The sequence below is a fragment of the Setaria viridis genome, chromosome 5 (assembly GCF_005286985.2).
Source record: "Setaria viridis chromosome 5, Setaria_viridis_v4.0, whole genome shotgun sequence".
NCBI classification, from domain to species: Eukaryota; Viridiplantae; Streptophyta; class Magnoliopsida; order Poales; family Poaceae; genus Setaria; species Setaria viridis.
The window spans coordinates 10191260-10263348 of NC_048267.2; the positions used below are offsets into that span (position 1 = coordinate 10191260).

The window sequence follows — 72089 nt, forward strand, 5'->3', positions numbered from 1 at the left end:
GTGTATAGGTCCACCTTGCAAGGTTATAAATCGAATCGATTCGCCGCCACTCTCGGTTAGAGAACCTTGATCACTACATCACATCGTAGTAAGAAGTGGAATGAAAGGAAATATGAAATGATGTTGATGTTGTTGTCTAGTCAATTGTTTTTTTTTCCACACTAAAAAGTTTTGAAAATGCTGCTCACTTAGAATGGTTAGCTCAAATTTAATTTGGATGTTAAAATTTGAAAGTACGGATCCACTCTTAGTCGCTTTTTGGCAAAACAAATCCCTCAGCCAAAAGTCTTTCATACTAGGAGTCGGCTAAGTATATACCATAGTTGGGTAAGTCTTGCTGAGTATTAGTATACTCAGCATTGCTTTGTTGTTTACTTTCAATTCTTAGTGAAGAAATGATAGAGTTGGTTGCCGATCAACCTTGGGATGGCCGTCCTTTACCTGAAGGGTGGTCAGTTGAGTGGTCTCTGCCCTCGCCTTGAGGTGGTCTCGTGTTGGATGACATGTTGGTGGGATGATCATGTCGTCTTGTATCTTGATTCATGCTTTATCGTTTAGACTTCTGCTGTATTTTATTTAAGAACTCTGGCTTGTAATCTTTTATGAATTCGAACTCAGTTTGTAAATTAATTATGAACTCTATGTTTGTAACCTGAAATACCATGTTGTACCATCTGCGCTCACCTTCGTGTGGGATTTATTGCATGTTGTTTCAATCGAGATATTTAGTGATTGAATCGGGCTTGACCCGATGGACTGTCGTATTACACCATTTTAAGTGTGTGTGACCGAATTAACCACTGAGATGATGGTTAGCACACTCAAGCCGGTTTAATTTGGGTGGTTCTGCCACACGAGCTCGAATTGTTTTTCTTTGGAGCGAGAACTACTCGCCATCGTTGCTGCTCAAGATGATGATCGCGAAGAACCACCAGATTAGAATCCACATCGCGAACGTCACCCAAATGATGTCTCACAGGATGAGCTCAACGCGAATGTAGAAGCAGAAGAAACAGAAGCTCAGAGAACTAGACGGCGAGCAAGAAATGCTACAAGGGTAGAGTATCACCGCTGCCTTGCATCTGACCTACCCATTATGAATTTAGATGACGCGTTTGAAGCAGTTCAATCGCGTCAACACCGTACCCCTCTCGCCACCATCGCATCCATTGACCTAATTACTCGGGTAATGCCACACACCAAGTACACCAGGCAACTGGCTCTATTGGCAGAGCATGCGTACAAACAACTCGATCGATAGAGCCTGATCAGCTCAGTTTGACGCACTTCTTCCCATCACAACAGTAGTGCTAGACCAAGCCGCAATGAGGGTGCCAGACCAAGTCAAAATGAAGTTCCTAGAATCGAGAACCCCAGACCAAGTCAGCACAGGGCAGAAGGTAGTCGAACAGGACCCTCGGGAGGTCGTGGCCACCATGGGCCCAATCCAGAGCCTAGGCAACCTCGTGACCTCCGTCAGAAGATCAAAAAAAAATCGTGACACTCATGATATCATCGAAGGGCATCGCCGTGAACATGAGCAGGAAGTTACTACTCGGGAGAGGATTCTGACGGGTTTCCCACCTTCTCAAAATGAGTACGCAAGATGGTTCTACCTGACAAATTCAAACCTTCGGGTATTACCAAGTACGATGGCAAGCAAGACCCAGTCCAATGGTTGAGGTGCTACTCGTTGTCAGTTTAAGCAGCGGGAGGAAATGATGACAACAAAGTCATCTACTTCCCCATTTGCATGGAGGCAGGGCCACTCACGTGGCTCAAATCTCTAGAAGGGAACTCCATTGATACGTGGAGTCAACTAAAGGTGGTGTTCACAAACAACTTCGCAGGGGCAATGCAACGTCCTGGCAACAATATCAACTTGTCGCAAATCAAATAGCAACAAGGCGAGATCCTACATAGTTATCTACACCGTTTCTTCAACAAGAATGCCACTATCGTGGACATCACGGAGTGGGACGCCATAGAGTGCATCCAAAACAATCTTTATGACCGACGGATGTTCCAAGACTTTGGCAGAAGACGCCCGGAGGATATCAAGTCTCTCAAGACCAAGATACAAGCCTAGGCAGATGAAGAAGACAAGGAGATCGAGCGGTTTGAATCTAGTCGTAATAGAAGCCAGAACAACAACAACCATAGAACCGGCCAAAGTAACGGCAAGAATCGCAACGATCGCTCCAACGACAATCGAGGCAACTACTCGGGTGGTCAAAACTGCAAGGGGAAGCTAAACAATACGGTTGCGGCGATGTCCTAGTCCTCAAAGGAAAGTGGTGGAAATCAAGAAAGGACTCTGTTCAAGGAACTCCTCAAAAAGCAGTACCCATGGCACCCACATTCCAAACACTCTGTGAGGGATTGTTATAGCCTTCACAGAGTCATGAAAGATCTGCCGGAACCTTCTGGAGCAAAGGATAAGGGCAAGGCCAAAGAAGATGAAGATGAGGACGGCAATGGGAATTCCAGAACCCGTCCAACACTGTCAACATCATATTCGGTGGCACACCGGGTACTGCTACGAAGCGGTCTTAGAAACTAGCTCTCCGGGAGATAATGTCCATTGAACCAGCAACGCCTACGTTCCTCAAATGGTCCGAGGTGCCAATAACCTTCTCAAGGAAGGATCAGTGGACTAGCTTCTCAGAGCCGGGGTGCTACCCTCTCATCCTAGATCTAATAGTCACAGGCTTTTGGCTCACCAAGGTCCTCATCGATGGCGGCAGTGACCTCAACGTGCTCTTCGCCAAAACCTTGAGGAAGATGAGCCTCGACATAATAGATATGCTCACCCCAACGAACTCCCCATTCTATGAAATTGTCCCGGGTAACGCGGCCGTACCCCTTGGTCAGGTGGTCTTGCCAGTTACCTTCGGGACAAAGGATCACTACCGGACCGAGTACATCCGGTTCGAGGTGGCTGACTTCAAAACATCGTATCATGCCATCCTCGGAAGACCAACACTGGCCAAGTTCATGGCCATCCCGCATTACGTGTACCTAGTACTCACGATGCCAGGACCCAAGGGAGTACTCTCCCTGCGCGGAGACTTGAAGAGATCATTCGACTGTGACACAGAAGCTGTGGAATTGGTAGCGACTACTCAGGTGCCAAATTCGATGATGCAAGTCTTCACTGCCTCCAAGAAATTATCCCCAACAAAACTCGAGATCCCAGAGAAGAAGTTGGGGGCAACCAAGGTCAAGCCGATAGGTGAAGTTGACATCAAAGCCATTGACCTTGAGACAGGCGATAGCTCCAAGACAGCCCTGATTGGCGTAGGGCTGGATCCCAAATAGGAAGACATGTTCGTTAGCTCCCTCCGGGCCAACTGAGACATCTCCGCATGGAAGCCATTTGATATGCTGGGGGTGCCTAGGGAGTTGATCGAGCACTCACTAAATGTGGATCTCAAAGCTACGCCCAAGCGACAACAACTATGCCAATTCGTCCAAGATAGAAGAGAAGCCATCAAAAAAGAGTTGGCCAAACTACTCACGGCTGGCTTCATAAAGGAAGTCTATAATTCAGAGTGGCTAGCCAACCCCGTCTTATTGCAAAAAAAGAACAACAACGAGTGAAGGATGTGTGTTGACTACATGGACCTCAACAAGCATTGTCCAAAGGATCCCTTTGGGCTCCCTAGGGTTGATCAAGTCATCAACTCAACGTCTGGATGTGCTCTACTCTGCTTCCATGATTGCTACTCGGGGTATCAGTAGATAGCTCTCAAGGAAGAAGACCAGAGCAAGATTGCGTTCATCACCCCGTTCGGAGCTTTCTGTTACACCACAATATCCTTTGGGTTGAAGAACGCATGTGCCACATACCAACGAGCTAGCTAGGAGTTCTTCAAGAACCAACTACACTGCCACGTAGAGGCGTACGTGGATGACGTGTTCATAACAACCAAAAATCCCGATGACCTAATTGCGGATCTGGAAGAAACATTCGCAAGCTTGCGAGCATACCGGTGGAAACTGAACCCAACAAAATGTGTGTTCGGTGTTGTAACACCCAATGTTAATAGCAGCTTAAGAAGGGTATTAAGATGCTAATGGTGAAATTTGGATTAAAAGGAGATTTTATGGGCTAAAGTCAAATTTGAGTTAAATTTGACCAAAAATTCAAATTTGGAAAAATTTGATGAAAATATGGAATCAAGCCTGGAAGATATTTAGAAGTCAAAGGAATCAAGTTTGAGGTCAAATTCAATTCATAAATACCTCCAAAGCATAGTCCAAGATGAAAGGAATTGAGTTACTATTCATCATCCGAAAACATACAAGTCTGGAAATGAAAACAAGTAGCCAACTTTGAACTTAAATTCTGAAGAATTTCTATTTGAAGTTGGGAGATGTTTTGGAACACAAGTGGCTTAGATCTATGGAGAATATTTTGAACGTGTTGTTGTCCAGAGAAGACAAAGGATTCATACTTTAAATGAAATCCAAAGTTTGGAAGTAAAGCAGTCTTCAACCTGACGGCTGAATTAGCCTAAGTCTGTAACCAGTGTTAAATAAGCAAGTTTGAAATTCATTTTTGGAAAATTTTCCATATAGATCTTGAAAAGTTTCTGAGCTCAAATGGACTATGATGTTCAAAGAATCCTTGGAGCATGTTGTTGGACAAGGACAAGTTGGAATTCAAATTTTTCTGAAGGCCCAAAGTTGGAACTATATGCTGTTGACGAAATTTTGTTTAAGTCCTAAGGAGCAGTGCTGCTTAGCAGTCTTTGGAGCATATTTTTAGTGTGTAAGGGGTAGATGATCATGTGAAAAATGGAATCTCTATTCCCTGCTAGACAAAGACAAGCGAAAGTTGAACCCAATGAAATGAGTTTGAGTATTTAAAATTGAGCCCAAAGAGGGGTAAATTTCTCTATTGGGATGATTGACGAAACTGAATCGAACGATTCAGTAAACAGCTCGATTCTGCCCGAACTTTGGAGCTCAAATTTCAGGGTCTTATTGCGTTCTTTTTGACATGGAGTAAAACTATCACATGGAGTATTTGAGATCCTCTACATGTTTGCTTAAAGGAGGTTTGAAAGTTTGTATCGAGTTTTTGACGAATTTTGGAGCTGAAATCGCTTGTTTGAAAGGAAGAAGGAAGGGGGGGAACAGAGCAGGGTGCCACTGGTGTGGTACAGTTGTGCTCCAGCTCGCCGGCCAGTGCAGTGCCGCTGTGCCACGCGCAAGCCGGAGCGAGCTCCTGAGCAAGCAGGCAAGCAGGTAGGAGGTGGCAAGCATGAAGGCGATAAAATTTTGTTTAAGTACCACTCCCGCCTTCATCCTCAACCTTTTACCGACACCACCAGTTTTCACCACGCCTTGGCCGCCGGCGCTTTCCACCATCGTCCGCCCACAACCAGCTGTTTTCCTCCGCCCAAACCTCCGCCTGAAACCCTGCACCCGTGCTGCAAGTCATTGTCGAGCTTGCTCACCACCGCGCCACTCCACCATCGTCTCCTTCGCGTCCAGCTGCTCCTCTATTTTGGTAAGGACCCTCCGCCGTGGAGCACCGTGTTGCCGGGGCTGTGGTTGCTGTCTGAGGTTAGGGGTGAGTTGCGCGTGAGCCGTAGTTGGTGGTAAGATCGCTTGTTGGCCTGGAGCGTGGCTGGGTTGGCCGGAACACCGCCGCCACCGTGTGCTCGCCGCCACCATGGCCACCGTAGGCGAGCCCTTAGCTCCGGCCATGGGGAGCCTTGTTTTAGGTGCGCGCTGGGCATCTTAGCGGGGCGAAGCTGCTGAGCGAGCTTGTTGCCGTCGAGTCGTAACCTTAGGGAGCCTTGTTGCCATGGGGAGCCTTGTTTTAATTCACTGGAAATTGTAGAATTGTCAGAAATTAGTGAAACCAATTTTATTAGGTTTGTTTTATTTTTCTTTATGCATTAAAATTCTTAAACCCTAGGAAAGGATAATAAAAATTAGGTATTTATTTAGTAACTGTATCTAAGGTATTTAAGTGAATACTTAACCTTTATTAAATGCATAAAATTTTGAATAATACTTTCTTATTCACAAATTATTATTAATCCATAGGAATTAAGTTTTAAGATTAGAAAATACTTATAATGCTTTTCTAAAATAAAAGAAAAGGCTTAAGTTAGGTTAGTAAAGAAAACTAAAATTGTGGGTTAATCTTTATGGGTAGTTTAGTGTTGGCTTGCAACTTTGTCATGAAGACAGGTTGTATAGTCACTTGTTGGCTTGCAACTTTATCATGAAGGAAAGTTGTATAGTCATGTGTTCAAAAGTTTGCATCTCTAACTCCTGCATGTACTAAATCGTAGACACTAAAGCTCCAGCAGTGGAACTCTTGGAATTATCTAAAGAACCTTCGAAGTTTGAGAAGGTTGTCGAGTTGATCCCTTGCGGGGCAGGTTCATCTGAAGACACTAACCATTTTGTGGATCAAGGCAAGCCTCGATGCATCTAAACCCATCTACTTTCGGAAATTACTTCATGAGTCCAATTATTGGTTATTTCCTTATGTGCACATTAAGTCTAGGAGTTGATTGCAACCCACTTTTGTTCATAATCATACCTTGTCTTTCAAGATGTCTTTGCCACTTGTTCAACTAATTAGTAACTATCCTATCCTTAGCAATGCTTAGATACCTTCAAGTAACTTGGTTACTCAACTCTAAGGTTAAATTGGTCATGCAAGTTAATCAAGGAAAATAGCCTGGAATTTGGAAATATGGACAGAAGCTAGAGATGGTAGTTCTATCTACTAAAGTTAATTTTGTTAAGGCTCGATCGTTGTCTTAACCTTTGATCAAGCGAGTTTACCTAGTTGCTTACTGGGTATGGGACCAGTAAAGCCCGGTAGGTAAGTTGGCTCTCTAATCGGGAATATTTTGTACCTGTGCTTGATGTGCTGGAGAATGGCAGGGGTGTAGCCTAAAACTGACATGGAGATCAGGCCAAATGTGGGGTCCCATGTGGGGGTGCATCCCTAGGTTCGGATAGTCATATTCCCAATCTTTGGGTACGGCTAATCGAAAGGTCGTTATGTGCAACTCGGATAGTTGTACATAGCTGGTGGTCAGGTATCTCCTGCAGGATGTAAATCGGTCCGGATCGCCACAATTCTCAGCTATGAATGCACTTGATCATCGCTTAAGCATCATAGTTTAATCAAGTTGAATATAATGTTTTTCCTGATTTAATATTGTTCTATAATGTTTAGTTTTACTTGATTGACAAAAAGATTTTATTCACCTAGTCTGGTTAGGTAAGAACTATGTATGTTTAAAATCATAAAATTAAGGTTTCACAAGTAGTAAGCTTTTTTGCAAAATGTCGAGTCAGCCAGTACACTAAAAAGCTTCATACTCCTTGGACTTTTATTTTAGTTATTTATATTGGTTAGTCGGGTCAGTCTTGCTGAGTACCCTCGTACTCACGGGATCCTTGTTGCTATTTCAGAAACTCAGCAGGAGACCACTAAGGGAGAAGTCCCGAAGAACTAGAGTATCGTATGAGTCTCATGATACTCTAGAGTAAAACTTAGTTGTTTAATTATTTGCCTCAGAATGGTCTTGTGTTTTAAAACTCTTAGTACTGGTCTACCATGCACTGTTAAGTTTATTTCAATCTACGGTTTGTAATAATCCGTATCTCCGATATGTATGTAAAAATGTAATATTTGTTGATGCTTTCCCATTGTGGAAGTGATCTTGATGTATGGCTATGACACACGTCGTGGATGATTCGAGGAGTCCTAGGGACACTCAACAGACTATCGGACTTACACTGTTTTAAGTGCGTTTTGGATAATTACTGTTCTAACAGTGATTAGGTGCACTTAAGCTAGCTTAAGTTGGGCGGTTCCGCCATAGGTGTACCCTCCAGAAAACTACTCGGGTTCATTATCAGTCATCGAGGAATCGGGGCCAACCCTGAAAAGATTGCTGCCATCCCCAACTTGCACGCTCCATCACCCATCAAGGACGTCTAGAAGCTAACGGGATGCATGGTGGCCCTCAATTGATTCATCTCAAGACTTGGAGAACAAGGATTACCTTTATTAAAACTACTCAAGCGGCAAGATAAATTCTAGTGGACCGAGGAGGTAGACCAAGACCTTCAAAACTTGAAGGATTTCTTATCAAAGTCACCGGTCATCATAGAACCTACTCACAATGAAGACTTACTTCTCTACATCAGTGCGGCTACTAATGTCGTCAGCACGGCGATTGTGGTTGAAAGGCCAGAACCAGGCCATGTATACAAAGTACAGAGGCCCGTCTATTTCATCAACGAGGTGTTATCAAACTGCAAAACCAGGTACCCGCTAGTACAGAAGTTGCTAGACGCAATACTACTCACCTCACAGAAGCTACAACACTACTTACAGGAACACAACATCTTCGTCATCACAGACTTCCCCTTGGGAGACATCCTGCACAATAGAGATGCAACAGAAAGAATCTCCAAGTGGGTAGTAAAACTTGGAGCCTTGTCCCTAGAATTCAAGCCAAGGACCGCCATCAAGTCACAAGCACTACTCAATTTTATGGCAGAGTGGTGGGAAAACCAAGTACCCACATCGGCAGAATGCCCAAAGCATTGGGTCATGTACTTCGATGGATCACTCAAGCTCGAGGGCACCGTGCAGGAGTACTCTTTATCTCTCATAAAGGCGAGCAACTCAAATATGGGTTGCAAATCTTCTGGGAGGTATCCAACAATGAAGTTGAATAAGAAGCGCTTCCGCACGGGCTATGCCTGGCAGTTTCACTAGGAATCAAGCGATTGTTGGTATACGACGACGACATGGATGCCTACTGCCTTGAAGTATGTAAGCTAGAGAACAAGTTCTCTGGTCTGGAGTTCCATACGTGAACGTAGCCGCAGACGTCTTGTCCAAGCTTAGATGTACTCGTGCCCAAGTCCCAGTTGGGTTTTCGTCCATGAACTACACAAGCCATCCATAGTGGAGCCGGCACCATCAAAAACCACCGATCGAGGTAACGATGCGCCAGACCAAGAGGTTATGATGATCGATATAGATTGGAGAAGCCCCTTTATCGACTACATCAAGGAGCACAAGTTGCCTTCCGACAAGACAGAAGCTGAGAAAGTCTCATGACGTGGCAAGAACTACATTCTAGATGGGGACAAGCTCTATAGACGAGGCGCATCATCAGGAGTACTCATGAAGTGCGTCTCACAGCAAGATGGCAAGGACATACTGGAGAAGATCTACAAAGGCATCTGCGGCAACCATGCATCATCAAGAATGACCGTGGGCAAAGCTTTTAGAGTAGGATTCTATTGGCCTACAACTCTCAAAGACATCGAAGAACTAGTCCGTCGGTGCCAAGGTTATCAATTGTTCACCAAGCAGCAACACGTCCCTGCCTACAAGCTGATCACCATACCACCCTCCTGACCCTTTGCATGCTGGGGGCTAGACATGATTGGCCCTCTTCCTACGGCACCGGGGGGCTTCAACCGAGTACTTGTGGCAATTGACAAGTTCACTAAGTGGATCGAGGTGAAGCCAACAACCTACCCGAAGGCAGACAGAGTACTTGACTTCCTTGATGAGATCATCTATTGCTACAGCTTCCCCAATCGCATTACCACTGACCTGGGCTCGAATTTCAACAATCACGAGTTTTGGGAGTACTGCGAGAATAGCAGGATCGACATCCGGTACGTCTTTGTCGCTCATCCGCGGGCCAACGCCAGGTTGAGCGCGCCAACGGGATGATACTGGAAACTCTCAAGAAGAGACTATACGACATTGGCAACACCAAAGGTGGCAAGTGGCTCAAAGAGCTACCCAATGTCATCTGGGGGCTTTGCACACAGCCATGCAAGCCTACAAGGTATTCACCACGGTCTACATATCAGAAGCTGTCCTCCCTGCCGACATTATATGGAAATCTCCAGTAGTCGAGCAATACGAGGAATGCGCGGCTGAAGAAATAAGGCTTCTAGACTTAGACAGCCTCAAAGAAACTCACTGTGCAGCACTTGTCCAGTCAACAAGGTACCTTGAAGGAATCCGCCGCTATCATGACCACAATGTCAAAGAACGTTCGGTCAGCATAGGCGATATGGTCCTCAGGCGTATCCAAGACACCAAAGGTCTGCACAAGCTAAATTCGCTATGGGAGGGGCCCTTCATCGTCTCCAAGGTCGCTGGACCTAGTTCGTATAGGCTCCAAACTCTCACTAGCGAAGAAGTTGACAACTCGTAGAACATCGAGCAACTTTGTTGATTCTACCCTTAGTTTACATATTCATGTAAATTGGCCATCGACCTTAGTTGTATAATTATAATCTAATAAAGCAGATTTATTTTTTGTCATAAAATGACTACCTATTTCTACCTGATTGCAACTTGCAAAAGCAAGTTCGTAGAGCTATTCATCTCCCCGGGTACTATCATCCAACTCGCAGCTTGTAATCACAAGTCTGTACAAGGCTATTCAGCCTCTGGGACAAAATTGCCCACATACGGCTTGTAAAAGCAAGTTGGCAAAAGTATTTTATGAGTTATTCAGCTCATTGGACAAGTCTGTCCTCTCGACGTCTTTCAAAAAAGAAGCTGTCAGCAAGTTCGGAGTTATTTAGATTACCCGAACTTTCCTTATCTAGACAAGTCTTTCTAGTCGCAGCTTATAATAACAAGTCTGTAGTTTCAGGCTTTCGAAAGCACAGCATCTGAACAACTCAGAGAGGTTGCAAAGGTAGGCTCCAATCAAAGAAATCCTGAAAAGTCTACTTGTCTAAGAAATATGACTACTCAGATGGCTTGAGTACTCGCACCCCGCAGAAAGGAGTCGCATGCTAAAAGTACCCTACACCGTGTATCTAAGGAGGTTCATAAGAGTATCCTTGTGCGCAGACACTCACGACTACCATACGAGCAGTTATCAGGGTAGTTTGTGATATGCGCTAAAAAAAATAAGTCAACATCAATAAAAATTGCAACAAGATCTCAAATAATTTACATTTCATTCATATCATGTTTATATTACAATGAACTGATGTTCACTTTTTACATAAGACTACTCAAGGTCTAACTAACTAGTTACTTCCTTCGCAATAGGAGCCACCTCCTTGCAGACACCTCCTTGAGAACCTCCGATAGAGAGCAGGGCTTCACGCCTTTGGCTGGCAGCTCCACCATGTCTCCAATGGGCTGAACCGCTTCAGTCGGCTCCTTTAGAGCAAGCTTTGTGGCCTCCATCTTAGCCTCATGCTCCTGGGGGGTCTTCATGGCGTTCACCAAGTCGACTTCTCCGTCTACACACATCTACCTCTCCTTCTCCAGGTGATGCTCCAAGTTCTTGTATAGTGCAGACAATTTGTCGTGCTGGTCCGACACCCTATAGTAGGAGTTCTACCAATCAGTGGCTCAGCCTTGGAGATCTCCCTTTGTCTTCTCGAGTGCTACAAGAACAACACAAAGGGAATTCAGCATTACCAAGCAAAATCAGTACTGGAAGACTAATGAGGGAAAGCAAATTACCTTTCAGTTGATGCTTCAAAGATTTATTGCGCTTCCGGAGGCGGTATTTCTCCTCCTCAAACTGTTGTACAGTGTTCTGGTACTCAGCGGCTTGACCGTACACTTCATCAGCAGTCGGGACGAGTAGTCCTACTCCTTGGCAAGTTCTTGCTCGAGTGCCTGAGCTCACATTATTGTGTCTCCATAGCCCTAGAGCATCTTAGACTTCCGGTGGGAGCGCTGTCAAACAGGAGGAAACAGAGCAAGTACTCATGTCAAGGTTCGAGTACTAATCTCAAGTCATGGATGAAGCAGGAGGAAACTTACCACTGCATATTGGCCTTCGCGCCGGTACATCTCCATCATCGTGACCTCCATATCCTTGGTGAGCAGCGGGTCGGAGATCAGTTGAATGTCCTCAAGGTTCACTCCTTCAGCGATCCATGGTTCCTCGTGCTCTTCGGCGTTCATTGCACCAAGCAGAACCAGGGCACGACTCCTTCACGGACCCGGCTTGGATGGCGGGATGGAGGCCAACACTTCCAGCACCCCGGCAGCTTTAGCCTCCACTTCTGGCTCGGGGGCTACAAGGGTAGCCACGATGCCAAAGGTAGTGGCAACCACGACTTTTGTCCCTACCTCAAGAGTAGCCATGACACCAGAGTTAGTCATCGCTATGGCCTCGGCTACTGGTAGCTCGGGGGCTGGCACTAAAGCATCACTTAGTGAAGAAATTACCTCTTGCATTAATGCAGCAACAAGGGATACAACACCTAGGTTCATTGCCGGAGGTGGTTGATCTTCCAGCGGCAGATTTGTGGGTGTTGGGACAAGGTCTTGGGCCGAGTGGCTACTGCCATCGGTCGTAGGCTTCAGGCTTGGGCCTCCAATCTGCATGCTAGATGATTTCCTACAAAAACAAGTTGTCAAAAGACATACTACAAGTCAAATATCTAGCTAAAATTGGTACTCAAACAGGGTACCAGTACTTACTTTGAGAACCTCTTCACTATCAAAGAGGTCTCCCCCGACAGGCGCATAGGCTTAATGATTGGTGACGGTTTCTTCAGCGCGGCTTGTTGGATTGCAGTGCAATCCTCGCCAGTCTTCGTTGCCATCTCCACCTCTCAGGTAGTTTGTGCATTGATGGGGTTGTCCCTAGCAATGAGGGGTTTGTCGTCGTCTTCAATTTCGATGACCTCCTCAATTGCTGGTAGCTGCTGTTGCACGGCTTCGGTAGTCATCCTCTCCGCCTCAGTCACCTCCCCGACTACCTGCAACCCACCAATGCCGTATTGAGTAGACATGGTGGTAAGGAATTCACTTACTAGCACTTGATCCTCAGGATCTTGTCCTTCGAAGGTGATTACCGGTGGAGGCACATCCTCGGTGGTGAGAGGCTTCTTCACCGCACGCTTAACAGCAACGGTGCGTTTCTTCTTTGGCAGCGACGTCAGTCCAGCCTCAAGATCATCCTCCGCCACACGGTTGGAAGACCCAAAGGAAGACCCAGCCTTGTAAGATGGTTAGGCCTTGAGCACAAACTCCTCATCAGCTTCAGAGTCGGAGCTGCTGAAGGACTCGATTTCGTCCAACTCCTCCTCCTCCTCCTCCTCGACTTCGCTTTGTACGCTCGTAGCCATATGTACACGCAGCACAGCTTCAGAATCATCTAATCTGGGAGAAGGAGGGACGGAGCAGTACACATGTACATCTTCCTCTATTGGCAGACAAGTTAGTACATCAAAAATTACCAAAATCGGTACTCAAGGGCTACGGCCACGAGAACATACACTTGTTGGCGAGTTGGCGGCGCAGAACTCCCGCACAATTGTTGGGATCTTCCTTGCATTCTTGAAAAGGTGCCGCAACCACGCCATGACTTCATCAAGACTGAGCTCCTTTGGTGACATCCTAGATGGATCATTGGGGCCCGAGTAGTCGTAGCCCCATGTGCACCAGAGCTGCAGGGGTTGAATCCGCCTCTTCATGAAACTGAAGGTCACCCCAACTCCTGTTAGCCCTTGTTGTTTGAGCCTGGAGATTCTATCCAAGAGCTCGCATAGCTGCAAGCAGTCCTCATGTGAAGGCTTATCCAGCCACTTGTTATGCCAAGTCGGGCGGTGGCCTATCAGCTTTGGGAGCTTGGGCTCGTGGTTGCCGATGTAGCACCCCCTTTCTTTACAACCAGAGTGCGAGTCAATTAACTCGTAGTCCAAATATAGGCCCTTGACCTTCTCCCTCATCTGGATCCTAATCCCTCCAACTACTTTAGTATGCTCTCGCTTAGGCGGGGGCTTGACTCAGAAAAATTTGAGGAACAACTAGAAATGTGGCTGGATCCCCAGGAAGGCTTCGCACAGATGAACAAGAATGGATGCATGCAAGATGCTATTGGGGTTGAGGTGCACCAACTCTATTTTGTAGTAGTCGAGGAGGTCACAAAAGAAATCGGAGGCTAGCAAAGCTAATCCTCGCTCAATGAAGTGGGAGAAGATTACCATCTCATCGACGTACGTCTCCAGTAGCCAAGGGTTGCCAAATGCACACCTCCAGTTGATGACATCCTTATCCTAAAGAAGGTGTGCTGTTACCAGTGCGTTGATGTCCTCTTCCTTCAGTACGAATTTCTTCCAAGCATACGTGGGCAATGGCGGGGCCATCTGGTCAGTCTTGCCATATTTGGGAGCCGGCAGTTGGATATCTTTCTTCTTCTCTGCCTTCTTTTTCCCGCCTTTCGCCTCCTTGCTTGAAGTCACCTTCTTCCCCATCCTTGTTGCCACAAGGGTCTTCTTTCGCATGCACTCGGGGGCTAAGTGGTGGGGGACGATGGCGCGGATCGGGCAGCGGCAGCGCTAGGGCTACAGTGCAGAAGTTGAAAGAGCAGATGGCACATGTGAAACGGAGGGGATGTTTTCCTCCGTTATTTATAACCGCAGTGCAGTAAACAACAGCAAGATTAATGGGAATATTCTGTTTTTAAAGGCCCAAAGAATTTGCACCTGGTTGACAGTTTTCATTATTTTCGGAAGAGTAAGGTTATTGTTGGTGAACGGTCACGTTGACTAGTGGTTGACACTTATACCCAAACTAGTCGTGTTGCGGCTCGGGGGCTGTATGCCACATGCCCATTAGCTAAAAAGTTTTTCTTTGGGTTTAAGGAAAGAAGAGATGCAAAATTACAGATTGACCCTTCGTCTGATTCTTCGATTCAGCCTAAGGCTCAGGGGCTACTCCATATGGAGTGAACCTTTCATCGTACTTCCATATAAAATTCAAGATTGAAGATTTAAGACCAAGTTAAATGAGGTCTGAGCACATTCTAGCTGCATGGTAGTGCTCGAGTACATTTGAAGACTCAACCCGATGGAGTACTCGAAGAGCACCAAAACTAGTCGGAAAAGCCTACAAAAGTACTCGAAACTGCTGCATTTGACTAAAAAGTACTCGGGAGCTTATCGTACATACATCTATGGGCCCACCAAAAGGTTTGGGCTGTCCTAGATACAGGGCTGTACACCAAGATATGTCAGGCGTGGAGACTACGATGCAGAATGGCATGGTCTATGTGGCAAGATAAGAACTAGTCGAGGATTAGGAAACTACTCGTAGCAATTAGAGTATGACTCACTATTCGAATTCGACTAGTATTCTTATAAACAACCAACCTGTAACCCTGCCCCAGCAATATAAAGCGAGGTAAGGACCCCCTACAAAGCAATTCAATACAATCAACACACAGAATGTAGGGTATTACGCAATCTAGCGGCACGAACCTGTCAAAATTGTGTGTTCGAGTTCACCTTCGAGTTCCTGATCTCAGCGAGCCCCACACACTAAACACTACCTCAGGCAACCCCCTCGGTAGGTTACCATGTTTAAACACCGACAATACCCACTAAGCTGAGGACCTACACCTAGGACACCAAATCACTCTAGAGTCGGTCAACCATTTTAATTTCTAGTTACTTAGTGCGATGAGTCCTTTTGTCAGCAAGGCCGCCTTCTCACTTCTGGGTGGTAGAGCCTACTAGCAGATGAAGTTGACTTCCGGGTGGCAAAGCCAACCTACGATTAACTCCAGACCCTTGTGATCCCGGGTGACAGAGCCAACCTTGAATGGATCACAACTTATGCACTAAGCACTCAAAAACTATATGGCCCAACCGAGAGACTAACACTTACAAGAACAGAACTTTATTACAACACAACAATATTATACAAGAGTGTACAACATCCTCTATTTAGTGGCTAGCCTAGCACTCACCCTTTACTACTACCATGCTCCACTCATCTACGATGCCCATGGTTTTTAATGGCGTGGCAAGGGAGGGGGGTTCTATTTATAGGCCAAGGGGGATCACGAGGTTGAGACAAGTGCCCCCTTTCTAGAGACTTCCTAGATATTACAACATTTACTAATTTATTTTATTACCAAGTCTAGACTATTCCATGGTAAATATCTTCTTCTTGCATGATGAAGAACACTCAAGAAGGTTGCCTGGCTTTCTTCAACAGCACGCTAGCAATCCAAGACCCTGCATTTCATCAAACATCCAAAGGCAACACAAACGTAATTTTTTCAGCTAGCTATATTTGTTGGGAATACATATAGCCAAGAACAGATGAATTCATAATAAGGCCATGAGAAGGTGAAACAAATAAGGGAATCATTTTTATCTAACTACACTATTTTTTAGTGGCTGTAGCTAAGATCAAGAAATAAAATCCATAATGGCAGGCATCAAAGTGAACCTGTGAAACCTACCATTAGAAACAAAGGGCTAAGACTGTTGTCCCCATAGAAGTCAATAAAATTCGACGAATGGTGTGTTACAAAATTTTTTTTAATAAAATCAACAGTTCATACTGTGGCAGATCATGATAAATCATGCCTTAGATTATTAAAAATAATATGAGAGGTTCTCTTTGCAAAATTCTTATGTGTTACTCATTATTGCATAAAAGATACTATAGAAGCTTATGTTATTTCGGACAATGCATAAAAGATACTACAGAGGCCTCCATCATAAACATCACCGTGCATAAAACTGCAGCCTGCGAGCAGGTCATTTACTGATAGTGAAATGTTCTGCAAGAAAAAAGAAACAATAGCTCATTCAAGTGAGTAAAGGACCAAGAATGCCAGTTTAAAATAATGTGACAAATATCCATGTTGGTTACATTCGAGCACCATGTTTGTACGAATGCTAAAGCAATCCTTGAGGCACTCCACGGCAACAAATGCTCAACCGAAGCCACAATGGCCCTATCATCGTCCACCAAAGACAAAAATGATCTTGAACATTTTGTATCATTCCATAAAATTTTTCTACAGTTCATAGAGGCTTCAAGTTTGGGCACACATGTACCAAGTATTTATGAAAGAAAGAGGGATTCCAAGCTGTATTGGATCCTCTTGGGCCTGACAACAAATGCACAAAATAATTCTGTACTTTAATCCAGTCAGGGAATTTTTCATCTTACCCCAACAGAAATGGTGAGGCCTATTCAAGATAAAATTAGTTATGACAAATGTCTTAACTTTTCAAGAATAATGGAACTTTTTCTCAAAGTGGTGCGGAAATACAAATAACACTTACATCCTTATTGGCATGCTTATTAAAAGAGGATTGATTTATCAATATTCTTGCGCCAAAAGATGACAATATCTCCTTGTCAATTGAAAAGATCCTCATTTTTACAGTACATTTATTAACATTTGTTCAAGCTATGAAGCTCAGTCTCAAGCTTTTGGAGGATTTGATAGCTACTATACATTTGTTTGTTAAAGCTATGGAGCTCAGCTTCGAGCTTTTGGAAGATTTGATAGAAAAGAACAACTACTGCTATTTTGAATTGCAACATACATGAGCTTTTTTTTGAACAACTACATACGACACTAACTTTAGCAGGCAATAGTGGACTTTAATAGGCTATATTTTGATTCATTACTGTATTACCTACTCCAAAATAACAGAGAAAAAATTATTAAGCCATAGATTGAAACTTAAGATGAGAGACTAACTATTGCTAATAGATCAAAGAAAGATTTGCCACCCAGAATGATTTGATAGGAATCAGATAATGATAGAAGAAAAAGGGAAGTCAATAGTTTTTCTTACTTGGAGCTCAAATAGCCAGAGCTAGGACTGATTCTGAAGGAGCAGATCTGCGCTAGAAGGCAACCAGAAGGGAGGTGGTTGCAGTTCTGTGCAGGATAGCTGGAGGAGGTGGCCAAGAGCCTAAGCTAGAGTCGTCCGCCCGCAGATCCACGCGACCACAGGAAAGGCGCCTTAGCCATGCGCGGCACCACGGCTCCACCACAACGAGATCCACAGGGCATGCGTTAGCATTGGGGATTCACCACCCCAACGAGCGGATCGTGTCAGGTATAGATCCCCAGTACCCGCAAAGAAGGAAGAAGACGGACTCCTACTAGGAATCCTCTATAATCCTACTAGGACTCATACCATGTAATTCTATTAGGACTCCTACCTTATAACCAACTACTAATCCCACCCCCTGGAGTATGTAAAGGAGGGTTGGGGTCCCTAAATCGGTAGGCCAAGACCTCATAGAACCACAACAGAGGACCAAATCCTCAACACCAAACAACACCCAGCTCAAACCTGTATAAATCTGTGTCTTGTGTCCTCGCTTTTATCTTCGAGTTCCACATCCGACGATCCCCCACCAACCAATCTACTACCTCGGGATACTCCTCGGTAGGTTGCCGGGTATAAAATACCGACATATGGCGTGCCAGGTAGGGGTGATTGTCGAGATCATCGGGCAAGCTTGAAGGACCTCATCTTCAAAATCAATCTACTTGACGAGAAGTAACTTACCGAGTTCCAATTCGAAGTGGACACGAGAAGCTTGTGGGAGATCAATCGGTTGTCAGCTTGTCTGCATGCAAAAAGTTGCAGCACTGGTCGCACTGCTATAGCTGAACATCCTCCGTGGCTCCGTGTGTCGCTCAAGGTTGATTACCCACTACTGCTCCACACCCGTGAGAAGGAAAAATACCAATGAAATTATTTTTCCATCTCCGAGTCGAAGTCACCGACGATGCACCTTAAGCTAATTGCCTCCAATTGCCAAATCCTATACTGAAGCAATAAAAGGCCAATCAATATTCCATCTACAGCTCGTGCGTGGATCGAGGAAACTATCAGCTCGAGTACTCTCCGTGCAAGGCTACTTTTTGGAGTTTCAGTACACGTACCAGGAAAGCCACCAGGAGATCCGTTCCACTTTGCTACACGTACTCAAGAAATGCACGTGGGACTTCAATATGCATGACAGTGCTGGCTTCACCAGAACGCTCGGCAACACAATAGCGACTACCTAAAACTTCTTGTCTCGACTACAAACTAGTCGAGGGTGGGTTCCACATGATCAACAAATAGTCGAAATCGACTCTGACTAGTCGGCTTCATCAACAACCGTCGCAGCTGCACGACGACCGCCACAACTTCGTCAATAATCGTCCATGAATCAAGATAAGTCACTTTTTTACCTATTTTATATAATTTTTTCGGCTTGTTATCTACATGCAGATCAACACGCTGAGTACTTTTTTGTGTACACCTCTCGACGACAATTACCCTACAAAGCTATACTTTGCCAATTATTCCTGGGGCATGTTAACCGACATCCATGGGATTGGCACACCAAATTACGGAGGCTATAGCCACGGGTTTTGTGCACTGAGTTCCAAAAGCTCCGCCAACACGCTTGGTACATCAAATGTTGGAGGCTACGGCCACAGGTTTGGTGCACGAGTGCTGGAGGCTCGCAGCGGCAACAACCTAAGGAGGCACAAATCCTATGTGCGGCAACACGCGCTCTCCTCACTAAAAAGGCAGAAAAGTCTCGATGACTACTTTGCGTGCAATCGTGTAGTCTTTTTATCTCAATGCCAACTAGTTATTTTAAATATTTTCTCTTAGCGGTCACTAATCTCCTCGAGCAGAACATGCCATAATTCGTGAAAGCCTTGGATTTCTGTCATGCCTGACAAAGATCTCCGTAGGAGCATTGCCAATACGCGTACATGAGACAAAGATCTCACACGCAATGGCAACGGCTAAACAGGGGTAGAGAGCCTAAATGTAACAGTCTAACTACTCGGGAGAAATATAGCTGAAATAAGAGCATGACACACAACATTTACATCCATCACTGAAGAAATGTCAGTAGTATCTTCAAAATTCTATAAATATGCTACATAATGTATGCATCTTTTTATGCAGGTCAAGCTTTAGCGACGACTTTCCAGGACACTCAGCGTACCTCCAGTGGCTCCGCTAGCTCCCAGGCTCGGGGGTTAAGCACCAATTACTACTTAGAATATTTCCAATGGCTAAGCTAGCTTCCAAGCTCGGGGGCTAAGCGCCAAATAATTACTCGACGTGGCTCCTACGGCTCACCTAGCTTAAAAGCTCGGGGGCTGGATGCTAAAAAACTACTCAGATGATGACTTGCGTGAAGACTAAAGACCCTCGGATTAATTATTTAATAATTCCAAGGCTCAGGGGCTGATAACCTACACCCAACAGTTGATTTTTTCAAGACAAAAGAAGAAAATTCAAGATTTTATTGATCCTCAGCCTGATTCTTCGATTCAACCTAAGGCTCGGGGCTACTCCATATGGAGTGCAACTTTCGCCGCCCTCCATATCACATTCCAAAGAAGAAGATTACAAAATCAAGACGATTAAGGGCTTGAGCACATCGTACCCTCGTGACATCATTGAAGCACTTTGAAGATTCAGCCAGACAAAGTACTTGACGAGCACCAGAACTACTCGGTGAGGATCTGAAAAGTACTCGAGGATTGCTGCACTCGACTACGAAGCGCTCGGGGGCTTGTCGTGGATAGATCCCCAGTACCCGCAAGGAAGGAAGAAGACGTACTCCAACTAGGATTCCTCTGTAATCCTACTAGGAGTCATACCATGTAATCCTATTAGGACTCCTACCTTGTAACCGACTAGTAATCCCACCTCCTGGAGTATATAAAGGAGAGCAGGGGTCCCTAGATCGGTAGGCCAAGACCTCATAGAACCACAACAGAGGATCAAATCCTCAACACCTAACAACACCCAAGCGCAGGGCGCAATATACAAGACCCCAAATAGGACGTTGGGTATTATGCTACTCTGGCAGCCCGAACCTGTATAAATCTGTGTGTGTCATTAGTTTTACCTTCGAGTTCCACGTCTGATGATCCCCCACCAAATAATATACTACCTCGGGATACCCCTCAGTGGTTGCCGGGTATAAAACACCGACAGATCGGGCAGCAACAGCGAAGACAACTTACTCACAAGATGAACACAACGTCGCAAGGATCCCGGCCTGTCGGGGATAGATCCCCAGTACCGCAAGGAAGGAAGAAGACGGACTCCTACTAGGATTCCTCTATAATCCTACTAGGACTCATACCCTGTAATCCTACTAGGACTCCTACCTTGTAACCGACTAGTAATCCTGGCCTTTGGAGTATATAAAGGAGGGCAAGGGTCCGTAGATCGGTAGACGAAGACATCATAGAAACACAACAGAGGACCAAATCCTCAATACCAAATAACACCCAAGCACAGGGCGCAATATACAACACCTCAAATAGGACGTAGGGTATTACGCTACTCTAGCAGCCCGAACCTTTATAAATATGTGTCTTGTATCCTGGCTTTTACCATCAAGTTCCAGGTCCGACGATCCTCCACCGACCAATCTACTACCTTGGGATACCCCTCGGTAGGTTACCGGGTATAAAGCACTGACATCTGGCGCCAGGTAGGGGTGATCGTAGAATCATCGGGCGAGCTTGAAGGACCTCATCAAGATCAATCTATCTACAAGACAAGAATGTTGTTCTCCCATCCAATCGACAACTCGGTGTGCAATTGCATTGGAGTCCGAGGCAAAGTCATCGAACTGGCTAATTCCGAGCTAGCATATGTTCTCGCCGAATTGGAATTTGAAATGGAGTGTAGAGTGGAGCAATTCACCTGCCGCTGATCGTCTTCAAGCATCAAGATCGAGATGGAATAGAATTGGATGGCGTCAAGATGGAATCCTACAGGGAATCAATTTCCTTAGTCGAGTCTGAAGCGGAGACCAGCTTTGTTAATTGGAGATGGGAAAGCACGCCAAGCATCAAAATAAAGAAACAGCTACAGCTGTTCCCTGTGGCGATGGAAATCAATGGTGTATTCAGCTATGCGCATACAAAAAAGCTACCAGAAGGACTACAGTTTCTGTGGCAACACCAACAAATCTCCGATGATGTGATCGACTACTTCTGCTAGAGCAAGACGTCTACGCCAGCTCACTAATGACTACTTCCACTACTCGTCTCGACTAGAAAACTAATTGTGGGCGGGCCTCATGCCGTCGACAACTAGTTGAAACTAACATTGACTAGTTGACTTCATCAACAACGGTTGCGGCTTCATCGACAATCGTCCATGAATCAAGCTAAGTCACTTTTTTAATAATTATTTTTCTCTGCTTATTTTCAGCATAGTTGGTGAATGTGCTGACTACTTATTTGTGTACGCCTCTCGACGGGAATTACCCTTCAGAGCTACACTTCACCGACTACTCTTGGGGCATGTTGACCGATAGCAATGGGCTTGGTACACCAAAGTACGGATGCTATCGCCACGTGTTTGGTGCATTGAGTTCTGGAAGCTCTGCCATATGCTTGGTATACTAAATTAGGAAGCTCTGCCACAAAATTTGGTGCACTGAGTGCTGGAGGCTCCCAGCGGCTACACCCTACTGAGGCACAAATCCTATACGTGGCAAACACGTGCTCTCCTCACCAAAAGGCACGAAAGTCTCAAAGACTACTTTACGCGCAATCGCGCAGGTTTTGTTCGCAATGTCGACTACTTCTTTTCACTGTCTTCTCTTAGTGGTCACTAATCTATTCAAGTAGAACACACCTTAATTCTTGAAAGCCTTGGATCTTCTGTCATGCCTAAATGCTAGGACGTGAGACAAAAATCTCCGTAGCAGCAGTGCCAGTATGCGTACACGAGACAAAGATCACACACTCAGTGGCAATGGCTAAACAGGGACTGAGAGTCTAAACGTAACAGGCTAACTACTCAGGAAAAATATGATCGAAACAAGAGCATGACACACAATATTTACATTATATTCATCACTTAATAAATTTCAGTAGTTTCAAATTGTACAAATATGCTACATAATCTATGCATCTCTTTTTGCAGGTCAAGCTTTAACGACGACTTATCAGGACGCTTAGCGTACCTCCAATGGCTCCGCTAGCTCCCAGGCTCGGGGGCTAAGTGTCAAATAACTACTCGACGTGGTTGCTACGGCTCACCTGACACATAAGCTCAGAGGCTGGACGTCGCAAAACTACTTAGATGATGACTGGCATGAAGACTAAAGCTTGCTAGACCCTTGAATTGATTATTTAATCCTTCCAAGGCTCAAGGACTGATTAGCTACACCCAACACTTGATTTGTTTGAAGACAGAGAAAGAAAATTCAAGATTTTAATGACCCTCAGCCTGATTCTTCAATTCAACCTAAGGCTTGGGGGCTACTCCACATGGAGTGCGACTTCTGCCGCCCTCCAAATCACATTCCAAAGATGAAGATTACAAAATCAAGACGAACAAGGGCTTGAGCACACCATAGCCTCATGGCAGCTTTGAAGAACTTTAAAGATTCAGCTAGACAAAGTACTTGAGAGCACCAAAACTACTCGACGAGGATCTGAAAAGTACTCGAAGACTGCTGCATTCGACTATGAAGCGCTCGGAGGCTTGTCGGGGATAGATCCCCAGTACCTGCAAGGAAAGAAGAAGACGGACTCTGAAGCGTCCCCACATAAGTAGAGACTAAATGTCATATAAATATCAGTCCCAGGAGGCTGATAACACATTTATTCAACAGATGGTTCATAAACCGTACAACTCCCAAAGCAGCAGGCGGGCAAGCCACACCCAAAGGAGAAACAAACCAACAGTGATACAGATCCAAGTTGTAGTCCAGTCGGACCTTGGGCTGCAATCGAAACTAAACGACAGTTGAAGCATTCTGCAAAGGCCAACACCACAGGCAGCGTTGGGTGCGGAAGCGACCTCCTACTCGAAATCCTCGGCGACGAAGTCTCGGTCTTCCTCTGAAAAAACAAAACAAGGGTGAGTACAAAAGTACTCAACAAGTCCAACCCCATCCACGGAGGGGGGATACAATCAAGAGTATGCACAGGATATATCAAGGATAAGGCTAAGGTTTATTTGCAATAAAGCTGGATGTTCAACACATGCAAGGGTTCATTTGTGAAAAGGTTTTCACAAAGCATTTGTTTAGTAACCGAAACATTAAGTGGGGTTGATCCTACACAAAGGATCCAAGTTTTAATACTAATGGACTCCCCGTTCACAATAGCTCACGGCACAACTGCTAGACACTTCCAAAATCCAACACACGCCAAGAAAACCATCCATCTCAAAGCACTAGTTATGTGACCAAGCCGTAACTTGTCCAATACTGTGGACACAGCTACCCGGATAGGTTTTAACTCTGCAGAGGTTGTACACTTTTCCTACAAGTAGAGTATCGCAGCATGATCACCTTAGTGTCGATGCAGATCCTATCAAAGCCATTACCTATCTTAGCTAAGCCTGACTAGCCAACACGGAAGCGACCAAGGGGTTAATGACCTACCAACGATGTCTTAACCGGGACCTAAGTTCACACAGTTCTTATTCCTTCTCCATGGTCTCCCATTGCTCACCAGCTCTCCTGATGACTAACAGACTAGCTAGTGGAATTTATGCTAAGCCATTGCCGCATACAACGGTCGAGTGGTTGCATGATGGTTGGGTTAGGCAAGATGACACATCAACATGGTCCTTAATTTGCGACAAGATGGATATCTCCCAACCTTACTCAACCACAAAGGTACGAGCCCAACTTATTGGCATTTCACACAAGAAACACCCATCCATCTCATCTAAGCGTTTCTTTCCTTTATTTCCGAAAACCCATTTTCCCTTTCAAAAACACTCACACATTTATTCTTTAACAAAACACATTGTAGTCATGATTGAATTGAGTAACTAGGTCCTAAGCATTCTAGTAATAATTATCATCCAAAAAGAGCAAATCATATTTAGAGATAATTATAGGACAATCAAGGAATAATCATAACAATCAAGGCGTGGCTATCCAACCATATTTCAGCGGTAAAATAATATGCAATTTATAAAACAGGCCAATAGGTTGTGTTTGAAAAACTGGGATCAATATCCATCAAAGGGTGAGATTGGACTTGCCATCCTCAAAACCTTTCGGGAGTTCTTGCTCGCGGTGATGGTCTTCGGGCTCGGGCTCATGGTCAAACTCCTCCTCGAGCTCCTCCTTGGGTACTCCGCAATATACGGCACACACAATCGGGTACACAATAAATAAAAGAAAATTAAAGCTTTACCTGTTGAGCTTGAACAGAGAACGCGAACGGAAAATAGGAAGAATGAGTATTTTCATGAAATTTGGAGATGACTCTGCGAAAGTATATTGGAGGATGTCGTGGTCGAATTTAGGATTTATTGGAGGAAGTTTGGCGCATGAAATTACGAGTTAACCATGTATTAGGGGCTTAAAACAAGGTTTAGGACTAAACTGCGAGAACTAGGGCCCTATTCGTGAATATTTCTGGAAGGTGGAAGGACATATTCGTGAGATAACTTTGAGAGAGGTGGGAGGGCTGGTTTGTGAATATGGAAAAGGTGGGGGTTAGATCAAAATTGGGGGGTTTCTTCTTCCTCTATACCATGCGTTACAGGGAGCTGGGGAGGGGCGCCCGGCGAGGGGTGGCCGGCCTAGGCTCGCCGGCAGCAAGGGTTGGCGACGGGAGAAGATAGAGGAGGCCGTGGGCACTCCGTTTGTGCACTCACCTCCTCGAATTGGTGACGGGAAGCGAGGAGGCCGACGGTGGACAGGGAGCGGGCGGAGCTCCGGCAAAGGCGGCACGTTGGGCGCGAGGGGCGGCGCTTGGGCGTAGGTGGGGAGATGTGCAGGGAGGAAGCAAGGGAGGGTAGCGAGCTCGTGGTGGAGAGGGACGGCCAGGCTTGGCCCTTCTATAGCCGGCAGCCGGGGAAGACGACGACGACGTACAGGCGAGCTGCATTAATGGCGGCCGGGATTCTTGGCCACCACAGGGCGGTGGCATGGCGAGATGGAGCTCCGCGTGATGGCGTGGTGGGGTCGGGCTCGCGCGGCGAGGCGAACAGGGATGCGGTGGTGTGCTCGAGCGGCGATGCGCGTGGACGGCATGGTCGGGTGTTGTCGACGAGCTGTTGGCGCGGCACGGTGGCGAGCTGGGAGGCGAGGGCGCGGCCAGGTGTGGCGTCGCATGGGTGTGCCTGGTGTGCGCTAGCGGTAGTGTGCTGGTGCTGCGCGGCCGAGCAGAAGGTGAGCGCGCTGGGGGCGAGCGCGGGCCGCGTGCGGTGGGCGCGTGTGCGAGGGAGCAGCAGGGGCCAGCGCAGGGTGCAGTGCAGCAACTGTGCGGGGTACTTTGCAGGTGGGGCTGGGTGTAGGAGTGGGGTTCAGGCGGTGGAGTGCAGCAGCTATGCGAATCAGGGAGCGCACGCGCAGGAGGCCAGGAAAGGCCAGGCACTGGGGCATGCGGCAGGAAAAAGAAAGAAAGAAAAGAATTAGGTTGCATGCTAGGAGCTAGAAGCGGTGCATGCAGGGCCAGCACCAGGGGCTAGGGGAAAAGGAAATAAAAAAAAGAAGCAAGGTGCGGCTAGTGTGAGGAAAAGGAAGAAAAGAAAGAGAAGGGAAAAGAAGAAAAAGGAAGGAAAAGAAAAGTGAAGGAAAAAGAAATAGATGGCGGCGATTGTGGAAATGGTCGCGGGCACGCGCGGCGATCTTTCGTCCGGCACGCGGCGTGATTCGCGGAGAGGAAAAAGGGGAACACGGATGGACGGCGGTCGGCTTCGGTGCCGGAACGGCGAATTCGCCAGGAAGGGAAACTTGGGAGCTCAAGCGGTAAAAAGATTTTGAAAACAAATTTTAGCAAATGATTTGAGTCAATGATTTTCACGGATGTTACAGACTCCTACTAGCATTCCTCTTTAATCCTACTAAGACTCATACTCTGTAATCCTACTAGGACTCCTACCTTGTAACCGACTAGTAATCTCGCCCCTTAGAGTATATAAAGGAGGGCAGGGGTCTCTAGATCGGTAGGCGAAGATCTCATATAACCACAACAGAGGACCAAATCCTCAATACCAAACAACACCCAAGCGTAGGGCACAATATACAACACCCCAAACAGGACGTAGTGTATTACGCTACTCTAGCGGCCCGAACCTGCATAAATCTGTGTCTTGTATCCTCGCTTTTACCATCAAATTCCAGGTCCGACGATCCTCCACCAACCAATCTACTACCTCAGGATACCCCTCGGTAGGTTGTTGGGTATAAAATACCAACACGGTCGTTGATGGTGAGGACGGTGCTAGTAGCGTAGGCATCTGGCCATGGGCAGTGGCAGTGTCCTCGTAGGCGTCGATGAAGAGGGAGATGATGACTCGAGGAGTTGGGGGAGAGGAGGGTGAGCACGAGGAGTGAAGCGGGGAGCTCAGCCCTCCTCTTCCACGATGGCGACGTCGCCTGCACGTCGGCGGCAGTGGTGATTGAAGAGGAGATGAGCAGTCTGATGAGGAAGCTGACGGGTTGGGTTGCGTGGAGGAAGGTACGAGTCAGTCGAGGGCCTGAGGAGCCGAAAGGTTGGCGCGGGGGCAGGTTGTGCGCGCGGGGAAGGCGGCGGGACAGGCGAAGGGGTATGCGGGATGATCCAAATAATGTGAGCTATTGGATTTGAGTGAGTAAGGAGAGAGAAGATACGAAAGACGATCTAGACCGAGTTGATGTTGTGGGTGGATAGATTGGTGTGGATGAAGTAAAATATATTTCAGTGGGGACATTTCATGGGTGGATATAGGAAAAAAAAAAGTTTGGTGGATTTATAGGTGTAGAGATAGGAGCAGTAATAGTGGCAGCCATGGAACTACCAGCTCCCGTGTCGCGCTGCGCAGTGCATTAAGCAACACTGCAAAAGATGCATCAGAGTCTTCGTTTCACACACCATTTAGGGGGTGTTTGGATCTTTAGTCCAAACTAAAATTCATGTCACATCGAATATTCGGAGGCTAATTAGAAGAACTAAACATGAGCTAATTATAAAACTAATTACACAGGTGGAGGCTAATTTCTGAGATGAATCTATTAAGCCTAATTAATCCATCATTAGCACATGTTTATTGTAGCACCACATTGTCAAATCATGGACTAATTAAGCTTAATAAATTCGTCTCGCAAATTAGCCTACATTTATGCAATTGGTTTTGTAATTAGTCTATGTTTAATACTCCTAGTTAGTATCTAAACATTCGGTGTGATAGGAATTTTAGGAGCTTTTAAAAACCAAACGGACCTTAATCACCTTGACGGTCTTGCCATCTTCGCCGTAATCACCTTGACGGTCTTGCCATCTTCGCCGTGCTCTATTCCTCGGCGAGAGGTGCGGGTCGGTGAATGCTGATAGGTTCCCATCCATTCGCGCCAATTGTGGCTACTACGAGGATTGCCTAAATGGATGGAGCTATGAGATCTACAAGCATGACCTGGCGGATGGCAAGGAGGAAAGGGTAGATGACGCTCTGTTTCCTTTCATGAATCCTCTGATCTATCTGGACGACGATCTGTGGCCTTACACGATCACCCAGCTTCTCTCCAGCTACGCCATCAACGTCCCTCAGCCTCAGCTGGACGATCGCCAAGATTTCCCATTTCGAGTTCGATGCTCCTCCATTAACCGCGGTGACTTTTCTCCTTACCCACAGGATTTTTAATGACAGGCATCAGCGCCATACTTTTTTCCTCTTATCTCTATTGAAAGTAGTTTAAGCTTTCTCGTGTAATGTACCGGGCACCCTGTTCAAGTCACCAGCATCTATCGAGTGTGCTCCGTTCTGTCTGTCACCTCGCTTAATGTAATGCTAATTGGGCTCGCTATGCATTGTTCTGTTGTTTTTGCCATGAAAATTATATCCGGGTTATATATGTTTGGTTCAGTTTGTGCTCCGTTTCGCCACTAGAAATTGTGGCGCGGCCGTTGCCGCGCCTACCTCATCAGATGGCCAGTATATTTTGGTCATTTTTGGACCTTCTGCTTCATAATGGTATTAAGGAAGAGATAAAGACAAACACCAAAAAAGCATTAGTAGCAGAACAGACTACTGTTTAAGGGATGTCATCTAAAAATGGAAAATGGAAAGATTTAAAGCATATCATTCCATGAGAAGCATGTACGTACTCCTCATGGCGAAAACAAACTTTGAAAACTATACAGGCACATAGCGTGGTCATGTCTACAAACTAAACATTTATGGATAGGACTACATTATGTGCCTGCATAGCTTCCAAAGTTTACTTCCTCTTTGAAGTGCTTGACGATAATATCATCTGGAATATTTCAGAAAACAGAAATGTAGAAACAATTGTTACTTTGGTTCACATTAAATATATGCAAGAGCTAGATGACAATCATATCGGACAAGCCTTGCGGTGGCGATGAAGGGGTGAAGAGCACTTAGCCTAACTGATTCAGGTTTTCAGTTAAACATGCGTTTTGAGTGTATATTATGGGATGAGCCTGTCAATGATGGGCAGAACTAACTTGTGCTTTACAGCTCTCCCCTCATTGTCTCCAATTCTCCATCCATCCTGTCGCTGCGCGGCCACCTTCACCTGCTCCGACCAGCGATCGCGGGGCTCGAGGAGAGCCCGTAAGATTCGGCCGCGCTTCCCTCGTGTATGACGCCATCCTCGGCTCTCCGCCGGTTGCCGTGCCACCCGTCAGACTCCGACCTCCGTTTGCCCTCCGACACCTATGTTTTCCTTCGCATGCCGCATCCCCTGCGCCTAAGGCCTAACATCACGCATGGGGATCGATCAATCCCAAAAGGTTGTGCACGCTCAAATCCTCACAGATGCGGGCCGGCCGGGGACTGACCACTGATGTACCGAACCGACCGGTCAAAATGGAGGCATGCCCACTCGATTACCTACTAGGAGGACTAGCTCTCATGTCGATCAAAGACCGTGTTGCCTTTTAATCTGTGGGATCAGGATCAGGGCGGAGACACTGGTTACCCTTAGGCGGTGGTAATGGATCATGGTTCTCATACCTCCTTCACAATTCAACTTAGTTCTATTTAATTTTTAGTTCAAAATCATATAAATTTATGATCCGACTCTTATTAAGCTCGATTCTTAATTTGCTAAGCTAAAGGATCCTTTACCATCCCTAGTTAGCCTAATCATTCCGGCATATCATTCATTTCCGCTCCAGCTTATCATATCCTGCCATAGGCCCATCATGGTAATCAGGCAGGGCTCGATGATTGGATGCAGGGGAGAACGAAGAGGAGCCATGCGTCCGGCCGGTCGGAAGCGCCGCTGGCGAGCACACTGACACGAGCCAATCGGCCCGTTGGCCCAGTAGAGCCTAACGGGCTGCGCCGCTCAGACCTTGTCGTTGTGGTAAAGCCCAACGGCCTCTTCTTCATCACCGCGGGCCGCCGCACGTCGCCTCTGGGCCTCTCCGGGCTGTAGCGTGGCCTGGAACGACACCGCAAATCGTTTGTTTCATGGAGATGGACCCGGTGCACAGCTCGAGCCGTTGACTAGCCTCGGCGGCGCCGGCCGTGCTCTGTTCCTCGGCGAGAGGTGCCTGTCGATGGATGCTGATAGGTTCCCATCCATTCGCGCCTACTACGAGGATTGCCGGAATGGACAGCACAACAGAACTCGAGACGCTTGATTTTAGTTTTAATCATTGAATGAAACAGATACTGTGCTACTGTGATGAACGTAATTTGATTAAAAAATGGTCAAAAGCAAAGTAAATATTGATACAGATGGGGGCAGATGCTGATACTAGAACTGGAAGTTACTGAATGCTACTAATCCCCGAGATATATCAGCCACCTCTTATTAAACCAGGAGCAATGAATCAATTAGTCCTCCAAAACCGCATTCAGAGGGAAGCTGCCCTTTCACCGTCAGTTGAGATGAAACGCCCTTGTTGATATGTCGTTGCCAATGCTGCTCCCGCCATGGTGGTTCCCGCCACCCTTGTGCCTGCTGCCACCACCACCACCAGCTCCAGCGCCAAAGCCACCGCCTTTGCCCGCGCTTGCTCCGTGCCCACCTCCAGTGTCGCCGCCCATACCTCCGCCAACACCTGCTCCGCCTCGTGCACCGTAGACAGCACCGGCGCCTGCCCCGTGCCCGCCTCCTGCTCCGCCTCCAATGCCTCTGCCACCACCGGCTCCGCCTCCTGGACCGAAACTACCGCGAGCGCCTGCCTCGTGCCCGCCTCCCACGCCGCCACTCGTGCCTCCGCCGACACCCGCACCACCTCCTGCACCGAACCCACCGCCGACGCGTGCCCCGTGCCCGCCTCCCACGGCACCCCCCGTGCCTCCGCCGACACCCGCACCACCTCCTGCCCCGACCCCACCACCGACGCGTGCCCCGTGCCCGCCTCCCACGGCACCCCCCGTGCCTCCGCCGACACCCGCACCACCTCCTGCCCCGACCCCACCACCGACACCTGCCCCATGCCCGCCTCCCACACCGCCGCCCGTGCCTCCGCCGACACCCGCACCACCTCCTGCATCGAACCCACCACCGGCACCTGCACCGTGCCCACCTCCCACGCCGTCTCCCGTGGCTCCGCCGACACCCGCACCACCTCCTGCATCGAACCCACCACCGGCACCTGCACCGTGCCCACCTCCCACGCCGTCGCCCGTGGCTCCGCCGACACCCGCACCACCTCCTGCACCGAACCCACCACCGGCGCCTGCACCGTGCCCACCTCCCACGCCGTCGCCCGTGGCTCCGCCGACACCCGCACCACCTCCTGCACCGAACCCACCACCGGCGCCTGCACCGTGCCCACCTCCCACGCCGTCGCCCGTGGCTCCGCCGACACCCGCACCACCTCCTGCACCGAACCCACCACCGGCGCCTGCACCGTGCCCACCTCCCACGCCGTCGCCCGTGGCTCCGCCGACACCCGCACCACCTCCTGCACCGAACCCACCACCGGCGCCTGCACCGTGCCCACCTCCCACGCCGCCACCCCTGCCTCCGCCGACACCCGTACCACCTCCTGCGCCAAAGCCCCCTCCCGCGCCACCGCCAAACCCTCCTCCCATACCACCTCCATGTCCAAACCCACCGCCTGCGCCCATCCCTCCTCCTCCTCCAAGTCCGCCGCCACCACCGTCGCCGATCCCACCGCCTGCACCACCCCCAGCTCCAAAGCCGCCACCCATGCCTCCACCTGCTCCAGCTCCAACACCAAACCCGCCACCAACTCCCGCGCCACCTCCAAAGCCACTGCCTAACCCTCCGCCACCGCCTAACCCACCACCAGCTCCACCTCCAGCGCCACTGCCCTTCCCGCCACCGAAACCCACTCCTTCACCTGCACCACCACCGATGCCGCCGCCTCCTCCAAAGCCTCCACCGCCACCAGCTCCAGCGCCATCGCCGAGGCCTCCTCCACTAACACCTGCACCACCTCCAGCACCAAACCCACCGCCGGCACCACCTCCCAATCCACCACCACCACCAAGTCCTGCTCCGCCTCCTCCTCCAAATCCTGAACCATCACCAATCCCACCTCCTGCACCAGCTCCTATTCCAAAACCAGCACCACCACCCACACCGAATCCTCCACCACCACCAGCTCCAATCCCTCCTCCACCTCCGAGTCCACCGCCACTACCACCACCAAGATCAGCTCCACCACCAGCTCCAACCCCTCCTCCGCCTCCAAGACCGCCACCACCACCAAGACCACCTCCACCATCCACATCCACACCCGCACCACCTCTGAACCCGGCGCCACCGCCAATGCCGCCGCCGCCTCCAAACCCGCTGCCGCCTCCCATCCCTCCTCCAGCTCCACCTCCTGCACCCACACCACCTCCCAATCCATCGCCAGCACCACCACCTCCAATGCCACCTCCCATCCCGGCTCCATCACCACCACCCGTACCATGCTTATTATCACAATCCTCAGCTCTGATCATGCCGGGCCTCCACACCACAGGCTCACGCCGTGCAGCATCGGCGCTCGCCGCCCACATGACGACGGCCGCCACCACCGCCAGCAACACCATCGCCCGGTTGCCCATGGAAGAAGCAATAAGCTTGTCCATCATGGCTCCTAACGCTACCAGAGCTTTAGCTTCAGAAGCCTCGAGTGATCTGTGTGCAGGGGAAGCGAGGCGCGCGCGGGGGTATTTAAAGGCGCGACTGCCCGGCTGCTCAAACCGCGCTTGGGATTTGTTTGGTGGCGGGTGAATGGCGAGCAGGGAGGGTTGACTTAAATGCCCGGCGTTGGCTGGCGCAGCCTCTTGACTTTTGAGGTGGACTCCGCATGCATCTACGTGACCTGCAAAGCTATGCAGTGCACGCAGCTGCGACAGCCTTCGCCCTGCTCGTGCTCGGCAAGCCTGCACGCGCTCGCTTGATTGGCTTGCGTCTTTTTGGCATGCGACCTGTGCTCGGAGCTCGGATGCTTGCATTCATGGCTGCCTGCTGTGTGGGGGCGAACGGGAGGGAGGAACGACAGCTTGTCACGCATGGACTGCTCATGTTCTAGCCGCAGCACTTTTCTCAAGGCCTGGATCAGACTGAGCCTGGCTGGAGCCAAGCTGAGCTAAACATTTCAGAATAAGAGTACATGTACCAATGGGATGTTTAGTTGCTAGCCATGAGTTGCCACACCTAATGTTAGGCTTACCACATCTAGTTTGGTAAGTGTTTGATTGGAGAATAAAATGAGGCACGTCACAGCCAGGTACCTCTCGCCACATATTTTCTCACCGAAGGTGTGGTGAACTTTTTCGGCGCCACACGCCTCCGCGGCACACCACAGCCCTCAAAAGTACCGAAGCGAATGCAAGTGACCGGTGTCCGCGTCGCTCCAGCACGAGAGAAGATAATTCCTTTTATCGATTTCTTTAATGTATTGTTCTGCTGCCTGTCAGAGGAGCCGCACTGGCGGAGCCTTTTGCAGTTCGCTGGCTAGCTCCTCCAGCGGTGGAGAAATATGTTGCATTTTTCTTTTTTAGCACTATTAGATTAATTTGGTAGCCATGTTGATTATATGTTTACAAAAAAATCTGGACAATACGAGGTGTTCATTCTTCAATGTAAAAATGGGTTAACTTTCATTTTTATCTCAACAAAAAAATTACTGATAAAAAAATCCGTTGTCTCATTACACTCGTTGCAATAGGAGTTTTCACTCTAACAATATTTTTACTAACATGTTACTGAAAATAAATGATTTTGAGGTGTTTTTACCAATATATGGCTAGCAACTAAACAGATGCCACAATTTTTTGCCAAACATTTGTGGCAGCAATTCAAACAGCAACCACACTGATTTTGCCACACCTTAGTTACCAACCAAGCAGTTCATTTTTACCACAGAATGTGGCTTGCCACAATGTGGCTGGTACCTAACGTTAGGCGTGGCAAATTGTGGCCAGCAACCAAACAGGAGCTTTTTCTAAAGTTATAAATATGGCTTTGCTTGGCCCTTTTCACTTTAGGCAAAAACACGGTTTTCTTTGGTGGACAGATAAGAGGAATTCAGGTTTCAGGTGGCTGAAACTAGTAGCCGGGAAAAAGAAAAGAGACAACATTAATTGCTAGTAAATCAGCACAGTACACCACTTCTACAGTTTGCTCTTACCAGTTCTTTGGTGGGCAGTTTCAGTAAAACCAGTGAATTAGTGGGAAAGTAAAAAAGTCTGACAAAACCCAGGCCAAATTGCAGTGGCACAGAACAAGAAACTGGTTACCTGCTCAACTAGCTTACCCACAAAGGCATATATATACACATGATAGTCGACAGTACAAGACTCATGGTGCAAAAAAAGGCAGATTATATTACATGTAGTGATTCAAAAGATACGACATTAACTTGCAAAAGGTAGCATTTACAATTGATATAAACAGTGATAATTAGTGGTCAGTGGCGGTGGACGCTCGTCTCGCTTTCCTGAAGTGAAACTTCAGCTCTTGGCAGACGCAGAACAACGTGTCCATGATGTCCTCATCTAGGTGCCCGTCCTTCACGATGACCGACATGGCCGTCCTCAGCCACTCTTCATGTTGGGTTGAGAACGCGGCCCGCTCTTCGCTGGACTTGAAGTTACCGGCAATCTTCAACCTCATCGCCTGGCCTGCGACGGATGCCTTGTCCACTATCGACTTCGGAATCCCTGCCATTGTGGCGACCTGTAGGCCGTAGCTCTCTGGACAGGCCCCTGAGGCAAGACGGTAGAGGAAGGTGAGCTCCTTCTCGCCATTGACATCATGGGCGCCGCTCCTTGCTCTGAACATGCAGGCCATGTGCTGGAGGCTCACGTGAGGGTGGGAGGCGAACTCCTTTGTCAGAGAGTGGTAGTGAGTGGCGAAGAGCAGACGGCATCGCACCTGCTCCACGAGGTGCCGGAACACCTGAGTTACAAGACACAAAGTGTTATCGCAGATTATGTAGATTCGTGCTCTTTGAGATGTAAAAACAGGGGAAAGAGAGTAAGTAGTCTAGTGGTAGTAAGACATCACAATTTCCAGTGACAAAGAACATGGTATGTGAGGCCAGCTGGTGCAAAACAGACATAGAGCAATAGAGAAGCATGCCCATGAAACATGAACACACTGCGGCTTTGATCGTGAATTTATTATCTAACCTACTTATGTTGCATCTTACTGAAGAGATAAAGCGTGGATCTTAGCAAATGATTGAAAATGGTGTTATGATATAAAATATCTAATGTTGGAAATAAGCTGTTCTCTATAAAGTACCTTGTACCATACACCTCATGACCAACCACAGTAACAGCATAAATTATGAAGTCAAAGCATACTAAAGTCCCAGCAAGCATAGTGATGAATGATGAGATACGATGGTATAAAGAACTCACAGCATACGCAATTGCATATCCATCAAATGTGCTAGTTCCTCTGCCAAGCTCATCAAGCAATACAAGAGAATCCTCAGTTGCATTCTGAAGAACAGAAGCAGTCTCTGTACATTCAACAAGAAATGTGCCTGCAAATAATTTCATAATAAATGAAGTTAGGGTCATTATCACATCCATGTATTCCTGAAGGCTGCACATATATAGGATTAAATCATGAAATTTAAAGAAATTAATAGATATGCTAAACAAGTTCATGAGCCAAAACTATTCAAATAAATACACCAAAGGCTTTCTACTGATAATCCAAAGCTGCACATATATATTCCCAATTCTAACTCATTGGCCCAAAAAATTAAGACATGCTAGGCGTGCTAAAAATTTGTTAAAATCATCACATACTCTCTCCAGACATAATCCGATCTGTTGCACCAAGACGTGTAAAGATGGAATCTGCAAGGGTCAATTCACAGGATGTGCAGGGGACATAACAGCCAAGCTGCAGAGCAGAAGCAATCCATTTATACAACTGAATAAGCTCATGGATGGACAAGCATAAGTGAACAGAAAATGTTTATACAGACCTGGGCAAGCACAATAGTCAGGCAGGTGGCACGCATCATTGTAGATTTCCCACCCATATTTGGACCAGTCAACAACAACGCAAAACGATTGAAGCCAGATAAATCCTGACCAAGGGTTAAATCATTTGGTACCAACCCGTTTGCACTTTCTGCAAAAGCATAGGGATGCCATAGACCCTTCATCCGAAGTATAGGCACATCATCTTTCAGTAGAATGTGTGGTTTGCACATGGTGCCGAATGATGACAATGTCATTGCAGCAAAGGACCTAAGCACATCAATAGTGCTCACAGCATTGATCACTAAAGACCATTCAGAAGCCTTTCTAACAAAAAGTCCCACTAGAAGAGCCAAAGTGTCGCCATCACTATCTTCGACACCAAGATCCTTTCAAAGTTCACAAGATCAAAAAATAAGTAGAGTGCTGACAGAAGAAATACACATGACCAGCAAATAACTGAAACGGAAACAACCACTTGTGCATATAGAGCATTAATGCGCATAGGAAATCCATTGCATATTTACCTGGTAACATGGAAATTCCTCTTGTACTCTCTTCTCAAATTGATGGATCAATTCATGAAGGGAGCTCAATGTTGGAATCTCTACAACCTTATAAAGTGCTGATACACCATGATCAGCTCTTTGTAAGTCATTTAGTAAATCAAGTCCATTCCGGAGGCCGTTGATAAGCATTATAAATGTTCTGATCTGGAACACACCATGAAAATTTGCATAAATCAATCAACTCACAGCAAGAAATAAAGACAAACTTCATGATTTCAGAAAATTAGCATGTCACTAGCCAAATCTAGAAGGTAGGTCTTCCCTCGTGTTAGCCCAAATGATCTCTTTCTCATTAACCACACATAAATAGCAGTTTGGGGGGGTTCATATAGAGATAAGGCAGGGGTAGGTAGCAGGGGTAGGTAGCAGGGGTAATTTAGGAATAAGTAGCTACTACATAGATAGATAAGGTGCACATGCACCACCAACTACACCCAACACACACATGACTTATGCTATCAATCTCCCCCTAAGTCTTGCGTGTCTTGAGTGGCAGCTGGACCATCCAATTCTAGAGCAAAGTTCCTAGAACTTGATCCTTCCAAGGGACTTGGTGAGGAGGTCGGCGAGTTGATCCTTGGTGTTGATGTAGTTCACCTTGACACTCCCTTCCTCCAAGCAACCTCGGATGAAGTGGTGCTTCACTCTGATGTGCTTGCTTCGCTTGTGGAAGACATGATTCTTCGCCAGAGCCAGAGCGGACTTGCTGTCCACCCTGAGCTCCACTGCTTCAGCGTCCTTGCCAAGGAGATCACCGAGCAGCCGAGCGAGCCAGAGAGCCTGAGTCAAAGCGGAAGAAGCGGCGATGTACTCGGCCTCACAGCTGGATAGGGCCACCACCTGCTGCTTGACCGACTGCCAGCTGACGAGGCACTTGTCGAGGAAGAAGAGCATCCCGCTCGTGCTCTTGCTAGTGTCGATGTTGCCAGCATGGTCGTTGTCACTGTAGCCGATGAAGTGTGCCGCCCCGGGACACCTCGAGTAGTGGAGGCTGTAGTCGAGAGTCCCCGCGACGTAGCATAGGATCCTCTTGATGGCAGCCTGGTGCTCCATCGTCGATCGCTACATGAACCGACTGACGTAGCTGACGGAGAATGCCAAGTCCGTCCACGTGTGGGTGAGGTAGCGAAGGCTCCCCACAAGGCGCCGGTATTGTGTAGCATCCACCTCAGCCGTGCTGTCACAGCTCAGCTTCAGCCTCTCCTCCATCGGAGTGAGAGCTAGGTTGTAGTTGGTGAGCCCACCCAGCTCAACGACGCGCTTGGCGTAGGCGATCTATCGAAGTGTGATGCTAGAGTCATCCTGGTGCACCTCGATCCCCAAGTAGGAGAGAGGCCCCAAGTCGCTCATCTGGAAGGCGACCTTCATCTCCTCCTTGAACGCTTCCACCTCCTTGTCCTTGGTGCCCGTGATCACCAAGTCGTCTGCGTAGACGCCCACCAGCAGGGCATTGCCTCCGTTGCCCTGCCGGTAGACGGCTGCCTCGTGCGAGCTTTGCTCGAAGCCCATAGTCTTCAAGGTGGAATCCAGCTTGGCATTCCAAGCTCGCGATGCCTGCCGCAAGCCGTAGAGGGCCTTGCACAGGCGCAACACCTTGTCCTCCTTGCTGCGGATGACGAATCCCGACGGCTAGTGGACGTAGACCTCCTCCTTCAAGTCGTCGTTGAGGAACGCCAACTTGACGTCCATGTGGTGGACGCGCTAGCTCTCCTAGGCTGCCAGTGTGAGGAGACACACGGACTCCATCCGTGCAACAGGAGCAAAGGCATCGTCGAAGTCGACCCCCTCCGGCTACACGGACTTGCGTGCCATCAAGCGAGCCTTGTGCTTGACGATGGCACAACTTCATCCTTCTTCAGCTTGTACACCCACTGAAGGGTGATCGCGCGGTGACCCGAAGGAAGATCATCCAGCTCCCAAGTCTGGTTCTTCTCAACAGCTTCCATCTCCAGCTTCATCGCGGCGCGCCATGCCGCGTGTCCCTTAGCCTCGGGGAAGGAGTGAGGCTCGCCGTCATGGTACACGTCGACGCGATCCTCGTCGTCGGAGAACGGTGTGGCAAACTCCACCGGGCTGTGCTTGTCGTGAGCCAATGTCGATGCAGTCGTGCCCGGAGGAGTAGCCATCGGCGCTGGAGTGTGTGGCGTGGCCGGCTGTGGTGGTGGCGGTGGAGAGCTTGCCGTGCTCGAAGGAGTACTCGCCGAAGTCGGTGGAGGACTTGCCGACACCAGTGAAGCTGTAGTCGGTGGAGACCCGGGGACTAGGGTAGGCACGCTCGACGAAGAAGAGCTGCCTACTCCCCTAGCTCCCTCGAAGTGGATGTAGTCAACGACGAAGACGCTGTACGTCGGAGTAGAGCCATCATCCACCATCTTGCCCCACGCCCAACCTCGCCCTTCGTCAAACACAACATCATGCGCCGTGCGCACACGCTGTCTCCGAGTCGAGGATGTTGTAGGCCTTTACTCCCTCTGCGTAGCCGATGAACACCCCTAGGGTGCTCCTGTCGTCAAGCTTGCTGACGTGGCTGAGCTCCTTGACGTACACGAGGCAGCCGAAGATGCGGAGGTGGCCGACCGCCGGCTTGCGCCCATGCCAAGCCTCGTATGGTGTCATGCCGTCGAGAGCCTTGGTGGGCGAGCGGTTGAGGATGTGGACGGCTGTCAGTACCGCCTCTCCCAGAAGATGGCCGACATCCCCCTCTGCTTGAGGAGGGCCCAGGCCATGGCAACCACCGTCTGGTTGCGCCGCTCGACGACGCCGTTCTGTTGTGGGGTGTACGGCTTAGAGAAGTGGCGCTGGAACCCCTCGTCAGCGCAGTAAGACGCAAACTCAGCCGCCGTTGTTGCTGCGCAGCACACGCAGCTTGCAGCCACACTCGTTCTCCTTAGCAGCTTGAACATGCTTGATGGCATCCGCAGCAGCTCCCTTGGTGTTGAGGAGGACAACCCACATGTACCAGGAGACGTCGTGACAAGTAGAAGGAAGTACCACCACCCTCCTAGAGTGGCCGGTGTCACCAGCCCACAGAGGTCGCCGTGCACGAGCTCGAGCCGCTCCTTGGCTCGGAAGCTCGCCTGGCAAGGGAAGGGGCGTCGCTTCTACTTCGTCACGACGCAGGTGTCGCAAAGCTACTCCACGTGGTCGATGCACGGCATGCCTGAGCCGCTTCAGGGCCTCAAAGTGGAGGTGCCCAAAGCGCTCGTGCCACCGCCAAGCCTCGTCGTCGCGGCGAGCAGCAAGGTAGAGGAGCTGCGCCACCTTGACGTAGAGGAAGTAGAGGCGATTGCTCCCCCTCTCCACCTTGGTGAGGAGGCGCTGTCATCGATCCCAGATCCGGAGCACTCCGCCGTCAATCTCCACGCGCGAGCAACTCTTATCCAGCTGCCCAAGGCTGATGATGGAGTTTCTCAGTGCGGGGATGTAGAAGACTTCGGTGAGGAGTCGATGCTCGCTAGTCTTGGCGACAAGGATGACGGAGCCGATCCCCTTGATGTCCACGACCGAAGAGTCGCCGAACTTGACAGAGCCGCGTACGTCAACGTTCAGGTCGGAGAAGTACTCTCAACGCCCGATCATGTGGTGCGTGGCACCACTGTCGAGGAATCAGCCGTCGATCTTGTCGTCGTTGGTGCCGTCGCCGAGGAAGACGTGTGCGCGCAGCTCGTCGAGGTGGAGGAGAGCCGTCACGGCCGATGCCGCTGGAAGTAACTAAGCTCCCGTGAATCAAGAACAGAGCCGGCTCCTCCGCAGCCTACACGACGTGGGCCTGGCAGCGCCTTGGCTGGCGACACTCCTTGGCTAGCGACACATGTCGTCTCGTGCCGGCTTGCACTCGCCGGCAGCACCGCCCTGGGCGCCTCCGCACGCGGCACCTTTGGCACCTCCTCGCGCCTTCCGCGGCTTGCCAGGCTTGCGGCCGCCTGTCGAGGAAGAAGGCTCCCCCTTCTTCCGCTCTCTCTGGCGGGCCAGCCACTGCTCAGTGAGGTGGAGCTTGCCACCGATAGTGACGGGCCCGCCAGATGTCAGCTCCTCACGGTCGTCAACCGCCTTGAGCCGCCCCGTCAGCTCCTCGATCGACAACGCTGAGAGGTCAAGCAACATCTCGATAGAGATGGCGAGCTGCGAGTACTTCGAGACAACGCGCAGGAACTTCGCAACAACTTTCTCCTCATTGATCTCATCGTCACTGTACCGCTCCAGCCCCTACATCAAGCTGAAAAGGCGGAGGGCGAAGTCTTCAACGTCCTCACCCAGCTTGAAAGCCAAACGATCCCACTCTTGCCGAAGCTTCTACAGAGTAGACTTGCGGGCGCGGTCATTGCCAACTCGGGCCGCAGCGATAGCGTCCCAAGCGGCCTTGGCGGTCTTCTTCCCTAAGAGGTTGGATGCCATCTCCATCAGGACCGCGGCGAGCAGAGCCTCGAGCGCTCGCCGATCCTCGTGGCTATCGACGTTGCCGTACTGGACCGCGTCCCACATCTCCCGCACCTGGAGCTTCACCTTCCTCACCGAGGACCACACCATGTAGTTGGTCTTCATCGACATCGGCCACTGCGTGTTGCCGATGGACTCCTCGATGATGGTCTTCACGACCTTCGGGGGTCGGTGCTCAGAGCCGAGGTCGGAGTCATAGTTAGAGTCGAACTCGACGTCCACGCCCCGACGCGGGTCCTGGACCCACCAATCCACGTCCACGTCCCACTGCCTTGCCGCGTCCTACGGCTCGGGATGGCCGCCCTGTGCCTCGGCACCGGGGCGCTGGGGCGCCTGCCGCCCTGCGCTGCGCGCCTCAGCTCCTCATGGCGCCACGCCATCTCACGTGTCAGCTCCACCTCCTCATGCAGCTAGTCCGCCTCTAGATGCCATTGGGTAACGGCCACTGCTACCTCTTATGCCTCCTCATCGACGAGGTAGGCTGCCTCGACTGCGCACGCCGTGCGCGCTGCCTGAGCCGCAGTCGCCTCCAACACCTCAGTGTTGCTCAACGCTGCCGCGCGCCGCCGGTCCTCTCGCCTTACGGCCTCCGACCGCTGCACCTCCTCGCGTGCCGCAGCCGCATGTCGTGCCCGACCGCTCCGCCACTGCCTCCTCAGCAGGCATGCACCGCTCCACTCGACGTGCCACGCCGCCGTTGCCTCCTCCTCGGCCGCCACCCTGCGGCGCCACGCACTCGAAGTAATCGAGCTGCTGGAGGAAGAGACCCGCGAGGTCCTGGAGCTGGCCGGGAGCGCTGGCACCACACCGGCCGGTGGTGGCGCGCCAACCACCAGAGCAGCAGCGTCTGCAGGGCCCGCGCCGCCCGCTCCCACCGGCCTTCTGGAGCCCCTAGAGCCTACCATGGGAGTCGTGGATGAAGGTGAGGAAGCCGCCGGGGTTGAGGAAGATGCCGCGCCACCCTTCGCCCGCACGCAGCCGCCGCCGCCCTGGAGCCGCGCCGCACGTTGCACGCCGCCTGCGCCTCCGCCCGCCGCCCTGCGCCGATCCGCACGGGACACACCCACTGCCGCCGGATCCGGTCGTGGGGAGGGTAGAGGGAGCCGGCCGACTGCCGGATCTAGGTCGGGAGAGCGCGCACTGCCGCCATCGGAGTGGGCCCCACGGGCTAGGGTTTCGGGCTGGGGTGAGCACGGTAGAGGGAGAGAGGGGGGGTTGGTTGAGGAAGATTAGGCTCTAGATACCAATTGTTGGCCCAAATGATCTCTTTCTCATTAACCACACATAGATAGCAGTTTGAGGGGGTACATATAGAGATAAGGCAGGGGTAGGTAGCATGGGTAATTTAGGAATAAGTAGCTACTACATAAATAGATAAGGTGCACATGCACCACCAACTACACCCAACACACACATGACTTATGCTATCACCTCGAACCCTAGTATGGTTACAGAATATCTCGTTGAAACTAGATTAATACAAACACACATTAAATATTTCATATCGTATTACATAAAAGTAAGAGATCAAGGCAAAAAAAATCATTCCATTATGAAAACATGCATGAAAATGCATCGCTTTCTGACATTTTCTGGATGCACAAACTATGCATTGTGATTTCAGGTAAGTTGCATAATCAACGACTCAAGAGATCTTTTCCAACATAATAAGTGTCAATTGTCAACTGAATACTGAATATGTTGCGAAATATTCAAAGGCAAACATTTCAACAATACGCTGAAACTTGGCTGTATAAGATAACTCCGAGCTGCAATAAACTTGCACTCAAAGCGAATAGAAGAACGACCACTAACCCGTTTCTTTAATATCCTTTCTCCAACAAACGGCAATTGAATTGAAGATGATAATCCAACAGTAGATTTAACTTGTCCTAACAATCTCTCAAGATCAGGAATTTTGCGGAGATATCCAAGTGTTGTAGGGCCCAGTCCACAGTTTTGGATGAAGGCCTCAACAACATCGAGCCTTTTATTGATAGCATCAATGTCCTTAAGCGGATGACAAATCCACCTTCTTAGCAGCCTCTTACCAGATGCTGTGACACATTGATTAAGGTGCTTATATAAAGTACCTGCAACAAGGTATAGATATAGCAATATGTTCTTAATGAAACACGTGCATGACCAAAAAAGATATAGCAATATCTTTTTACCTGTTTACAAAAACTGTTGTTCTCAAGAGCAAGAAATAATAAAGCAGAATCTACACTCCTACCTGATGAACCGCCATCAAAATTGTTGCTGAAAATCTCAAGGTTCACAAGAGTTTGACCATCCATCCTTAGACAGGTTTTGTACACGTGGTATGATAAGACTTCCCCATTTTTCAGGGCATCATGTAACTGTTTTCAGATTGTAGAATTAGACCTCAAACACATCTTCAATGGTCAACATAGAGGAAGAGAAAATTGATATGTGATAGTTCATGGAATAATTTTGTAAGTAAAAAACTAGCAGTTGCTAATGGTATGGCCGATTAGGATGACTAACAACTGTGATCCAGGAAAGAACTAAGGTAAGATAAGTATACCATGAGCCTAGTCAAATGACCAATAAGTCCACCAAGTGCACAAATAATTGCATCTCGATTCAATGCACAATCCAAAGCAGATAACCACGACTCTGCTGATGCTGTAAAGTACTCTTTCGAATGTATTAACATTCGAATTTGTGAAACATCAGAGAAATCTATCCCAGGTAGGGGGGTCAGCTGCATCTTCACAGATCCTGCAGTTAAGGAAAGATGTTTGTAACTTTTTCAAACTCTAGTGATTAACTTGCTATCTGACAAAAGAGTCATCTGCTAGCAGCTAGGCTGTTGTCTTGCGTACTAATTAGGAACCACTATTATAGAGAAACAACATACAACAAATGAAGAGAATTATGTTTAGGAGCATTTACCTGCTGAGGCATATTTTCTGATCGCTTTATGAGTTTCTTTTGAGAGGCCTGAGAAACGATAACAGGTATTAACTCCTACAAATACAAGGATTTGAAAATAAAGCATTTTCTGACCTGAGGTTTCATAGATTATTTCTCTTGGAGAAACCTGAAAAGAGCATAATAATCAATAGCGGTTCCAGGTCCACTGAACCAAACAAGAAAGGCTACAAGAGAGTACCTGCACCAACAAAGCCCCCAAAGCTGCAGACGAATCATCATCATGGAGTGATCCAACCCAAATTTTAAGAGCAGCATAGTCTAGGAAAGCAAATCCATAGACCCGAGAACTACTAGAAGATAGGGTAACCTGAAAGTCCCACAAAGGAAAGGCCACGTCAGATCAAAATCATATATGAAGAATAATAAAGCAAAATTCAAGATATTCAATTGCAAATTTACAATTCAGTTTTACTTGAAATGCCCATGCCAAACTACCTAGAAAAACTGCAACAACAAACCTAAGTACCTAACTGTCAGTAGACTCAAGAAAAATACAATTTTTTCACCAGAAATGAAACTGGAAGTTGCAATAGTGAATCTTACGGGAAGTTGAATGTTATTTCAGCAAAAGCATTATGTGCTTCTGATCTAACATATTTATCCTAGTAATCAATAAGGTTTCAAATTGGCCCCAAGTTTATATGCAAAGATAATTGGATTATTATGTTCGAAGGCCTTAAATTTTTCTCTCTTATGAGGAAATAATGTTCTTTAAGTTGTAAGATGGTTTCGCAAAAAAAAAGTTGTAAGATGGTTAGATTCTGTGTTACAAGAGTATCTAGTACTTTCTTCTTCTTAATATATAGATGCGCAGCTCTCCTGCATGTTCGAGAAAAAAATAGTATATGGTACTTTCCATTTGAACAGGTTAAACTTCCAAAGCATTATAGCAAAGCATGGGGCCCCCAAAACAGAGAAGTGCTTGTTAATAGAAGCAAACCTCTTTCAGTGCAAGAAGGTGAACAGCATCCGTACCAATGTTGCTATCAACTGCAGTCGACGGTGTGGACACATTAAGCAGCTTTCTTTCAATAACCTAGCAGAATTTTTTTATAAAAAAAGAATGTTACATGATATACTAAAATATTGTCACCTGTAAGAGTGATTTACATTGCCTTTCAAATATAAGCATATATCTAATAAAAGTGGCTAAGTTTCAATCCTTGCGTTGCACAGGGAATATAGCTACTAATTACAACCAGAATGCCAGAATTCTGTCTTAAGCAAAACAAATTTTTCTGTCTCAGCAAGGATAGAAAGACAAAGAATCACTATATACACAACCATATGCACATTGAAACAAAAGAGTGTCCTTCATTCTAGAACTATAACCAGGTAATTTTGGACATGCAAGGGAGGAAAGGCGTATTCTAAAAAGGTATACACATGATGCTTACTTTTGCCACTAGCTAAGGGGCGAAGAATCAATACAACACTAAGAGCTAATAAAAACTGGGGTTCATTATAATGCTTAACACTTACTGCATTTGATCCTCTAGCTTTGGCCTGGTTTGCAGATTCCATTTGCTCTATTCTTCCAACTTTATACCTGAAAAGCAATGCCAGACTTATGAGTAATAACCTCATTGTATCAGCAAAAAACAGCAGAGACAAATTTATATGGAACACTATCACAGATGATTTGAGATTCAAAAGAAAATTATATGGGCAGTACAAACCAATGAACGGATTTGAATTTCTAGAAAGCAACATCACTAGCATCAAAGCAATAAGGAGGTAATTGTGCGGAGAACATCCCCCATATTATCACACCAATATATGTACAGACATTGACCTGACATACCAACCTGAAGGACTAACATGAACTTACTGATGTTCAATAATGTTATGATTTTTTTTGTGAGACAAATCATCAACCTGAAGGACTATAACATTCTAGAAGTGAACAGAACAGAACAGAAAGATGAGCCTACCCCCGAGCTACAAGCTTATCAGCAGCAGCATCTATCCCACTTTCTGAAATGCCAACCTTCAGATGTGAAAAAAAGAGTTAGATGTCATTACCACCAGGCAATAATCATGATAATGAGGTGGTATAAAGCATAAGGATATTGTTATGGCTAGTGAGGTAAGAATGTACAAGGTGACCAGAATTTAAATCAAGTTGGCTGAAAACAAGACAGACTAGCGCATTGTTACAGCCTGAGTGTATTTGCCCAATCATTTCTGCCTCCCTGTCATGCCAGAACAAGAACTACACCATTAACTGTGTTCTTCAAGTAACATAGTACAAACATAAAAGTCTTAAAAAGAACAAGCAGGCTAACGTTTGACAGGTTACGCTTTAAGCTGATCATGGGTACTGCAACTGGTGGCACAGTACTGTCACCCCAGCCCTAACCTCCCCAAACTTGTCACAACAACTATCGCTGTGCTGCGGGCCACTAACACTCGAAGCCCAAATTGGTCATCACCTCATTGTGCCTTTCCCGCCCTCCCTCTACAACCAGGGTCCCGGCTTTACCCAAACACTATCCCCTATCCCCAAAACCCTAATGGCTGGTGCAGGCAACCGGTCGTGTTCCTGACATGTGACTAGCCTCACGGTAGACTTATAAATGACAACAACAACCACAAAGCTTTTTTTTTGGCTAACTCCCAATTAAATTGGGGTAGACTTCTCGTGGTATTATGAAAAAAAAACAATATAGACAGGTTGATATGGGTGATGTACTTCTTAGCAAACAGCACAAAAGCTGTGAGATGTAAACGAAAAACTTCAAAATTTAGGCCTAATATTACAACTGACATTCAGAACAAGCATTGATAGACAATAGAGGACACAAGTTTGTACCTGTCGGCACTTGCCCACCCCACTAACAGTCATTTTCCAGTCAAGTTCTTTCTGGCCAATCTCAGCATCTAGCTCATAGAGCTCATAAAATTTTCCCTAGCAATAAGGTATCAAACACATTAAGTAGGTAATATGACCTCTAACAGTACAAAAAAGGGTGTTCAATATGAGTAGCTTTTTGGGACAAAGCAAGGGAAAAATTTGAACATAGAAATGAGCAACCAGAGAGTATAAGAATAAATGAACTTTACAGTAAAGCAAGGAAACTTTCGTGAAATAATAGTCAGAATAAAATGATAGCAATAAATATGTAATTTCTCGTTGATATCTGTCAATATGCATAGTAAAACAGCTAAAGTTGCTTTCAGCAGGAGAATTGTGCAGTGAACCTTGACTGAAAAGAATTCACTCCTTATGTAAAAGATAAGGCAATGGCACAGTATGATTCCAAGTTTTGTGAGATATTGGTTAACCACAGAAATAAGCTCTCATGTTCCATACAGTATAGTGTTCAACATGCCATGAATTGAATAATCAATGACGAATCTTACCACTTTGAAAAAGAGGACAACGTCCATATATTTACACTTAATATTCCAGTATTGCTTTTGAGATGTTGACATCTTTCTCAATGCATCAGGTGGAATAAAAAGTGTACTCTTGTCATAAAGTGGATCATCTGGACGCCTTCTATTTGCATCCCTGATGGTAGATGGATTCAGCCACTCAAACTTCCTACGCGCACTATCAGCCATTTCATCACGATCCTTCTTCTCAATAGGAGAACAATTAGCTGATTTCATCTTCTTGTTCGAGACCCACAAAGGAGAGCATGGTTTGTTGGCAGCCACACCTTGTTCTTCTTGAACTCGCTTCAGGCGAGGAATGACTGCTCGCATTGCTGGCGTTTCTGGTTTCAGAGGACTAGAATCAAGTTCTGGAAATATAGTAGCAGCTGCTCCAATATGTTTATCATTCATAAGAAGGGAGGAATTTTTCAAGTGATTCTTCAATGGAGTTTCATTTGCCTCGAATTCTGCAAACAAATTTGTTGCTTTAATATACAAAGGATCTGAAGACCCTGGGCATAGCTTATTTAAATGTTCCTCTGTACGAGTATCATTTGAATTCAGCACAAAGGTTGTCGCTGCTCTAGTATATTCATCATTAGCAGAAACCAATGAGAACTTCTTTGCTGAATGCTGTAAATGAGTTCGATCTGAACCGGATTCTGTTAGAGGTGTATCAGCTCCATGAGCAGGCCCCAGGAAGACTTTCTTTGAGGAAACCTGTGAAGGTGTTTGTACATCAAAGTCTTCAAATAAGGATCTAGCCTGAAGAGGAGTCTGATTTGGCCCAAATTCTGGGACCAGTGAGCTTGCTTGAACAAATTCATCAGTGGAGGACCTCAATGGGTACTTCTGGGGCTCCTGTGAGGGAATGATACCCGAACCTTGTTTTGGAAACATGGTTGCTCTGCCGTATTCACCGTTCCAGGAACCTGAGGACAATGCGCTTGAGTGCCCATCTGAGGGAACACGAATTCTTCCAGGCAAGGTTTTCCCACTGAAATGTCCAGCCTGGGAAGCATCTTGATTTCTGCTGAAAAGATGAAATAGCAATATCAGTATAACAAAACAAATTTCAGAGCGATGTGTTTGCAATGATGAAGCAAATGCTTGATCCAATCCATCAGATAATGGCAAGTCAGCAATAAAAACAATAAAACAAAATTGTATCTGACAAATGATAAAAACATGGGATAAATCCTGAGAAACTAGACATCCAATCGAAGCAAGCATTACAAAAATTGCAAGTCCTAGACTGAAATCGAGGGCAAATATCTCTGCAGAGCACAGCATTGAATTCAAATCTACTATGCTACAAGGCTAATCACAACTGAGATGGAGTGAGCTAAGTCGCAAGTATACATTATAAACGTGTCGCGTTAGACCATCAAATCTACTATGCTACAAGGCTAATCACGGCTGAGATGGAGTGAGCTAAGTTGCAAGTATATCAGAATCCACAAATCGACCACAGATTAACGAATCGGAATTGGAGCTGTAGTAAAACGAACGGATAAATAAACCACCAAAATGTGATAAATCCTTCGGCAGTGACACTAGAATAACACGAACAACGCACATTGATGTAAACCCAGCACGACCCGATCAAAACCCCCATCTACACCAACCAGCACGAATCGCTCGAAACTTCGCAGCATAGCAAGCTCGCGCCTCACGGCAACCCGACTAAACGGCCTGAACCGACGCTCAAAACCCTAGCCTCCCGCGTCCACTGCCACCGCATCAGCGGCACCGAGGGCCATGAATCATCAATCCGTACCTCCCCTGCGGCGGCTGCGGCCGCGGTGGCGGGCGCACGAGCCTCTCCATGATGCCCGCGACCGACCCCGCGGGCGGGCGCGGGGGCTTCTCAGGGGGCGTGCCCTCCCCGGCGCCGGCGGGATCCCGTGGCGGCTTCTGGAGGAACGATAGGATGGACTGCTGCTGCTGCCGCCGCGGCTGCATCGCTCGCGGACGGGGATGGCCTCGAAGATTCGAGAGGTCTCCGCTCGCGGGCGGGCGGGAGAGGCGGAGGAGGGAGCTTGGGAATGGGAGGCCGGAGGAGATGGGCGGGCGAGACGAGGGAGATGTGTTTTTTGGGGGAAATTTTCGAGCGGGAAATTTGGCTCGTGGAAGCGGCAGGCCGCGCGAGGCGAAAGAGCCAAAGAGGTGACGGTTCTTTCGTTTTACGCTATCGCTCCGGGTTTACGCCTTTTTGTATGGGAAACGAAAAGCGTTTACATAATGCCCCGTTGGTAAGGAATTATTGACAATACACGTCAACACTTGGAACGCAGGGCTTGCATGCAACCGGAAAATGGATCACTGAGAACAAGCAAAGGGAATTAGGGGCAGTTTGGTAGGGCTCTAGATCCTTCTAAAATGAGAAGGAGTTGGAGGAGCTACTTTTTTAGCTCCAACTTCGTTATATAAAATAGCTCCGGCTCCTCTAATACTCCACGAGTGGAGCTGTTTTTTATCAAACTATTTGGTAAAACTTCAGCTAGAGCCGTAGGAGAAGCTGGAACTGGAGTCCTACCAAACTAGTCCTTAGAAGCGACTGACTTCACCTTAAAAGAATCTTCCTTTTATAAGTTATAAACTCCATACTACAGTTGAATCCTTCCAATATTTCAATCGAGAAGGCAAGGAGGCCTCCAGATAAGGATACGTCGAGAGCCCTCTCGTCCTTGCATGTGTGGTGTGTCGGCATCTTTCTTCTTTCTCTTTTCCTCAGCGAGTCAGGGGACGCACCGCATCTAAAATATTGATATAGTTTGTTAAGCCGCTATGAGTCAGTTATTAGGTTACTGCACCGGAAGATAGATAGGAAATCCGAACATGCGAGACTAGTGCCATGGCCCATCAGAACTCAGCTACACACGCGACATGCATTCAAGCGGCCCGTTTACATGCGGTAATTTGCGGTTTGTTTCGTGGCTATATAATTCTCTGTCGATCTCTGCCTACGGAACTTTATGGAAATTTATGTCTACGATAGTCGCATGTACGTGGCTCTCCCTATGTCACATCTGGCTTTAAGGATAAAATCGAGTGCATTGAATACATGTGCGTCAGGATCAAGTTACACACATGTATAACATAAGTGAATAATAAAGACAGTATCATAACAAATAAAGAGAGTATTAAATAGTTATTACATGATCGAAAGTCTTAATAAAGCACAAACCTAATTTATTACGCAGCGGACTCCGAAGATAACGACGACACCACAGGCAGCTGATTGAAGAACCGTACACCTAGAACTCCTCAAAGTCTTGCAGATATTCCTCCAGATTAACTTGGTCTGAACAACGGTTTCACAAGGGTAGGTACACTTATGGTTGGTACTCAACAAGTCGTGGGGAACAGTGTAGTGTAAGGCCAATTAAGGTATGGCTAAGGCTTAATCAGCATCAGCTTTTAATTAAGTTGGTTAAATTTTATTAGCAAATAACTAAGTGTAAGTTTATACCACCCGAATTTAAACAAAAACATAATACAGTAACAACATATGCATGAATGAAATAACAACGATTTAAGTTCATCTTTCGATAATGTTATCACGTGAGGGTTCAGGCCGCTCTTAACCGTGAGCACGGCTGATCGATCAGTTTTATACTCTGCAGAGGTCGCACATCTTTACCCACAAGTCGCGTAAAAGTTCAAAAGAACTTTGAACCCAAGCGGTGTTTGCAAGGCACCATACCACACTTCCGAGGTGTGATTGCATAGGGACGCTATGAGGTCTTTACAGAGATTCATTAGTAAGTGGTAACCCACTAAGATTTCGGTGTCCAGCGCGCACAACCTCCCGAAGGCCGATTATGCGATGACTTGGTGCCCCCTCTTGCCTCTTCACGAGTAAGTTTACCCCAAACTAACATTTCTAATTATTCAGCCAAGACTAGAGCCATTTAGTCTTGTGGTAGCACTATTTTCCTGGGTGGTCGCTCCATATTCCAATTAAACATTTATGATCTTGTATTAATGAAAGACATAGCATAAGTAAAGCAGGATTAACCATTGATTTCAGTTAAACCACCATAACCCAAGTAAGCACTAAGCATAAGCTACCCAACATAAAAGTAAATCCGGTTGATCAAGGCATAAGTAAATGAAATCTAGGACATCGGGACCCATCATGTTTAAAGATTAAGTGCATAGCAATGTTGTATTGAACATGAAAGTAAAGGTGAATAGGACTTAAAGAAGTGATCAAGGACACGACTTGCCTTCTTGGCCTTGCTCTTACTGTTCGTACTCTTCGAAAGCTTGATCTTCAAATCCCTCGAGCTGTTGACCGTTTACACGCGTCACACGAGCACTATAAGCAACACAAAGGCATAATATAAGGAAAATAGTGCACCAATCATAAAAAACAGATAAAAATAAGTTTGAAAAACTATTCTACGTGTTACAACAAACACGTGGACATAAAGAACGCTAAAAACGGAGCTAGGATGCAAAAGATACGCTTAAAACAAGCTACAGGGGTCTATCTGCGAGAAAACTAAACTTCCAGGGGTTAAATAGCAAGAAACCAAGGATCTATACGTAATTACACATATAAATTGAAGGTTTAATGCGCAAAAACGCAACTCAGGATGGCGGGTTAATTTTACAAAAGCGCAGAGTTTCAAACAGAAGAAAACAGGACCGGCTTGTAAATATTTTTGAACTAGCTTGGACTGCGGGTTGATTTGCGGAAAATGCGAGGGCTGAAATGCAAAAGAGAAGTGGCGCTGCGCGGTTGATCGGTACGCGACCCGGTTGACTTGCTGCGGGCTGTCGGATCCAGATTTGATGGTCGCAGTTGCTGGCGGCGGAGAAACGGTGGTGTGCGGGGGAAGATGGCCGACGTGCAGCGACGCTCTGCCGGAGCTGCTTGAAAACGAGCTCCCGACCATGGTTCAACACGCGGGAACACCAGAAGCAAGAGACGAGCGAGGCAAACTCATCTTGTCGGTTGACGGCAAGCTGGACGCGGCGGAGGCGGCGGTGCAGAGCGCGCTAGCGAGCCGTTGCTCCGACGAAGTTGCGCGGGCGGAGACGAGCACCAGGGCGCACGGGAACAGCTCGGCCGGGATCCTCACCGGTGCGCGAAGCTTCGGGCGACGGCGAAGGACGACAACGGCGGCGCTCGGGCCCGGACGACGGCGCTAGATGCGGAGGAGGCGAGGCGCTCGAAAGCTCGGAGGCGGCGGCTAGGGTTTGGGGGTGCGGTGGAACAGGAGGGTGCGACGCTTTATATAGGGACGGGTCGCGGAGGCGTGGAGGCTCGGGTTCGAGTCTGGCGCGGACGCGGCATGGCCACGCGGAATAAGGAAAGGGCGGCGCAAGAAAGGAAAGGACCGGAGGGAGAAGAAAGGAAGGTTGAAGGAGGAGCTGACAGGCGTGGCCTGCGCGGCAGAGAGAGAAGGGAGGGAGTGGCGTGCAGGCTAACCGGGCCGGCACGATGAGATTGGGCTGGAGGGAGCTGGTGCGGAGCTGGGCCAAGGCAAGAAAGCGGGCCACACTGTTGCTGTGCGGTTGGGCTGCAAAGAAAGAAGGAGAAAGGGAGATGCGGCCCAAGAGAGAAAAAGGAGAAAAAGAAAAAAGGGATAGTTTGAAATAAATTCAAATTTTGAAATTTAAACTTCAAGCACACAAAAGATATGCAGCAGCATGAATGCACCGAGAACTCCTATGATGGTTTAACTTAATTTTGGAAAATGCGTTTAAATGCCTAAAAATGTAAATGTGATCCTAATTTGGATGAATTTTATTGAGTTAGAAATTTTAGAATTTTCGGGTGTTACACCCTACCTATCCCTCGTGACAAAAATAAAACGACAGTAGGAGGAGCATCAGCCATCACGTGCCGCCCGCCCGCACCATGGCGCTCACAGGACGCCAGCACAGTGGGCCACGCTTTGCTATCGCTTTGGTCAAGTCCATGATGCTCCTGCCCTAGTCCCTGCACCTCAGCATCGCCGACGCCATCCAACACCACGGCGGCGCGGCCACCCTCAACCAGATTGTCCAGAAAGCCACACCAAGGTGGCCGACCACCCGTTCAAGATCCCTTTTGCTTGTGCCGCCTCAGGCGTGTGCTCACAGCCGCCGGTGTTTGAGCTTGGCGGCTGGCTCCAGCGTGAACTGCCGGACCCATGCATTTCAAGCTGAGGAGCGGCCATAGCTTTTTTTGAGTTAGCCACGGGGTGGTCTCCGATGCGAATTCCTCATGGACATCGCTGCCAGCGAGTGCAGAGAGGTTGTTCTACACTACGCCAGAAAAAAAAATCATGCTGCCGGTAAAAAAAAAGTTTGCGCTGGCGGTTTGGCCACCAACCTTTTGCCACCGTAGATCCTGCTTACGGATGTTGACGGGCCGGTCCTTTCATCCTTTTGTGCTGGCAGGTGGCAATCTAAACTCGTCATCGTGCTAAATCCTACATGTCAATACAAATCTTTTATGTCGTAGTGCTAGGGGATATAGTGCAAGCTCCTTTATTGACTGAAGAGCAAGAAAGCATATAAATAGAAAATCAGCTTTGTTCTGATGGAAGGGAAGATTTCTTGTCTAGATCTGGATGGTCTCCGTAGCGAATTCCTCATGAACAGGGGAAGCTTTGTCATGCAAGCCGTCTTCGACCTATCTATCATCATGCATGTTCTCCAGTGGCATTGAGTGAGACGAGTGAGAGTAGAAGAAATCGTGGTTGTTGACAATCAGATGTCTATGATGACCAGTTGATATCAAGAAATGCGAATTCCTCCAAAAGGATAAAGGAGGAAAGCTGATAATCGCATATACGAATAATAAGAGATAAGCAAGAGTAGAAAAAGATCTGAGGATAGATAACCCCGGCCCGGTAGGCCAGTACGTTAGAAATTAGAATGACTAATTTGTAGGATCTGATAGCCTAATGACATGAACACCCCAATAACTCGTCAATTTAACACTGACCTCATGAATGGAGATACCTTTATGGCTGCTGAAATCCCGGTACCTGCTTGAGGAAACAGGCGTGGCGTGGATAACACCGTGACGAGCGGACGGTGATCGGCGGAAGCCTTCAAGTGCATGCCTGTGCAGGTAGGATTAGGAAGGCAATTCTTTTTTTTTCCTTAATCACGTTTGGACTCAAGGGGCCCTTCTTATAGCACGGCCGCACTTGGGACCTAGCCGTTGGTTAGGCTGTTGCCCTTGACCAGGGCAACGGGGTAGCAGTTAGCCCCCTTAGGACTCGGTCCTCTTTGACTAAGCTAAGATCAATTCCAACATTCTCCCCTTTGATCGTAAGGCTTATCGTCATCAGTTTCACTCATAGTAGAAAAACATACGAGGTAACGCGTCACAACAGTTAATAAAACACCATTGCAACTTCATTGCCTACAATATGTCAATCTACTTCTATTTGATAGTCACTTATTCATATTGGGAGATGATCTCCTTACTTATGGTCCTTATGTGCAAATTGTTTCAATTTCATCATGTGCACTTAATAATAAGAAACAAACATGTGTCCAGAATCAAGGATTGAAATCTTAATTATCCTAAGATTACACGTTGTCACAATTCATAAAGCCGGCATAAATTGAGACAAGCCTTTAATTAGGAAACCATAGCTTGAATGATGCTCAACCCTTAACACTTATATGTTGAGCACTGACTTATATCATTAGAGCATGAGCTTAAATATTGTACTATGTTTAACATATGATTCTGGACCTTTCTTTCACAATGTCATGTGTTTGGCAGTACCACTAAACATGTTACTCAAAAATAAATTGCACTTCTTATGGCAAAGTTAAATTGCACTTTTTATGGTGATTTCGGGATCAATTTCTTAAGCTAAAATAATTTGTCTAGTAACTTAAATTGGTCTCATGCTGAAAACTTAATTTCTAATTTGGATTGAAATATGTCACGACTGAGTGGAAATATCAATTATTTCTTAGTGAGCTTGGTAGGAGCCTTCCACAAAGCAAGAGTGAAGACTCATGTGGAATTTCTAATATCAACACTCCTTGCAAAATTAGCACCTGAATAACCAACAACCTTATGGCTATCAGATTCTTAATTCGTGAGCATGCAATCCCTTAGTGTTTTGTGCATAATGCACAGCTTCCTTACAAAGCTTTCTTAGAAGTTTTCTAGGGGTCCATTCCTAGATTAATTTCTGCCAAAAACCCGGTTATTAAGGGCATTCAATAAACTTAGGTGCACTTATCGCCCTTGACCCAAAATAAGCATGACAGAGTAATCATATTCATTAAGTCTCTATCAGCACATGCCTTTTGAGTCAGACTTAATTGTTCTTTGAGTCAGACTTAATACTTCTTTGGACCTATCTCGATGAAACTTAATATTCAAAGACATAACGAATATTATCAAGATAAATTGAATACTTGAAGAAAAATAAGCTTCAAATTATTATCAACATAATTTTAACACCTGAAGAAATATAAGCTTCAAGTTTTATACAATATCCCCCTTAAATTTACATACCATAATATAAGTGCTCATAGCCCTTGAAAATATAGAGCAATAAGTGTCAAGTTTTACACAAAGATATTATTTTACTTCAATCGTCACTATCAATTCCTTGATTTATGAGAGTCAATTGCCATGAGTAGCGATACTTCCTTTCTTAGAGTCACTATAAGTTATGTGAACCCTTATGGTCCAGTGTTTTGACTCTGTTAGGAAATCCTACTTAATAAAAGGTATATAGACTAACATGAGTAATTGAAGATGAGACCTTTCTTATTTAGATGATTATCTCATGCGGGATTCATTAGAGACCCTTTTAATCACGTGCCTCATAATCCCACTAATCTTCTTCGACTTTCTTAGTTAACAAGGTAATGCTTATCTGGTATGTACGTAAAATTAAAATAGTACCCTCTCAAGTTGGAAGCTAAGTTCAATGAAACATATGCACAAGTATTCATGATTTGAACACACTTATTTTCTATGGTACCAACTAAAAAACACATGTGGTTATGCTTTAAAATTTCCAACCATAATTCTTATCTTTAGAAGTGATTATTGTAATGTTTCACTTAATGGGGCAGATATCTCTATCTTAATGAGACGTTCTAATCTCCCCCTCAAAATTGCAGATTTATTAGTAAAGTAATCCACATTTTTGATGAACTCATTAATCCACTTCCAAAGGGAAGTCTCAAAATTGTGGATTTATTAGTAAAGTAATCCACATTTTTTATGAACTCTCATTAATCCACTTCTAAAGGGAAGTCTAAGAGTTAACATGCTCAATGTTCCCAATAATGCAATATAAAGAGACAAGAAGTGATGTTTCTCCATAAAACAGGACCAAATTTTATTAGCGAAATTGAGGATGAAGGTATAACTTAATGCTGATAAAAGTCTTATAACAACTTCAACATTAGCCTCTTATCTGTATGTAACTCCAATATTAGCCTCTTGTTCGTATGTAACTCCAAGACTTATCTTGGACCGTTTTCATTATTCCCAAGTAAATATTGACAACATGTTCATAGAACCGTTTTCATTATTCCCAAGTAAATATTGACAACATGTTCATAAGGTTGCCAACTTTACTCAAAACGCACATTCAATATAATCAGCTAGGGTTCACTTTCTCAATCTATGCTTTATGATTGAAACGAACTCAAAGCTTTTATAGATTTCATATGTCCTAACTAATTAGTGTTAGAGAACTTTATCCAACATAGGATTGGTCCCCCAGATTCTGACATACTGTTGAGGGACATACATTTAGGCTACTCCTGCTAAGCATATGGTAAACAATTAATTGGATTCTTATCAATGTGCTATTTACCAAAACTTTTCTAATGGGAGTTCATACTCATGTGCATAATTAATTATATTTTTAAGAAATGATGTACTAAAATTTAGGTACCAGTACTCAATACTTTCTCATAATGCTTATGTACCACTATCTTAGTGTCATCAACTTTTCTCTTGTTCAATCCCCTAACCTTATGAATATTCTTCTGCCTCATTTTGCCATGAGCATAGGCTCAGGCCCCTTTGTTAATTTTCTTTTAGAGCCACATTTTGTATGTGAACACATGGTAGTTCACTATTTTGACTCTATCAGAAATGGCTAATAGGTGAGGAGGCAACAACATTAGAACTAATAATCTCAATCTTATGACATTATACGGGATGAATATTAAAGTTTCTACTTTCTTCAGCGGTACTCCTTAACCAATACCCTTTAGATAAAAGTAGAATAAAAACTTATCAATTAGTGGAAAGAGACTTTCCACTTTCCCTTTCGAAATGTGGTATGCCACGACGATCTCTCATGAGGCTCATATTCTGCTTTATCTTACAATGTTGGCAACACCCATTTATGTTAGACTTAGCCAACTCCTTTTGAACACACATTTCTTTACTTTGAACTTGATCATTGTTCATTTTTGCTCTAGGTTCAACAACTTAGCAAAGTGAACTTAAAAGTCCTAATCAATGCTAGATGTGCTTAAACAATTTGTCCTAGGGATTGCTCACCACATCCTTACTAGCACGATCATAGAAGGTGAACTTTCTTAATTAGATTGTTCCCATTAGTCATTCAACCGATGAGAAAATCATTGGATTCTCGTCATCATTCTAAATTTGTGAAGACTTTTCTAATGAGAGTCAAATTTGTGTGTATGGATAATAATCTCATTGCTTATAGGGTATTGAAAATAGCTGAAAACTTATGGCTGAATAGGGATATTACATAAACAACATTGATATTCACAATAAATTTGAATAACAATCTACCATGATAGAATTCCACATCAGTTAGATCTACATCATGTTGATGCTAAAACTTAACAATTCTACTTTGCATCACCATTGGGCAGAAAGCGAAGAAGAAATAAATAATAATAATAGTCTAACTCATGAACTACCTATGAAAAGGACTAGTTCACTAATAGGGGTGACAAATGATCACAAACAACTTTGGTCAGTATGTAATCATGAGCCATCATAAGTTCTTGGGAATGACATTAGATCTCTAATTAGAACTTCTCGTTGGTTCCATCCCAATTAAAGACATTTTAAAAAACACACCTTACCATTACTTATAATGGATAATAAAAGGTGCTACTAAGAAATCCCAAGAATGACATTATTATATTTCTAACCAAAATTTCTCATTGGTCCCATTTTAGTTAGGACAGACTGAGTCTTAATGTAGAAGCATAAAACTTATAGCGTAAAATTAGAATCTTTAAATCCTAATAATGCATACAAATTCACTTAATGTAGCCTCTTTATTAACTTTAACTTATATTAAAGAGAAGCACCTTAGTATTAAAATGATTGTGCACCACTGTTGGGCAGGAGCAAAAAAATATTAAAATATATAGCTGAAAATTAATTTTGCATCACCGTTGGGTAGAAGCAAAAAAAAATTAAATAAATTATTCATGAACAAGCAATTAATAACAACGTTGCTCTGAAATTAATTGTGTGCCCAAAACTACATCAAATAATTCTAAAAAAATCTCTTATTAGCTTAGAGAAATAATTTGTGTAATTATGCATATTAAATATCACTTAGCATAATTATACAACTCATGGAAATTAAATAGTAGAAAATAGTAAATATTAAGGGCAAAATGTTAGACAGATCGAGAAAACCTTAAACTGGCCCGTAAAACAATCTGGCCCGCAGTGGCCCACAAAACTCACGTGTGCTCAGCTCTCTTCACGCAGCCCATTTTCCCTTCCGGGCCCAACACGGCCAGCACCTCAGCATGGCTTGGTCCAGCTCACGGCCCAAAAAAACCTGCCCGTCGGCCTGCCATAGGCCCAGCCTGCACGTCGCTTAGCCGCGAGCGACGACAGCCAATGGATGGGCTGCCAATTCGGCCCATTGCCGCTCGCCACCCACTTGGGGCTCTAAGCCTGCTAAGCCCCGCCTCCATCTGAACCGTCCATCCCAGATGGACGGCCGCGCGCCTTCCTCGGGGATCAAAACCCCCGAGCACCACCCCTCCTGAACCCTAGCCGCATTCTCACCCATCCTTATCCGCTCCCTTCTCCTCTCTTCTCCCGACCCCAAGCTGCGCCGCCGGCGTCCACCCATGCACCACCGTTGCCTGGCTCCGCCGCGGGCCCTCTCGCTGGCGCTGGCGTGCGACCGAGTCGCGCACGGCTCCGTCGAGGGGCTCCGCTGCAGGTATGATGGCGGGTGAGCGCCAGTTGGGGAGGTGGCCAGGTTGACGGCGGTCGGGTCGTGGCGGAGGCGGACACGACGGAGGCGAACGTGGCAGAGGCGGACGCGCTGCTCGGGCTCAGCTGCTTGAGGCCACCGGCCTAGCTGCTTTGAGGTGCGTGCGCGGCGACGACTCTTGTCACGTGCGCCTTGCTTATGCAGCTAGCTGGGGAGGTCCTCGCTGACGGCCATGCTCGGCGGTGCTCATGCCATGCGTGGTGAATCGGTGGAGGTAAGCCCCTAATCTTCAACTTAGGGTTAGGGTTAGGGTTTGACGGGATTTTGAGATTCTTCGTAAGAATTTTGCAATTCAATCGAATCCTCTCCTTCTCAATGCTGATGAGTACTTCAATTTCACGGGATCTGGATCTAATTGCCTGAACTCATGGCAAAGTTTCGTGAATTAACTCTGATTTGTGGAAACACAGTGAACCCTAGGCCTTAATTTTCCAAAATTAACATGGAATTAATCTAACTTTGGTTCTAATTTGCACACTTAGGCATGTAACAAATCATATTAGTTCTAATCCGGTGTTTGGTTAACTTAACAGATCAAGAAATTAACTAAAACTCGACCTAACCGAACTAGATTAAGACTGATTATAAATGAATTCGCACTTGAAACTCACGGTACGAACCAAAGGCACACTATCAAGCACGAATTAATCTAATTGCACACTAATAATTGATCTGTGCACATAAAAATACAACCTAGAATAGATCTAGGGTGGCTTAGGATTCATGATTAGGCTAACCTTGCTCCGATGCCAAATGTTAGAAATTAGAATGACTAATTTGTAGGATCTGATAACCTAATTACATGAACACCCAATTAACTCGTCAATTTAACACTAACCTCATGAATGGAGATGCCTTTATGGCTGCTGAAGTCCCCGTACCTGCTTGAGAAAAAAGGTGTGGCATGGAATAACACTGTCACGAGCGGACGGTGGCCGGCGAAGGCCTTCAAGTGCGTGCCCGTGCAGGTAGGATTAGGAAGGCAATCCTTTTTTCCTTAATCACGTTTGGACTCAAGGGGTCTTTCTTATAGCACGGCCACACTTGGGACCTAGCCGTTGGTTAGGCTGTTGCCCTTGACCAGGGCAACAGGGTGGCAGTTATGTAACGACCTCGGTTAAAATCCTTCACGTTAATCTTAATCCAAGTCCCTGATCCCCTGTCTCAGTTTTACCAAGTCTAAGTGCTCAACCTCCAGTTCGGTCCCGACCCCTATTATCCGACCCCTCACCATTTTCCCAAGTTCCGACCCTACCGACCCTAACTCACCCGCCGGATCTTTCTAAGTCCTCCCACAACGCCTCCCTTCAATCTGAGCAGCGGACCACCGAGACTGACCGGTGGACCCACGAGATCTTTCTCCCCGGTTTCCCACGACAGACGCACTCGAGTTGCATGCCTGCTTCAGAGTTCCCTTGCCGCGTGGCTCGACTTCTCCGACGCCCGCCACTCCGCCTCGTCGCCGACCACGACCGGATGGATTCTCGCGCCCCCTTCCCCAATCGCAGCGGAAGCTCCTCTTCTACCCTTTCTACAGCACCTCGCTACCCGCGCCCATCATCACCTTGCTAGACCCCCGGCTGCAGAGCCCGATGCCTCCCGTCTTTTCTGTCGCCCCTCCACAGTCGCGCCGCCCCGGTCCTCGCTACGCGATGATTCCTCCTCCGCCAACCCAGACCACGGCCGCGACAGCTCCTTTCCCGCCCTTTTCGAGCTCCACCCCGACAATCTGTTGCTCCGCGCTCGCCCGCCAGACCGTAGCCGCCTGTCCTCTCGCCTGTGCACCCTCGTTTCTAGCGCTGTTCCCGCGGTCACTGCCCTCAGATCCACCGCACGACGATGCCCGCCTTCGCCAAATCTCAACCACCGGCAAAGCCGCACCTGCGCCGCCCTGTCATCGGTGCCCAATGACCGCCGGTGCCATCCCCGAAGTCCTGCTCCACCGCCCTCGTTGCTCAATCGTCGTCCCGGCAACGCACTCCATCGTTTCTTCCCCGGTCCTTGCGCCGCTCCAACCTTCTCTCTTCCGCACAGCTATAAAAGGGAATGCCGGAGCCCCGCCGGAGTTCCCCTTCGCCATCGCTGCCCTCCCGCTTTGCTCCCTGTTCGTGCTCACAGCGCCACCGCCTAAGTTTCTGAGGAACTCTCCTCTCCGCTCCACACCGCTCTCTCAATCCGCCCAGCCTCTTGCTCCCCGTGCTGCACAAGAAGCACCGCTGCCGCCGGAGCACCACCGGACATCATCGCCGCTGTCCAAGCCTTAGTCTTTCCGCCCAAGCCTGTTCTTTCCCAACCCCAAGCTTCATCTGTAAGACGAAGGTAAGCTGTCGACCCTTTGTTCATCTCACCCGACCCCGGTTCCGTCTCGCCCGACCCTGTCTCTTCCGCCGACCTTTCTCCGCCTCGCCCGAGGGCTCGACTGTATCTTTTTCCTTGAACCGAGGGTATATGTGTAAAACTTGGGGACTTCTCAGCGTTAAGTCTGAGGACCCCTAGCACATCTTTTCCTCTAGATTAAGGGTCTGATCATAAGTTGCTTCCCATCCGACCCTTAGATCTTGATCTCCACCAACTCAAGCGAACCTCCCCACCCTCCCGTAACTTGCCGCAAGTTTCTGGGCTCAAACTTGCAAGTGTTGCTGATTGAAATAACCGTCTAAATGCTAACCCATGCATTGCATTTGTGTAGAGCTGCGTCTCGCCGACGGCTTCTACGAACTGTGCCCGGCGCCAGAGGACGAAGCTGCAGCAGAGCTCCCACCTCCAGAAGCCGAAGCCGTCTAAGCAGAAGAGCAGCTTCCCTCCTCCTTGTTCGAAGGCAAGCCCCGGATGCATGAATCCCCCTGTGTTTTACCAAACTTGCGCATGCCTTCTTTATCATGCTTGTGCATTTACGTATAGGAGTTATCTGGAACCATAGATGCATGACTTAGATCCCTTGATCTGATCACTAGCTGTTGGACCGAGTAGATGCTTTGCTTAAATAGGAAACGGTAAAAGTCGAGTGATTTCCTGTCACTCGCGAGTTGTAGGAGTTGGTTGTTCCTCTTCTGTTACAACTATAAGGACGATGGACGGGGCAAGGTGTTGGGTAACTCTTTGGTGGTCGGCTGATCGCCCCATCTGTTTATGAAACTTGCTAAGGCCCGACAGTGGTGGTGTTCGTGATCAAGTGTTTGAAAGTACTAATCTCATACCTAGTATGGGATGGGGAAGCCTAGTACCCGATTGAACTAGGGCGTGGCTTATACCCCTGTTGTCCCTAGAACAAGGTTCCCATGGTGCATCATGTGGGTGCAAGTGCGGTCACAGGACGGGAGAGGCCGGGATTGTGGAGCATTGCATGCCAAGGGAAGTTTGGACCTGACACGTGCCTGGGAATTGATGGGGACGGCCGACACAGGAAGCGACCCTTGTGGTGCGCGGATGTCGTGAGATTAGGTTCGCCATGCATGGTTAAGAAACTCGAATCGATTCGTCTGCCTCTCACAGTTTGAGACTGCTTGATCGCTATGTCACCCTGAGTAATAAAGGAATCTGATGATGACATGGTCTTGATGATGATGTATATACCTTTTGGTTGGTTCTATGGTTGCTTAGAATAGGTTGCAAACTTAGACCGGATAATGAACTTAGAACCTGAGCTAAAACTTGAAAGTAGGGATACACCTAGCGCTTTTGGCAAGCAAACCCCCTCAGTCAAAAAGTCTTGCATGTCTAGAAATGGTGGAGTAGCGTACTCCCTGTCGGTTAAGTCTTGTTGAGCTTAGTAGCTCAGCCTTGTTGTGGCTCCTCTTTTTCAGGTGAAGTTGCTGCTCCTGAGCCATCCTCTGTTGGCGCTTGGCCGCCCCAACTCCCTCCGGGTTGGACGGTTGAGTGGGATCCCTCCTCGGATGGCGAGGAGAGGGATCACTGATGTCCTGGTTGGCCTCACCAGGGATGTCCGACCCCAACGAAGTAGCTTCCGCTTGTTGTTTTACCTTCTGTGGTTTTCTTCTGAACCTTGTAAACTCTGATGTTGTTTTATGGCCAAACTAAATGGTTAATTTGTTAACTCAGTGGACTTGTTGTATTCTCTGGAACCGCTCACCTTCATGTGAGTTTGCTATTCGGTCCTGTTCAAGTGGTTAAATCGGATGAAATCCCACGGCACTTCGGTTTACTTGGTTAAGGCATGAGTGTCGCATATCAGGCGGCTTAATCATGTTTAATCAAGCAAATCCGAAGTGGATCCGCCACAAGTTAGCCCTCTTAGGACTCGGTTCTCTTTGACTAAACCAAGATCAATTCCAATACAGTAGGCCAGTACTAGGTGTTGGACCAACGAGGTATTCGCATTGAGTGGCGCGCCGTACGTACGCGGGGATAATTAATTAAGCAAAGCATTGTGGATTTCTTTACCTAAAGCATTGAGGGTATATCTTTTCCATACTCTGTTTGTTCCGAAGGCATATATATGCTTCCGCTCATGTCACACACACGAAGACACGGTGCGCGGCAGCCGGCGGCAGGCTATGCATGGCGTTGCGCCAACGTCAGCGGTGCCGTGGCGAACCGTCACTAGTAGAAAACTGAGTATTAGTCCCGGTTGGAAGGGTGCAATCTCTCGAAAAACTATCCGGGATAAAGCAATCGAGACAAAAGGGGCTGTCTTTTTGTGGCAGAACCGTCCAACTTAAACTGGTTTAAATGCGCCTAATTGCCATCGGAGCAACAATTATTTGAAACGCACCTAAAACAGTATAAGTCCAGTCGTCCGTCGAGTGTCCCTAGGACTCCTCGAACGATCCACGTCACGTCTCATAGCCATACACCAGGATTGTTTCCACGATGGGAAAGCATCAACAAATATTACATTTTTACATACATACATGAGGTACGAGTTATTTACAGAACGTAGTTTGAAATAAACTTAACAGTGCAGGTCAAAGAGAGATTCTAGGATTTAAACATAAACTGGTTCAAGTAGGAGATGAGCATTTAAGTTTTCCTTCTGAGGGTATTGCGAGACTCGTAACAATACCCTAATTTTTCGGGGCTTCTGTGGCGGAACCGCCCAACTTAAACTGGTTTAATTGCGCCTAATTGCTGCCGATGCAGCAATTATCCGAAACGCACTTAAAACAGTATAGGTCCGGTCATCCGTCGAGTGTCCCTAGGACTCCTTGAATGATCCACGTCACGTCTCATAGCCATACACCAGGATTGTTTCCGCGATGGGAAAGCATCAACAAATATTACAATTTTACATACATACACGAGGTACGAGTTATTACAAGACATAGTTTGAAATAAACTTAACAGTGCAGGTCAGACAGAGGTTCTAGGAATTAAACATAAACGGGTTCAGGTGGGTGATGAGCATTCAAGATTTCTTCTAAGGGTATTGCGAGACTCGTAACAATACCCTAGTTTTTCAGGGCTTCCTCCTCGGTGGACTCCTGTGGTGCCTCTGAAAACAGCCACAAGGGATAACCCTGAGTACGGGGTACTCAGCAAGGCTTACCCGACTTAACCAATATAATAGTCTTTCCTGGACTATATGATAGCTTTTTTGGGTGTACTGGTTGACACACCTTTTTGCCAAAGAGCTTACTAAAATTTCGTCCTTAGCTTTATCTTTTATTACACTTAAGTTATTACCTAATCATTCTAAATAATGACAACAAAATAACCATTTTTGCAAACAACAAGGTATTACGTCATACACTAAAACATTAGTGGAAAGATATTGCATTCGTGAATTATACTACGATGCTCAACAGTGATCAAGTGCATTCATAACCGAGAATTGCGGCGATCCGGATCAAATTACATCCTGCAGGAGAGCACCCTGATCACCAGTTATATACGACTGTCCAGGTCGTACGTAACGACCTTTCGATTAGCAAATCCAATGATTGGGAATAAGACTACCCGGACCCAGGGACGCACTCCCACATGGGACCCCACGTCTGGCCTGATCACCATGTGAGTTTCAGGCTACGCCCCTGCCAATCTCCAGCACGTCAAGCACGGGTACGAAGTATTCCTGATCAGAGGGTTTACTGATCTACTGGGCTTTATTGGTCCCATACCTAGTAAGTGATCAGATGTCATTCACTTGATCAAAGGTTAAGACAACGATCGGGCCTTAACCAAATTAATCTAGCAGACATAACTACAACCCTAGCTTCTATCCGCCTTCTAACCTTTAGCTACCTTTCCATACTTAGTATGTATGACCCAACATTTCACCTTAAGGTTCGGTAAACAAATTACTTAGGCAACTAAGCATTTCTAGACTTGGGTTACTTACTAAATGTTTGAACAAGTGGCAAAGATGTCCTTAAAACAAGGTATGATAATGCACAAGAATGGGTTTCAATCAACTCCTAGACCTAGTGCATTCATATAGAAAATAACCGATAATTGGACACATGAAATAATACTACCAAAATAAATAGGTATAATGCACCGGGGCTTGCCTTGTTCTATAAAAAAGTTAGCACTGTCTGAAGGATTGGCCTCGCAGGGGACCAACTCAATGATCTCTTCGAACTCCGGAGATCCTTCTGAAAATTTCGAGAAATCCTCTTCCGGTGCTTCGGTGTCTATGATAAAGCATATGCAGGGGTTAGTAATGCAACTTTTTGAATATAAGACTATACAACTTTCCTTCATGATAAAGTTGCAAGCCAACAAGGAACTATACAATTTATCATGATAAAGTTCCAAGCCAACACACAAAAACCCGAAAAGATTAACCTACCATTTTTATTTCCTTTACTAACCTTACCTAAGGCTCTTCTTTTATTTTTAGAAAATGTTATAATTATTTTCTTGTCTTGAAACCTAATTTCCTATGAGTTAATAATAATTTGTGATTATGAAAATGTTATTCCATATTTTATGCATTTAATAAAGATTAAGTATTTATTTAAATACCTTAAAAGAAAGGCATTAAACAAATACCTAAATTTTTATTATTTTTCCTAGGGTATAAAAATTTTAATGCATAAAGGAAAATAAAACAATCCTAACAAAATTGGTTTCACTAATTTTGGACACCCCTAGAAATTTCTATGATTTAAATGGTGATAACCGGATTTAATCTATTATTCTACAAAAGGAAATCTAAATTTTTCCGGAAAAACCCCTGGCCTACTTTTCTCACGCGCCTCCTTCCTACCCCCTCTCTCGCGCGTTGGGCCCACGGTTCGGACCCACCTCTACTCCTATTTACTCTACCCGCCGGCCTACTTCCTCCTCTGCTGGGCTCATTGGGCCGTTTTTCTTTTTTTCGTTTTCCTTTCTCAATCCGGCACCGGCCCAGCGGCCCACCCTTCCTTTTCCTTTTCTTTCCGCGCCACCGGCCTGCCTTACCGGCCTACCGGCCTGCTGGACCTCACGGACCCCCGGCCTCTTCTCTCCAACGGCCGCCCGCACCGGCACCTGGGCCTACGGGACTTTGGCCCACCCGACGCCCTCGCCCGGCCAGCCTCCCTTCTCCCCTTTCTCCTCTGACGCGTGGGCCCGCAACCCTAGAACCTTCTTCTTTCTCGCGCCAAAACGGAGTGCGACAGGGGGCGGCGCGGCTTGCCGGCCGGCACCCTACCGGCGACGGGGCTAGGCCGGGGAAGCATCCCCATGCCCTAGCGCACCCGTGGGTGGCGGTAGCTCCCCGGGAGGTGGCCGGAGCCATTCTCTCCACGGCGACGGGCGGTGGCGCTAACGGCCGGCCGTGACTAAGCACGACGACGGCTTGGCGTACCTTGCTGACTACCCCTACAACTTCCTAGTACCCCAAGGACTCACCTACGACTGTCCACACGGAAAGAGAATGACGGCAAGGAGGTGCTCACCGTGAGCAGGAGGTGCGGCGGTGGCGGACGGAAATGACGGCGATGCAGGGCATGCCGGCGGAGAGGCTGGGCAACAAGCTGCTAGGGTTGTTGGTGGGGTGTGAGTGGAGGTGTGGACGGAAGGAATCGATGAGAGCTGCGGTGTGGTGGAAGAATTTCACCCGGCGGCGGCGGCTTGACAGAGAGGGGCGGTGGCGGTAAGAAAACAGGCGGTAAGCGACGGCGGCGGAAGTGGTAGATATATGAAGTTTTTACCGTGCGCATGGTCGACACCGTGGTCTAGCTATGGACTTGCGTGGTGCGGAGGTGGCCTAGCTGTTGAGCTGGACAGTGGACAGAAGCACCGGCGGCGACACGTCGTGCTCGGCTCTGTTTGCCCGTCTCCCCCTTTCTTCTTTCATCAGAAAGTTCAGAGCCTTTCCACGGCCGATTTTCAATCCGACGGTCCACAAACCTCTTAAGCAAAGTTGGAGATAAACTTGAGCTCTTTAATTCATATTTAAACTCTTGCCCGAGATAATCATCCATCTGTTGGCAATTTCAAAATATTTGCCCTCAGGTAACTGAACTTCATTGAACTCCCGATTCAGTTCGTCAGTCACTTGATCATGGTCATTTACCCATCTTTGTAAATATTTTCAGTGGTCCAAATCCCTTCCTTTTAATCCAACTACTAACCAATTACACTCTACAACCATCAGGGATTCCATTTTGCTCATAATCACATATACTTCCTGTGCCACATTCTCCTGAATTCAGCTCCAAACATCGGCACTTATCACTGTTTTCAGACTCACGCAAAAATTCAGTTCAGCAGCTAAGTTGACCGTGGTAAAGTGCTGACTTTGAGCCTCCATTTGAAATTGGTCCCTCTACTATTCTTATTCAACAACACCTTAAGATACTTGTCCAAAGTCTATAATTTAATACTGTATGGTTGCCTTGGTCCATTTATTTGGAAAATTTGGCAGAAATCAATTTCCAAAATGGACACTTGTGCTGTTTTTATGAAAATCCTATTGTCAGACAGTGAACAGTACATTTCTGTTTTAATTTTTCCTTTGGCTTTCTTGAGATGTTTAGGACCAGATTTTTGTCCCCAATCTTGATCTCCAAGTTCTAAACACTCTTATCCTTCCATTCCATATTTTTGCCCAATTTTTCTGAATTTCGAATTCAAAATTCAATTTTCGGTCAAATTTGACTCGAATTTGACTTTTAGCCAATTTCTTCTCCTTTTTCTTCATAATTTGCCTTTAATTCTTCTAAATTGCTTTTGATGGCTAAAATGTCAGGTGTCACAGCCTCTCCCCCTTAACAGAATCTCGTCCCGAGATTCCAAGGTTAAATTCTTGGTTTTAAGAATGGAAAGGAAACTGTGTCAGGTCAAACATCTTTCTCTTTTCTGTACAAGGAAAGTGGGGTGGTGGCTTTTGTTCATCTGATCTTGACAGTTTCAAATAGCTCAGGATATTTAGACTCTAGGCCTTCAGCCTGCTCCCAAGTAGCTTCATCTGGAGTATGATTCTTCCATTGTACTTTCTAAAACGTAATACTCCGAGTTCGGGTATCTCTTGTCTTTTGATCCAGTATTTTAATAGGCCTTTCTTCGTAGGTTAGGTCTGGCTCGAGCTCAATTTCTGGATCTTCTAGAATCTCTTCTAGAACTCTTAAGCACTTCTTGAGCTGTGATACATGAAATACATCATGTATAGAAGTAAGCTGGTCTGGTAATGAAAGCTTGTATGCTACCGGACCCTTTCGTTCCAGAATCTCATAAGGACCAATATACCTTGGGGCTAGTTTACCCTTTATTCCAAAATGTTGTAATCTTTTCATTGGGGATACCTTCAGGTACACAAAGTCCCCGATATGGAATTCCAAAGACCGTCTTCTTTTGTCTGAATAACTTTTTTGTCGAGATTGGGCTATTTCTAAATGTTTACGAATCTTCCGGACCTTTTCTTCAGTTTCCATAACCAAATCTGATCCCAAATGTGTCCTTTCTCCTACTTCCGACCAATTCAAAGGGGTTCGACATTTTCGACCATACAAGGCTTCAAAAGGTGCCATTTTAATACTAGCTTGATAGCTATTATTATAGGAGAACTCGGCTAGGGGCAAACAGTCGTCCCATAGCTTAGAGAAGGTAAGGACACAAGCCCGTAACATGTCTTCCAAGATTTGGTTGACTGTCTCCGTCTGTCCCCCTGTTTGAGGATGATAGGCCGAGCTTCTGATTAGAGTAGTTCCCATGTCTTTTTGCAGTTGTTCCCAAAATCTGGAAACAAACTGGGAGCCTCGATCGGAGATAATTGTCTTTGGTACTCCGTGCAAAGATATGATCCGGGCTATATAGATCTTTGCATATGTCGACACTAGATATGTAGTCTTGACGGGGATAAAATGGGCTGACTTAGTAAGTCGGTCGACAATAACCCATATGGAATCATATCCTTTTGAAGTAGTAGGCAACCCAACTATGAAGTCCATGGAAATATCCTCCCATTTCTAGGCAGGGATTTCCGAAGGTTGAAGCAAACCCGCCGACTTTTGTAGGATTGGTTTAACTCTCCGGCAGGTATCGCACTCGGCTACATACCTTGCAATTTCAGGTTTCATCCTGGCCCACCAAAATCTTTGCTTTAAATCTTGGTACATTTTGTTGCTTCCGGGATGAATGGCGAACTTAGATAGATGTGCTTCATCCAAGATCAACTTTCTTAGGCTTTCATCCTTAGGAACTACTATTCTTTTCTTGAAATATAGTCCCCCATCCTCTTCTTGAGTGAGTTCAAAAATCTTTCCTTCTGCCTTCTGTTGATAAAGTACCTTGACCCAAGGATCTTCTTTCTGGGCTGTTATGATTCTTCCTTTTAGGGTGTCTTGCACAATAATGTTCTGGAGGGCACCTTGTTTTACTATTTCCATGCTTAAATTTTCTAATTCTTCACATAGGGTCTTAAGGTTAGACTGAATAGTAGTACAGTGGCATTGGGCCTTTCTGCTTAAAGCATCAGCCACCACATTAGCCTTACCAGGATGATAGTGGATTTCTAGCTTATAATCTTTAATTAGCTCCAGCCATCGTCTCTGCCTCATATTCAAGTCCATTTGAGTGAAAATGTACTTTAAGCTCTTGTGGTCAGTAAAGATACGACATTCACTACCTAAGAGATAGTGCCGCCATATCTTTAATGCATGGACTACAGTGGCAAGCTCTAAATCATAGGTAGGGTAATGCTCTTCATGACGCTTCAGTTGACGAGAAGCATAAGCAATAACTCTGCCTTCTTGCATAAGAACACACCCTATCCCTGTCCCTGAGGCGTCACAAAACACATCAAAGGGCTTCTCTAAATCAGGTTGAGCTAGTACTGGCGCTGTAGTTAGTAGCTTCTTCAATGTTTGAAATGATTCTTCACATTCGGGGTTCCACCCAAATTTCACTTCTTTCTTTAACAACTCCGTGATTGGCTTGGAACTTTTTGAGAAGTTAGGAATGAACCTACGGTACCGGCCTGCCAAACCGGCCCATCGGCCTGCTGGACCCTACAGGCCCCTGGCCTTTTTCCTTTATCGGCCGCCCGCACCGGCACCTGGGCCTACTGGACTCCGGCCCACCTAACTCCTTTGCCCGGCCAGCCTTTCCTTTTTCCCCCCTCCCTCCTTCTACTGACGAGCGGGCCCCCGGTGCCAGCACCGTCTTCTTCCGCGCGCCAAAACTAAGCACGACAGGGGACGGCGCGGCTCGCTGGCCGGCGCCCCACCGGTGACGGGGCCGGGCTGGGGAAGCATCCCCATGCCAAAGCGCACCCGTGCGCGGCGGTAGCTCCCTGGGAGGTGGCCGGAGCTACCTTCTCCACGGCAGCGGGCGGCGAAGCTAACGGCCGGCCGTGGCCAAGCACGGCGACGGCGCAACTCGCCCCTTCGACTACCTCTATAGCTTTATGGCATCCCAAGCGCCTACCTACGGCTTACCACAAAGAAAGACAACGATGACAAGGAGGTGCTCACCGTGAGCAGGGGGTCTTGCGGCGGCGGACGAGAACGGCGACAGTCACAGGCGCTCCGGCGGAGAAGCTGGACAACAAGTTGACCGGGTTGTAGGTGAGGTATCAGTGGAGGTGTGGGCGAGAGGAATCGACGGGAGATGCGTTGTGGCGGTGGAATTTTAGTTGGCGGTGGTGACTCGACAGAGAGCTTCGGGTGGCGGTGAAAAACCAGGCAGTAAGAAGCGGCGGCGGGAATGGTAGATATTCAAGGGACTTACCGCGCGCATGGACGACACTGTGGCCTAGTGCTAGGCTTGCGTGGTGAGGAGGTGGCGTAGCTGCTGCGCTGGCGGACGACCGAAGACGCCGGCGATGACACGTCGTGCCCTGCTTCTGTCGCCCCCCTTCTTTGTTTCTCTGACACCCGAAGTTCAGACCTCAACCACGGTCGATTTTGAATCCAACGGCCCCAAAGTC

General features: G+C 47.1%; 2 protein-coding genes across 3 annotated transcripts; both read right to left on the reverse strand.

Annotated features, from left to right (window-relative positions):
- Positions 1 to 30617: 30617 nt before the first annotated feature.
- LOC140222779 (uncharacterized) lies at positions 30618 to 33622 on the reverse strand. The gene is made up of 2 exons (XM_072293913.1): positions 31135 to 33622; positions 30618 to 31088 (listed from the first exon to the last, which is right to left on the reverse strand). Exons 1-2 carry the CDS (start codon positions 33184 to 33186, stop codon positions 30618 to 30620), a joined length of 2523 nt encoding a protein of 840 aa, XP_072150014.1. The 5' UTR covers positions 33187 to 33622.
- Positions 33623 to 34537: 915 nt separating this feature from the next.
- Positions 34538 to 49623, reverse strand: LOC117858071 (DNA mismatch repair protein MSH7). Of its 2 annotated transcripts, none has more exons than XM_034741058.2 (17): positions 49315 to 49623; positions 47517 to 48564; positions 46966 to 47061; positions 46085 to 46140; positions 45633 to 45699; positions 45091 to 45186; positions 44329 to 44457; positions 44223 to 44256; positions 44109 to 44156; positions 43738 to 43934; positions 43423 to 43549; positions 43002 to 43279; positions 36708 to 36893; positions 36183 to 36569; positions 36001 to 36097; positions 35602 to 35729; positions 34538 to 35134 (listed from the first exon to the last, which is right to left on the reverse strand). In XM_034741058.2, exons 1-17 carry the CDS (start codon positions 49497 to 49499, stop codon positions 34637 to 34639), a joined length of 3657 nt encoding a protein of 1218 aa, XP_034596949.1. In that variant the 5' UTR covers positions 49500 to 49623; the 3' UTR covers positions 34538 to 34636. The 2 variants fall into 2 exon arrangements, with proteins under 2 accessions (XP_034596949.1, XP_034596948.1); XM_034741057.2 differs by having other exon boundaries at positions 47517 to 48567.
- Between the last annotated feature and the right edge of the window lie 22466 nt (positions 49624 to 72089).

Bases quoted from the DNA above. Each gene is read 5' to 3' on its own strand.
- LOC140222779 (XM_072293913.1), bottom strand. From the start codon at position 33,186: ATGCAAGCATCCGAGCTCCGAGCACAGGTCGCATGCCAAAAAGACGCA. The intron at 31,089-31,134 runs GTGGGAGGCGGG...GGGTCGGGGCAG, and splicing joins GCGGAGGCACGGGGGGTGCC to GAGGTGGTGCGGGTGTCGGC.
- LOC117858071 (XM_034741057.2), bottom strand. From the start codon at position 49,499: ATGCAGCCGCGGCGGCAGCAGCAGCAGTCCATCCTATCGTTCCTCCAG. The intron at 43,935-44,108 runs GTAAATGCTCCT...CCTTAACTGCAG, and splicing joins CAGAAAATATGCCTCAGCAG to GATCTGTGAAGATGCAGCTG. The intron at 36,570-36,707 runs GTAAATATGCAA...GAACTTTGAAAG, and splicing joins AGGAATTTCCATGTTACCAG to GATCTTGGTGTCGAAGATAG.